At 38.0% G+C, this 72,089-nt stretch overlaps 3 protein-coding genes, 2 long non-coding RNA genes and 3 pseudogenes across 9 annotated transcripts in view; 5 read left to right on the top strand and 3 right to left on the bottom strand.

Annotated features, from left to right (window-relative positions):
* The window catches only part of LOC126602810 (uncharacterized), a 2,792-nt gene extending 626 nt beyond the window's left edge, over nucleotides 1-2,166 (bottom strand). Inside the window, exon 1 of the mRNA XM_050269666.1 lies at nucleotides 1,951-2,166. Coding sequence (XP_050125623.1) covers nucleotides 1,951-2,144 — 194 coding nt within the window. The 5' untranslated portion in view covers nucleotides 2,145-2,166. The remainder of the gene's footprint in view (nucleotides 1-1,950) is intronic.
* Nucleotides 2,167-5,495: 3,329 nt separating this feature from the next.
* LOC126603966 (uncharacterized) lies at nucleotides 5,496-20,724 on the top strand (annotated as a pseudogene).
* Nucleotides 20,725-26,896: 6,172 nt separating this feature from the next.
* Nucleotides 26,897-28,640, top strand: LOC126603967 (uncharacterized; annotated as a pseudogene).
* Nucleotides 28,641-33,134: 4,494 nt separating this feature from the next.
* LOC126603968 (uncharacterized) lies at nucleotides 33,135-36,031 on the bottom strand. The gene is made up of 3 exons (XR_007616443.1): nucleotides 35,828-36,031; nucleotides 35,108-35,731; nucleotides 33,135-34,193 (listed from the first exon to the last, which is right to left on the bottom strand). It is a non-coding gene; the product is annotated as an uncharacterized LOC126603968 (long non-coding RNA).
* A 5,232-nt stretch (nucleotides 36,032-41,263) lies between these two features.
* On the bottom strand, nucleotides 41,264-42,886 carry LOC126602513 (uncharacterized; annotated as a pseudogene).
* A 10,215-nt stretch (nucleotides 42,887-53,101) lies between these two features.
* Nucleotides 53,102-58,704, top strand: LOC126603348 (splicing factor U2af large subunit B-like). 5 transcript variants are annotated; one of them, XM_050270161.1, is made up of 13 exons: nucleotides 53,102-53,368; nucleotides 54,090-54,421; nucleotides 54,665-54,784; nucleotides 55,360-55,433; nucleotides 56,073-56,143; nucleotides 56,492-56,536; nucleotides 56,642-56,701; nucleotides 56,834-56,894; nucleotides 56,982-57,094; nucleotides 57,220-57,666; nucleotides 57,811-57,952; nucleotides 58,234-58,301; nucleotides 58,404-58,704. In XM_050270161.1, the coding sequence occupies exons 1-13, from the start codon at nucleotides 53,234-53,236 to the stop codon at nucleotides 58,539-58,541; spliced, it is 1,806 nt and encodes a 601-aa protein (XP_050126118.1). In that variant the 5' UTR covers nucleotides 53,102-53,233; the 3' UTR covers nucleotides 58,542-58,704. The 5 variants fall into 5 exon arrangements, with proteins under 5 accessions (XP_050126118.1, XP_050126117.1, XP_050126119.1 ...); XM_050270160.1 differs by having other exon boundaries at nucleotides 56,489-56,536; XM_050270162.1 differs by lacking the exons at nucleotides 58,234-58,301; nucleotides 58,404-58,704 and adding an exon at nucleotides 58,095-58,183 and having other exon boundaries at nucleotides 56,489-56,536.
* Nucleotides 58,705-58,825: 121 nt separating this feature from the next.
* On the top strand, nucleotides 58,826-60,828 carry LOC126603349 (pentatricopeptide repeat-containing protein At4g36680, mitochondrial-like). Its single transcript, XM_050270165.1, has one exon. It carries the CDS (start codon nucleotides 59,202-59,204, stop codon nucleotides 60,417-60,419), a length of 1,218 nt encoding a protein of 405 aa, XP_050126122.1. The 5' UTR covers nucleotides 58,826-59,201; the 3' UTR covers nucleotides 60,420-60,828.
* Nucleotides 60,829-61,164: 336 nt separating this feature from the next.
* LOC126605502 (uncharacterized) lies at nucleotides 61,165-62,353 on the top strand. Its single transcript, XR_007616974.1, has 2 exons — nucleotides 61,165-61,611; nucleotides 61,691-62,353. It is a non-coding gene; the product is annotated as an uncharacterized LOC126605502 (long non-coding RNA).
* Nucleotides 62,354-72,089: the final 9,736 nt, after the last annotated feature.

Below are 72,089 nucleotides of genomic sequence, written 5' to 3'. Positions count from 1 at the left end.
GTAGCTCTATTTCAGACTTCTAACTCCTTCATGAAATCCTCTTAATTTTGAATTTAATCCCCACACCCCAACAAAATCAATTAGTAATTAAGCCACAAACCCAAATATTTGAATCGTGATGCCCAAGAACAGAGGTCACAATGCCCACCTGGGTTCGATCTGCTACATCCAGTTCTATGTTCGTATTTGCTTGATGTGGATCATTCGATCTGCTACCTCTGAATCTCTAATCGTATCTGCCTGGTGTTAATCGAAGGTTGCGACCTCCAAGAGCTGATGATGTAAATATTGAAAAAAGATAAGGGGTATTTTTGTCTTAAAATGTTATAAATTTGTGTTTCACGGACGTGGAACAAGTCGTTCCAGGGGGTGGAGGTGGAACAAAAAAAGCACCCAAAACTTGTCTAGTGGAACAACGCGTTCCACCCGTTTTAGGCGAATCAAACGTGGGACATAACGCCTCATCCCACTCAGTTATGTCCCGTCCCACATACCAAACGGTACCTTAGGTATCGTTTGGTATGCAAACGGGACGGGACGGAACGGAACGGAACGAAATGGGATATGATGGAATGGAGAGGGAGCAAAGATGCCCTTGGATGGAAACAAGGAGGAAAAAGAAGGAGACAAAGAGGTTATAATTTTGTGTTCTACGGATGTTGAACGAGTCGTTCCAAAGGGGTGAGGTGAAACAAAAATTCACCCAAAATTCGTCCCGTGGAACAACGTGTTCCACCCGTTTTAGGTGCATCAAATGTGGGACGGAACGCCTCGTCCCACTCTGTTCCTTCTCGTATCACATATCAAACGGTACCTTAATACACAACCTCAAACTGTTTTCAAATCGTAGGTTCATTCTCATTGGACAACATTAATTACCAGCAAACCCAGAAGAAAATGGACAATGGTTATGGCAGCGGATAACCGCGGTTATTTGCTCATAACCGTTTAGATTAATACCTTCATAACCGTTTACTCATTGGGTAATTTTATAAATGAATATACTCATAACAATAATTGTTTATAAACGAGCAACCATAATCGCATACCTATTTAACTGTTTATCCATTTATATTGACAAGTTGAAAATAAAGCAAAATTTTATTTTTATTGTTAAGCCTCTTAGGGCAGAGACTCTCTCTCTCCTCCCTCCACCGCTCTCCTAATCTTCCCCCTCCAATTTTGTAGATTATTTATCCCCTTTTGAATTTTGACTTCGTTTTTATCTAGAGTTAGCTAGGATTATGGATTTCTATATGGATCAGCGAGAATAGGTAAGCAATGCAGTCTTCCATGATGGCGCTGAGAGAATTGGATCGGGTAAAAGGTCCGTGGAGCCCCGACGACGACAAGAAGTTACGGCAACTCGTTCACCTCCACAGCGCTCGCAACTGGTTAGTGATAAACAAGTCAGTTTCAGGATGATCGGGCAAGTCCTGCCGGCTGCAGCAATGGTGCAACCAGCTCTCGCCAAAGGTGGAGCAGCGGGCCTTCACTCCTGAGCAATGTCTTAAATGCCGATAATATCGGTGATATTTCACAGTTATTATCGATTTTTTGCTTTACCGATATTTTAATAGGTATCCAAGGAATTTTCGTCAAAATATCGCGATATTATAGATAATATTGCGAAATTTTGGATCTGTGCAAATCGAAGAAGAATGCCGGAGCTTCTACAGCTCCGGCCGACTGTAAAAGAGCACCCTAGACTCTGACCTAGGTATCAAAATGAAATAGAAGACGAGAGGAATGTTTTTATAACTTCCGTTTGCCGTGAAACAGTCGGAGGTGTTCGGAAAGTTCGTCGACACTCACAGCCTCGCCGGAGCTGGGTGTGCCTTCCCCCGGGTCGATCTCCTTCTAAAACCTTGTTAAAAAAACTAGATAAAACTTAGTATATCTCGATTCTCAACCACACCACACAACATCCAAGATGAATTGAGGGGTTACCTAACCGGAGGAGGATCAAGAGAACTCGCCGGAGAGTTCTTGGGTTCCACTGTCTTAGCTGCACCAAGAGAAAGGGAGAGAAATACGATGTTTAGCTTGTCTCTGTGAAGATGAGGGAAGAGAGAGTGCTGTCGACGAATTTCTGCAGCGCGTCTGTGAAGATGAGGGAGGAGACGGTGCAGAGAGAAGCGCATCTGTGAAGATGAGGGAGGAGACGGTGCGGGGAGAGAGAAAGAGAGAGAGAGAGAGACTTTAACATACCACCCAAGGTGGACAGGTAGTGGACGAGAGATTTAAACAAACAAAACCATGGGCTCTGATGGTTGTAAGTTGTAAGTTGTAATTATGAGGTGGACAGGTGACATGAAAGAGGTGAGGTGCACCTCTGATGGTTTTAACTTTTAATAATGAAGGCCATCCATTTATATTTTTAAAAGTTTAGGATATATATATTATATATATATATATATAAATGTTATATAAATTATTTAGATAATTTTTTTTTTTTACTAAGCAAGCAGATTATATTCGAACCCTCCTTTTGTCAACCACGCACCTGGGCCTTATCCAACTCGCTACAAATGTGTTTGTGATTACATATTCAGCCTGTAATATTTATATGGTCGTTAAGATGTCTGCAAGGCTTGCAAGCTAATATTTATTATCTAGGATAAATTTCTATATTTTAAAAAACACCAAGGTGAACATTTTGAACCTCATAGGAACTCTATGTGGTACTAAGTCACTCATGTATCTTACCATGCAATGTATAAAGTGTAAAATATTGTACTAATTCATTATATATAAATGATTATGGTGTGTTTAAACTTCCTTCATTAATTACTACATATTTTTTACACTCACAATGTTTGCCAGCTCGCTATATAATCAACTTAAATCAGTTAAATCCATCATGCAATGCATTTCCTTCCAATTTTTTGTGATAAACTAATAGATAATTGACTAAATAAACATCCTGCAAAGTTTCAATAAAAATTTCCAAGTTTTTCTTACAATTTCCGTGGTTTATATATTATTTTTATCGATATCGATAATATCCCGATATTTCCATCGATATTTCCGTGTTTTTGAACTACCGATATTTCCAATATCATCGATATTTAATACCTTGCTCCTGAGGAGGATGAGATGATCGACGAGGCCCGCCAAGTACGGAAATAAGTGGGCCACCAACGACTGTACGAGCAATGCGATGTACTCGGCTCTCTCACCGAATTGGGTTTTTTTTATTTTTTTATTTTACAAATAAAATGAACTGGTTAAACGGGTACATGTTCCTACTCGCAGGTAATACCTATACTCACGGACAAGGATTGTCTGCCCTCCTTATTCTCGTGCCCTCCCATGCCTTTCTGTTTTTATGGTCACGATTAAGCCACGTCAACATTTTATATTACTATTCATTTTTATCTTATTATCTCTATAAAAAAAATAATATAAAATATTGACGTGGCTTAACCGAGACCATACAAAACAGGAGGGCACGGCAACAAGGGCAGACAATCCTTGTCCTATACTCACCCATTTAAGTTCATGATTAAATAGTTATACTCGTAACCATTTATTTAAATAAACGGTTTCCATAACTATTACCGTTAAATATAAATGGGAGAATAACTGCAGTTATTTTGCCCATCCCTAAACACAACCTGGTTGCCTGTATAGATGCCCATGTTGTCCAGGACCTCTCCACATACATGTAGAATTATGAAATAATGCCGAAAGTCTGGAGCAACTCGATACGAATCCTCATATATGCATTTAAACAAGACAAGAAAACTGCTAGCTAGGAATTTGTGTTGCACATCATAAAAAATTTTAAAGTGCAGACCCAAGTCAAGTCTGAGGAATATGTAGCTTTCGCAGTCACATTTTCTGCACATTCAACACACTTGAAACCCATTACGTACTGAAGAAATGTTGTCGTATATAGTCACACCCCGATAGCAACCGCAGCCATATCAGGGAATATAACCAGGTCACAATCTAATTGGAAAAGCTCTTGCGTCGATAAATTCACTTGGCCGAAAGGATCCTAACAGTTCCCATCTCCTTTGGCACCTTCACTATAAAAAGATGATTCCATCTCTTTTGCAATTGCGATAGGGACAACTGACAAGAGTTGGCTGGCTGGCTGGTGGTCACATTTTCAGTCCCGCACCCCCCACCAAAACAAACCAATTAACCAAGACAAAACAAGAAACCTTATTACAAAATAGTGCAATAAAGTTGCAGCCCTAGAAAAAGGAAAAACAAAATACAAATGATTGCGTATGTAAATATGAAAGCAATATCAATACTTCTACGTACATTATTAGATCAAAGAAAATATAGGTAATGAATTTGCCATTCACGAGATTCCCGAACATCTCACTTACAAAGAAAAATATCACTAGACTACAATGACGAGTGTCTCTCAAGAGACAAAAAAGATCTATACAAATAGTGTTAGTGCCAGTTATGTTTAAGTTGAACAGTAGTAAAACCAAACTTTAAATTCCACTAATCAGATAAAGTAATATGCGTATACGACTATACGAGGGTCCTTCAACTCGTCAACTCAACTCGACAATTATTTGGTGTTTCGCAATAAAGAATTACAGATTACATGTTGAATCCTTATGCATGGATGGTGCAGGGACATTCGTGGACCAAGATCGTCAATGACAGTCCATGCATTATATCTGCCAGAATCTAAGAACTTCGTGGATGGGCTGTTAAGCTTTAAACTTAATTACTGTTGGACATACAAAGTAAGTTGAGTAACAAGCTGTGATTCTTGCGCACAACATTTAAGTATTTTTCTAGGATTTACAAGTAATTTTACAAAAAAAACGGTTTCAATTATTTTAAAAGCACTTTTAAATACACCTTAAATGGCAATGCACTTTTTTATTTTTATAAATACTTGCACACACTTCCTAAGTGGCAATTCTAAGTCTTAACCAAGCTAGCTATTTAGTATTACGATCTAGTGATATTCATTTTTACTTGTAATTAAGAGATCTTAGGTTTAAGTCAAAAGTGAATTTGAACTACACTATTATTAGCTCATTGCGAGGCTGGGTTGGTTTGATATAGCTGTGCTTTGAAAAAAAGTTGCTTCTGCTGTGCTGTGAGAATAAACAGTTGTGAAATAAAGCAGTAGAGTGTTTGGTAAACTTTTTTGTCAAAGTGCTTTTGAAAAAAAAAAAACAGTATTATAGTGTAGTAAACTTTTATGTAAAACAGATGTGAAAAAAAGCCGGTTTTTCAAAGTTGGTTTTTGCAGCTTCCTGTTTGTGGCTTTTTTTCACCTAAAATTGTAAAAAAAAGCTAAAGCGGAATGTTTACCAAACACAAAAGAATTGCCAACTTTTTTTTATACCAGCTTTTTTAATAATCATCTCAGTACCAAACCACGGCTAAGCCCACTCCTTCTCTTTAGTGTAGATAATATTATTTTTTTTTAAAAAAAAAATTATTAACCAAGTCACAATACTTACGTGGCACCTTTGTAACGTTTGCCAAAATTAAAATTAGGACGAAAGTGAAAACAAATCAAATTACTTGGTCCAAAATTGTAATTAAAGAAACTTATAATCCCCACGCAAACTTCACCTCACCAAAACCCCCAAGAAAACGGCGCACAAAAACCTCACTCTCTCGTTCAAAAAAAAAAAAAAAAAAAAAACCCATTCTCACGGCTCCGCTCTCTGCCACCGTTCACCGGAACAAACAGAAATCACAGAGTAGCCAACGATGAACCTCGATGACCTCGACGCGCAGAGCCAGGTCCCTTCCAGGCCCAACCGGTTCGTGCCCCGGTCCTCCAAGGCCAAGCCTAAACCCAAATCCGAACCCGTCACCAAACAAGAACCGGTTCCGAAGCCCGACCCAGAAAAGCCAGAGCTCAAACCTACGCGAGTAGAACTGGACGCCCTAACTGTGAAAAAGAAAGACGAAGAAGAAAGTGCGCCGTAGGCCGAGGATTCAAATGGCGGTTTGCAAACCGAAAACGACGATGTTTCGAAAGAGGATGATCCAATGGGAGAAGACGAACCGGAAGACGAAGTCGTGCGGGAAATGGACGTCTTCTTCAATCCAAAAATCGACGACAACTCTAAGGTCTGTCATCCTTGATCTCTTTTGTGCTCTAAATTTTTGTTTTTTGGAAAGGATTTGCCTAAAATGTTGATCTTTTTTTGTTATCAGCTGTATGTATTGCAATATCCTCTTAGGCCATGGTGGCGGCCATACGACTTGGACAGCCGGTGCGAGGAGGTGAGGCTGAATCCCGCCACTTCAGAAATGGAGATTGATTTGTCACTTGATCGAGACCCGAAGAATTTCGATGAAGATTGCGCTAGCAGATTGAAAATGACAAAGCAGGTCAACTTTGTGCATAATCATTGTAGCTATAGCTGGAGTATGTTTTGGATGTTGTGACATTGTTGCCTACACTGTTATAAAATGTAATGTGGATTGGTGTTTTTGTGTTTGTGTTTGTTCTCAGACATTGTCTACAACATGGAAGCCACCCGGCACAAATGGCTATGCCGTCGGTGTTTTGATGGGCAATAAGGTATGCACTTTAACATCCTTGGTTTTATTTGAATCATGAATGTGGCTGAATTTACTTTAACAACTGTAGGTTTGTAAATGATTTAATTTTTTTAGGCAATTTCTTATCTCAAGCGTGCGTCTAATAAAGGTTGTTTGTCAAGCATTAAGATTGTTTGACAAGACCACATCCCTTGTTAACCTCAAAATAAAGTTTTAGCAAGTAAAAAGTTATGAAGGGCTCCTCCTGAGCTCGTAGGCCAGTTGACTTTTCAGTCACTTTCAGTGATCTAAACTGGATTTTTTTTAAGAGAGTGCGGTCATTGAACTTGCAAAGCAATAGGGTGCTATTTATATTTGGTCAGTAGTGTTGAAATATGTACCTTGGGAGTGTTTAGTTGTTTACTATGAGTGGTGTTAATTTATTGAAAGCTGCTAGGTTTACATAAACTCCGCCGTGTAAGTTTATCTTACATTGCCGGTCCCAAGCCCGGATAAAGGAGGAGGGGGAGAGCGTCAGGTAGGTTTACATAAACTCCGCCGTGTAGGTTTACTTTAACAACTGTAGGTTTGTAAATGATTTAATTTTTTTTTAGGCAATTTCTTATCTCAAGCGTGCGTCTAATAAAGGTTGTTTGTCAAGCATTAAGATTGTTTGACAAGACCACATCCCTTGTTAACCTCAAAATAAAGTTTTAGCAAGTAAAAAGTTATGAAGGGCTCCTCCTGAGCTCGTAGGCCAGTTGACTTTTCAGTCACTTTCAGTGATCTAAACTGGATTTTTTTTTAAGAGAGTGCGGTCATTGAACTTGCAAAGCAATAGGGTGCTATTTATATTTGGTCAGTAGTGTTGAAATATGTACCTTGGGAGTGTTTAGTTGTTTACTATGAGTGGTGTTAATTTATTGAAAGCTGCTAGGTTTACATAAACTCCGCCGTGTAAGTTTATCTTACATTGCCGGTCCCAAGCCCGGATAAAGGAGGAGGGGGAGGGCGTCAGGTAGTCGACAGCCGGCACTCCATGATCACGTCGAATCCTTATGAAAATGAATCCAGAACGAAATCGCGCTAAAGCTAGGGCGTCACCCGTAAGTGGCGCGCTGTGTGGTCTGAGCACAGTGATAAGTGAGCAAGGGTCGCTGTATCTCCATCGGCACCCGGATACAGTGTTAAATGAGCAAGGGGGCTATAGAAACTTCTTTTCGAACGACTCCACTCAAAGTTGTTTGGGAGCATATGCTCCTATCAACTTTACACGGGACACACAAAAGAAGTACTTTGATCCTATTAGACGGGGAAGGGTGAAGAAGCTAGGACAGAAGGGTAGAGTTCAAGAGAGCAAAATGCGTTTAGGAACGTGGAATATAGGAACCTTGACGGGAAAATCTATGGAAGTAGTCGAAGTTATGGTGAGGAGAAGGATAAATATTATGTGCCTACAAGAAACTAAGTGGGTTGGTCGTAAGGCAAAGGATCTAGAAAACTCAGGGTTTAAACTATGGTATTCGGGCACAAATAGAACGAGAAACGGTGTTGGCATCATCGTGGACAAGACCTTGACACAAGATGTTGTAGATGTCAAGAGGGTAGGAGATAGAATCATGGCAATCAAGATTGTAATAGGACAAGAACTTATCAATGTGATTAGTGCGTACGCACCTCAAGTAGGGTTGGATACGAGTTCGAAGGAGAAATTTTGGGAAGACCTTGGAGACTTGGTGCAAGGAATTGCTCAGACGGAGAAGTTATTTATAGGAGGAGATTTAAATGGACACGTGGGCAGGGAGACAGGCAACTATGGAGGTTTTCATGGTGGCCATGGTTTTGGGGAGAGAAACGAGGATGGGGAAGCTATCTTGGATTTTGCAATGGCATATGATCTCTTCTTAGCCAACACCTTCTTTAAGAAGAGAGAAGAACATGTGATCACCTACAAGAGTGGGTCGTCAAAAACACAAATAGATTTTCTTCTAATGAGGAAAGGGGATCGTATAACTTGTAAGGATTGCAAAGTTATACCAGGAGAGAGCGTGACTAATCAACATCGCTTGTTGGTGATGGATGTACATATCAAAAGAGTGAGAAAAAAGAACAAGACTTGGAAGTGCCCAAGGACTAGATGGTGGAATCTAAAAGAAGAAAAACAAGCCATTTTCAAAGAGAAAGTAATCACCCAGTGTGTGTGGGATAGAGAGGGGGAAGCTAACCAAATGTGGGATTCCATGGCTAGTTGTATCCGAAAAGTAGCAAAAGAGGTATTAGGAGAGTCCAAGGGCTTTGCCCCACACCAAAAGGAATCTTGGTGGTGGAATGAGGAGGTACAAGCAAAGGTGAAGGCTAAGAAGGAATGTTGTAAAGCCTTATACAAGGATAGGACCGATGGAAATGGTGAAAGGTATAGAAAAGCGAAGCAAGAGGCGAAGAAAGCTGTGAGAGAAGCTAAGTTAGCGGCTTATGACGATATGTATAAGCGACTAGATACCAAAGAAGGAGAGTTGGATATCTATAAACTAGCTAGAGCAAGGGAAAAGAAGACAAAGGACCTAAACCAAGTGAGGTGCATCAAGGATGAGGATGGAAAGGTTCTTGCTACAGAGAACACGGTTAAAGACAGATGGAAAGGTTATTTTCATAATCTTTTCAATGAAGGACATGAAAGGAGTGCTTCTTTAGGGGAGTTGAGTAACTCAGAAGAGTGTAGAAACTACTCTTTTTATCGTAGAATCCGGAAGGAAGAAGTGGGTGTAGCTTTGAAGAAGATGAAGCATAGAAAAGCAGTAGGCCCAGACGATATACCAATCGAAGTGTGGAAAGTTTTGGGAGAGACAGGTATAACATGGCTCACTGACCTTTTCAATAGGATTTTGAAAACGAAGAAGATGCCGAATGAGTGGCGAATGAGCACTTTGGTGCCTATCTACAAGAATAAGGGCGATGTACAAAATTGCATGAACTATAGGGGAATTAAGCTAATGAGTCATACAATGAAGCTCTGGGAGAGAGTCATTGAGCATAGATTGAGGCAAGAGACACGGGTTTCGGACAACCAATTCGGGTTCATGCCAGGGCGCTCAACCATGGAGGCAATCTATCTCTTACGAAGATTGATGGAAAGATATAGAGATGGGAAAAAGGATTTACACATGGTCTTTATAGATTTGGAAAAAGCGTATGATAGGGTCCCAAGAGACATTCTTTGGAGGATTTTAGAGAAGAAAGGAGTACGAGTAGCATATATCCAAGCTATACAGGATATGTATGAAGGAGCAAAGACTGCCGTAAGAACTCATGAAGGACAAACCGAAAGCTTTCCCATAACTGTAGGATTACATCAAGGCTCATCCTTAAGTCCTTACCTTTTTGCGTTGGTAATGGATGAGTTAACAGGACATATTCAAGGTGATATTCCTTGGTGTATGCTTTTCGCAGACGATATAGTGTTGATAGATGAAACTCAGGAAGGGGTAAATGCAAAGCTTAACCTTTGGAGAGAAGTGTTGGAATCTAAAGGTCTTCGCCTAAGCCGATCAAAGACAGAATATATGGAGTGCAAGTTCAGTGCAAATGGAGGCCAAAACGAGTTAGGGGTGAGGATCGGAGATCAAGAAATACCAAAGAGCGACCGTTTTCGTTACCTAGGATCTATCTTGCAAAAGAACGGAGAATTAGATGGAGATCTCAACCATAGAATACAAGCTGGATGGATGAAGTGGAAGAGTGCATCCGGCGTGTTGTGTGACCGCCGTATGCCACTGAAGCTCAAGGGAAAATTTTATAGGACGGCAATAAAGCCGGCGATGCTGTATGGCACAAAATGTTGGGCGGTGAAGCATCAACACGTACACAAAATGGGTGTAGCGGAGATGAGGATGCTTCGTTGGATGTGTGGGCACACAAGAAAGGATAAGATTAGGAATGAGGATATCCGGGGTAAAGTAGGAGTAGCCGAAATTGAAGGAAAGATGAGAGAAAATCGGTTACGGTGGTTTGGACATGTGCAAAGAAGGCCTACTGACGCTCCGATTAGAAGATGCGACTATGAGACAGAGGTTCAGGGCCGAAGGGGCAGAGGAAGACCTAGGAAAACTTTGGAAGAGACCCTAAGAAAAGACTTAGAGTACTTGGATCTAACGGAGGACATGACACAGGACAGAACACAATGGCGTTCTAAGATTCATATAGCCGATCCCACTCAGTGACTTGGATTTTCCAAGTCTCCAACCGAGAAGTTTTCCTCACTCGGGAAATTAAGGGAACACTACCTCAACCTATATGCTCCACTCACAAAGCTTCAACATACAAGCTTCAACAAAAGAAAATTCAAAGAACTTAGCGAAGAAGGCTTTGGTGTATTTAACACAATACGTTGAAATGAAGGAAAGCTTATTTATTGATATCCCCGATAAGTTACAAATATGTACATATACTTGAGTCAAAATAAACAAATAAGAGGGAGCCTTCACAAAGGTTGCTTAGGAGAAGTCTCAGCAGTCAGTAGAGCCCCAGAAAGAGAAGGCACCGGAGGGGGATCATTCGGAGCCTCAGTACTGGACAAAACCCTAGAAGGAGGAGGCATCAGAGATTGATCATTTGGAGCTTCATTACGCGGTACAGCCCCAGAAGACGAAGGCAATAAATGCCTTTGGAACAAACCCACAAATCTCTGATGATCAAGTAAAACCTGACCATCAGATTCCTTCATCTGGTCAAGCTTCCTCTTCATGTTTGTAGCATAGTCATGTGCGAGCCGGTGCAACTGTTTATTCTCATGCTTGAGCCCTCTAATCTCCTGTTTGAGACTCATCACTTCAGCCGCCAATGATTCAACTTGGCGGGTTCGAGCAAATAGGCGTTGGGCCATATTAGACACAGAACCTGCACACTGAACACTGAGAGCCAGAGAATCCTTAACAGACAACTCATCAGACCGTTTGGAAAGTAGTCTGTTATCTTTGGGAGTGAGAAGGTTCCTGGCCACTACCGCAACGGTCATATCATTCTTCATCACGGAATCCCCAACGGTAAGAGGACCAGTAGGGGAGACGAAGGATGGGCGCCATATGTTGTCTGGAGAAGGCGGGGCTGCCTCTTCAACAAGGTTCAAGTCAAAACGACGGTCGGAGGGGCCAGACATTTTCAAAGGTGTTGAAGAGAGAAGAGGTCGGACAAATCAAGATCTTAGAAGTGCAAGAATGGAGCTTCTACTGGTGGATATTCAAGTGTGCTTTGGAACTTAATGTCAGCCCCTATAAAAATCTGCACTCGACGAAGCTTCAGAAATCGAAGAGGCGCCTGCTTAGAAATCGAAGAGGCGTTTGCTTTCTCAAAAGCTGGGCTGCTCAGAGACCACGAGGGTCGATCTCAGAAATCGAAGAGGTGTTTGCTTTCTCAAAAGCTGGGCTGCTCAAAGACCACAAAGGCCGATCTCAGAAATCGAAGAGGCTTGCTTTCTCAAAAGCTGGGCTGCTCAGAGACCACGAGGGCCGATTTCAGAAATCGAAGAGGCACCTACTTTTCCAGCCTTGTCAGCACCTGTCACACGCACACTCAGCTTTGCGGAAATTATGGGCATTCTGTCGAAGATTTCTGGCGAAGTAGAAAGCACATGAATCGTACTGTTCAATCACCCATTTCCCACACGCAACAGTAGCTCATGGGTACCACAGATAACTTTGCCAAAGTTCTCTGACAAAGTTGAGACACGTGAAGCTTGCAGCTCCCACTACATCGCTCTGACCAAGAAGGGTAAAAGAATTGCAAAGAAACAACACTAACAAAGTTTAGACACATAAATTTTGAAGGTCTAGCTACCATATTATTACCCACAAGGGTAAAGGAACAGTACCACTGCTGGATAATTGGAAAGTCCCGGTGTGTCAACCTCTGTGCTTCGTGGCAAGGTAGACTAGCAAACATGCCCAACCTTTACTCATATTCGAGAAAACACTCCTAACAAGATTGCTTGCTCCAAAATCGAAGAGGCACCGCCCTCCGAATCTCGAGAGCCAGACTCCCAACATGATTACTTTCTCAAAAATCGAAGAGAGGGTAAAGGAACAGTACCACTGCTGGATAATTGGAAAGTCCCTGTGTGTCAACCTTTGTGCTTCGTGGCAAGGTAGACTAGCAAACATGCCCAACCTTTACTCACATTCAAGAAAACACTCCCAACAAGATTGCTTGCTCCAAAATCGAAGAGGCACCGCCCTCCGAATCTCGAGAGCCAGACTCCCAACATGATTACTTTCTCAAAATCGAAGAGAGGGTAAAGGAACAGTACCACTGCTGGATAATTGGAAAGTCCCTGTGTGTCAACCTCTGTGCTTCGTGGCAAGGTAGACTAGCAAACATGCCCAACCTTTACTCACATTCGAGAAAACACTCCCAACAAGATTGCTTGCTCCAAAATCGAAGAGGCACGGCCCTCCGAATCTCGAGAGCCAGACTCCCAACATGATTACTTTCTCAAAAATCGAAGAGACACCGCTCTCCGAATCTCGAGAGCCAGACCCCCAGCAGGATTGCTTTCTCAAAAATTGAAGAGGCATCGTTCTCCGAATCTCGAGAGCCAGACCCCCGACAGGTCTGTAATCTTCACACGCAACATCAGCTTTCCAGATACCACAAACCACTTTTTCGAAGTGCTCTGACAGAATTAAAACATGTGAAGCTGGCAGCTCCCACTACCGTGCTATAACCAAGCAGGGTAAAGGAATAGCATTATTACTTGATGTTAGGGAGACTCCTATATATGTCGACTTCCATCCCTAACGGACAGGCAGACCTGCAAAAATGCTCAACCCTTTCTCTTATCTGAGAGGGCACTCCCAACAAAGCCTTTCGAAATATTCAGCTTTCTTTCCCCCCGATAATACCTCTGTAAACAAGCTATACTAGAGCAAGAATATCTCATATCATCAGGGTTAAAAGCAAGAGTATCCCATATCATGCTTTTTCCCTGTCTTTTCCTTTGGCCTTGTTCTTACCTGCAAGACAAGGAGAAAGAGAGCAATCAGTCAACACTTGGAATCAAGCTTCCAGCCAGGAACTGACTGCCTGGAACCCCTTACCTGATTACTTACCTGGCATTGCTCTCGAGTACTCATCTTCAACATCTTATGCTTCCAGGGAAGATACCGCATCTGCCTGAGGAACAGATAGGGCAAGTGAGAAAGATACAAGGAAGCATGTGGAGACAAGCGTAACAGCACACGTGCCGATACATCCACTACTCTATCAAAAGCAAAAGTATCCCATATCAGCAGGGTCGAACGTACTCTAGATTTGATGGACTTGTTTTGACCCTCAAATTCTTCAGTCGGCCTTATACTCTGGAGGAAACCAGAAAACCCTCCAGCCCAGTTCAAGAATAAGCCTGTGGAAAGTTACTTCTTCAAAAGCAAAAGTATCCCATATCATCTCTCCTCATTTTTCTTCTCTTTATCCTTCATGCTGCCTGCAAGATAGGGAGAATGTGAACAATCAGCCGGAGCTCTGATTGCTTACCTTGTCTGTCACCTCTTTCAGCAGATCCCCCAGCTCGGCGACTTGGGGGACTCCTACTACATGGTTTGTATCTCGCTTGACCAAGCATGAAACTACAAGTAAGCTTCAAGTGAAATTGATACATTACCTTGTGCATCTCCACCAGTTACAGATACCACCCCTGGATGGAGGAAGAGTACTTCCAGAGAAGATGCCACATCTACCTATGAGACAGATAAGGCAAGTCAAGACGATACCACACTCCGGTACTTAGAAGTTTTGTGGCTACGAGATCATTCTCCCACAATATTTCCTAATGTCATTTGTACTAAATCATTCACTTGTACTTGTGTAAACCCTTCACAATTAATGAGAACTCCTCTATTCCGTGGACGTAGCCAATCTGGGTGAACCACGTACATCTTGTGTTTGCTTTCCTATCTCTATCCATTTATATACTTATTCACACTAATGACCGGAACAATCTAGCGAAGATCACAAAAAGTGACCGTTTTCGCTACCTAGGATCTATCTTGCAAGAGAACGGAGAATTAGATGGAGATCTCAACCATAGAATACAAGCTGGATGGATGAAGTGTAAGAGTGCATCTGGCGTGTTGTGTGACCGTCGTAGGCCACTGAAGCTCAAGGGAAAATTTTATAGGACGGCAATAAGGCCAGCGATGTTGTATGGCACAGAATGTTGGGCGGTGAAGCATCAACGTACACAAAATGGGTGTTGCGGAGATGAGGATGCTTCGTGGGATGTATGGGCACACGAGAAAGGATAAGATTGGGAATTAGGATATCCGAGGTAAAGTAGGAGTAGCCAAAATTGAAGGAAATATGAGAGAAAATCGGTTCCGGTGGTTTGGACATGTGCAAAGAAGGCCTACTGACGCTCCGGTTCGAAAATGTGACTACGGGACAGAGGTTCGGGGCCGAAGGAGTAGAGGAAGACCTAGGAAAACTTTGGAAGAGACCCTAAGAAAAGACTTGAGTACTTGGATTTAACGGAGGACATGACACAAATGAGCGCAATGGCGTTCTAGGATTCATATAGCCGACCCCACTTAGTGGGAAAAGGCTTTGTTGTTGTTGTTGTTGCTAGGTTTACATAGTTACTTGAATGGCCTTCGGACCCGAGGAAGTCCAATTCTAAGCTTGCATATAGTTTATTCTTGAAAAGGATTCTTGTGTAAATTTTAGATGATAAATGCCGCTCCTCCTTATGTTATCTTTCTGGTCCAGACGAAGTTGGTCACGAATGAATTTTGTTGTTTGGGATTAAACCGAACATCTAAGATCGCAAATTTAACTCTCTTCTTCTGTTGTCATTGTGAAGTGTCATTTGTGTCACCAAGGCAGTTCATTCAAAAGTGGTTGTGAAATCATGACTATATGGGCTTGCTTGGTAGATATGAATTCTGCATTTGGTTTTCATTGGTTGTATGATCAAATTTGTTTTTTAATCCTTACTGCGCCATGGCTGCCCACTCATGGAAATTGAGAACGGCTGTTCTTCTCAGAAATGAAATGTTCCAGAGTCTAGACAAGTGCAGAAAAACTTGTCTTTCTGTTTTCTCTTTTTATTGGTGGTTTAAATATTTATTTATTCCAATTAAAGTTACTCACAAATGTTGCGTATAATTAGTAACTTTTTAGTATCTCTTATGAAAGTAATTCAGTTTTATATTTATAGTATCTTACTATGTGAAACTGTTGGTTCTCTCTTCATTTTGTAGTTACACTTGAATCCTGTTCATGCAGTTTTGTGCAGCTTCGACCCTCATTGGATCATTTGAACTCCAGTGGCTCAAAACGGAAGAACAGTGTCAAAGGGGATGCAGAAGTTACAGTTAAGTTGAAGACTCTGGACAAGAAAAACCTATGGGTCCATCAAAGATGCAGGTTCTCTCTGTCATTTTGTTACAGAATTATGGCTCTTTAATGAAGAATTATTGGAACTTATCAAATCTACTGAGGATTTACTTTAAGATTTACAATAACCATGCACTTTTTTTAGTCATAACTGTTTACACAATAAGACTTGATTCTATGTCATGTGACTATTTTGTTTCAGAACAAGCGGATGGAGTCTTCAACTGAGAATAAAACTGAAGACAAAGAGGTATGAGAAAGTTGCTATTTGTAATCTGCAAACTTCTGTGTATAATGAGGATTATATATTGAACGTGGTTTAATATTATGAGTCCATTTATATGTTTAAAATCATGGAAAAACCAGTCATTCTGATCTGGCGACTATGAACAAATATAAGCTATTTATGAGCAGTTCCAGTGTGGTTTTCTATGCATTTTGGGTTCCTTAGGAGAAAATATTACTATGTGTTAGCATAATAATGTTTGGTGTCATCAGCCATTACAACGTTTTGTTTTAATTATTGTTTCTTTTTATTGTTCTTGATGTGGATTCCTTATTAGATCTGCTTTTTTGCTTCGGTTTACCTGTCAAAAAGATAATATCTTTTAGGAAACTCAATCAATGAGAAAAATGATTCTTCCCTTCTTGTTTTTCCATCAGATGAGAAATTAGTATTCAGATCATTAAGTTGAGTATGACATTATCAAGCTTTATTTCTACGTGTAGCTTATAGGTTAGAAGTTTCATTTATCCTATAAGACAAGTGTATATGTGGTAGTCTTTTGTTTTCATTCCCTGTTGAATCCTTTGGCTATTTATGGTTATACTGTTATGGGTCTTTGAGATTTGCGTAGTGCATTGGGTACTCCATGTCCTTTGTCTTCTAACGCATTAGTTGATTCTAGAACAAACAATTAACTCGTCTTTTCATTTCAAATCTTAATAAACCATGTCAAAGGATATGGATACATTCTTTGGCGTCTAAGTATTCTGGTGGTCATTCTTTATTTGCCTAATGTAGGTACAAATCTTCTTAATGTCGCGAGTGGAAAAAACTGGACATTTGTTCTCCCTGACATTATAAACATGTCAGGATCATTAAACATGCCACTTTTGTGATCATTAAACATGCCATTTTAGTGATTTTCAAACATTGACAACTGAGGTTGACTTCGTTGATTGGTTATTTGACATTTACAGGATATTTTGATCATATTGTTTTTTTATCTTTCTTATATTCCCTGGAATTAATGCTGTGGATTGTGTTTTTGTTTATGCCAGAAGGCAAATATGTGCTTTTTTTTGTGAATGTTTGAGTTTCTGTAATGATCCAGGAGGTGCTACAGTGGTTTTTTTTTTTTATAGATTGGTTGTGATAATTAATTAAATATATAATGTATGATATCCATTTTCTCCACTGTCTTCCAGAGTTGGGTTCCACAGAAGTGATTTCTCGGCCAGATACTTATGGAAGATGGTGGTGCAAGAAAGTTCACATATAGAATTTACAATGAGCCCGTACGTTCTTTTCTTCCATCCTAGTACTTACCTTTACCCTCATTCTTTAAAAGCTCTAGATATGCTAGTTATAAATTTGAATATTGTTGTTATTTGAAGGCATGACTATGTTGACTCCTTGTGTCCTAAAACATGCAAAGGTTCTTCAAGAAGGTGCGGTCATCTTTACATTATTTACAGAAGTGATTTCTCGGCCAGATACTTACGGAAGATGGTGGTGCAAGAAAGTTCACATATAGAATTTACAATGAGCCCGTACGTTCTTTTCTTCCTTCCTAGTACTTACCTTTACCCTCATTCTTTAAAAGCTCTAGATATGCTAGTTATAATTTTGAATATTGTTGTTATTTGAAGGCATGACTATGTTGACTCCTTGTGTCCTAAAACATGCAAAGGTTCTTCAAGAAGGTGCGGTCATCTTTACATTATTTACAGAAGTGATTTCTCGGCCAGATACTTACGGAAGATGGTGGTGCAAGAAAGTTCACATATAGAATTTACAATGAGCCCGTACGTTCTTTTCTTCCTTCCTAGTACTTACCCTTACCCTCATTCTTTAAAAGCTCTAGATATGCTAGTTATAAATTTGAATATTGTTGTTATTTGAAGGTATGACTATGTTGACTCCTTGTGTCCTAAAACATGCAAAGGTTCTTCAAGAAGGTGCGGTCATCTTTACATTATTTACAGAAGTGATTTCTCGGCCAGATACTTACGGAAGATGGTGGTGCAAGAAAGTTCACATATAGAATTTACAATGAGCCCGTACGTTCTTTTCTTCCTTCCTAGTACTTACCTTTACCCTCATTCTTTAAAAGCTCTAGATATGCTAGTTATAATTTTGAATATTGTTGTTATTTGAAGGCATGACTATGTTGACTCCTTGTGTCCTAAAACATGCAAAGGTTCTTCAAGAAGGTGCGGTCATCTTTACATTATTTAGTTCTTTCATTTGATTTCACTTTAACATTGTGGAAATTATAATATGTTATTTTCCTTTAATAAATTCTTCTTTTCAAGACATTACTTTCAATTTTCAAAGAGTTAAGAAGATTATCAATTCCTCCCTCCCCCCCCCCCCCCCCATCCCCCCCCCAAAAAAAAAAAAAACTCCTTTTTTAAAGGAGGACCACCTGGTCGCTGGCCAGATAAACAACTCCTTTTTAGGTCTCTGCTTTCCTTGCCTCTGGAAGAGCGTATCAAGAAGTTGATTGTTGAGGTTTGTTGCAATTACCGAAGCCACAAATTAATGTTTTGATGATTATATAGTTGTAAATTTGAAGCTAATTTTTCAAACTTATCAGCATTGTTCCCATCATATGGAAAACAACTAATTTTTTTTATTATACAGTTCAAAATTTTTTAAAGTCATGACAATGAAACCGTAATTGTGCCATAACAGGAACCTGTAGCCTGCCGGTTCGGTGATCTTAAGAAGTACGTTGCTCCCGATCACACCATGGAAGAACTTCTGGATGTCCTTCAGAAGCATGCTCAGTTACTGCTGTCCTCTGGTCTTTGGGTTCCAAAAACCTTATTATTATATCCAAATAAAGATGATAAAAGGCTTGGATATAAATCATATAGCAAATAAAGATCATAAAGATCGACAGACAGCTAGAAATTATGTCCTGAATTTATTTCGGAAGAACCCTGTAATCAGAAATTCTCATCTAGACCTCCAAGAGGGCATTAAAATTCATGTGTATGATTCCCTCAGAATACTAGCTGTCTCAAGACCTTCCACTCAAGATTGGAAATTCAAAGAGCAACCAGATATGTCATTCATGGAACTCTACCCGGACATTGTTAAAACCCAAGAACAGAACTGGGAAAGGATGGAAGAAAAGTTGAGGATAGCCGTTAAATCTAATACTGACTGTTATTTGAAGAGTGCTAGTATGACTACTACACCTGGCAAATCACTGAATTCTGGTAAAGGTACGGCAGAAGGTGCAAGTGAAGTTCACACTGGGGGAAGAACCATGTCAGATGAAACTCGAGCAGCTCTACAAGAGGCTATAAAGGAAGCAAGTAAGTTTTCGAAGTTTTCAAGACTATCTTTTCCATCTTTTGTTTTGTGTGAAATTTTTTATTCTGCGTAATATGACTGCATACAGGCTATTCTACACACCAAGTGTAGACTTTACATTACTAATGCTCTTTGTTCTTAATGTGATAATGCTGTCATGAAATTGATGGAAGTATCTCTCTCATTCTTGTCGTCTTGACTTTTGTCATTTTCATGGCAGCTTTCAGCTGATACGGAGAGGACTAAGTGATCTGGCAGTCAGAACATCTACTCTTCCAAAGGTTGATCCTAGAAGTAAAAAAGTGACAGCTGCACAATATGGAGTTCAGGCTCCTCAACTTGAGCTGCAGAGAGTAATAAGTGAAATTGCGATAGACATACATGGTTCGTATGTCTTGAAATCATCACCAGATCACCCAGAGCATGAAAAATTGAGGTTTTTCCCATTTTCTTCTATTTTTTAATTATTAAGTCGCTAAAGCATATGATGTTGTGCACCTTCACTGGGGATTTGACATATTGGATGATGTTGTTCTGTGCATGTTCCTTGGTGAATGCTAAGCTCAAAAGGAGTGAGGTTTCTGAAGCAACTAAGATTTCTCTTGGGAAGGAATTCACTGCCAACAAATTCAGCAAGGTCAGTTGTTTTTCGTGTTTGTGATTCGACAGAGTTTACATTTGTTGTCAGGTTACCAAACACAAATTCTTTCTCCAATGTGCGACAACATGGTCCTAAACAAATTAGTATTTAGAAGACCCTAGGCTCTAAAAACCCTAAAGCAGACCATTGTCGTCTTCTTCATGTTGCCCTACATTTCCAACTCTGTTCTTGAACCACTTGATGGTTCTCGTATATCAGCAGCCCGCAAAACACGTCAGTTTCTTTTTAGAATCATGGTTCATGAAGTACTCCAGGTTATTGCGATGTTTAGTGAATGGTGTTGATGGTATATCAGTGCTGAATGCAGCATTGGCCTGTGATACGATTTCTCGTGATAATTTCTCAATAGAAGTTGCTTTCTTGTGCAGGTCATTAATGAGTTCTGCGTGTCCAGCGGTTCTTCATGGGTCTTAAAAAAGGGTCACGGCGGAAACTGATTTTGGAAACCTACGAAACAGATTGATTTGTTCGTTCTGTTTCCAGGGAATAGATTGTCGTAGACTCGTAGTATAATACTAGAATCGTAGAATGATAGTTTTGTGCATACACATACTCAACATGAAATTGTCTTGTCGTAAATCGTCGTCGTTCTATTATGAATGAAAGAAGTAAAGATTACAATTTGAAGGGACGTTCATCTGCCACTCATGAAAGAAGTTGATTTGCTGTGCTCCAATTGCTTGCATGAGGGAAGATATGTTGTTGAAAATTGCAAGTAATCTCTCAATAGGGAAAAAAAGAAGAAAACTAATTTAAAGGGTTTGAAAACTTTGTGTTTTAACGATAACGACAAAATAAAATGTAAAGTGAATAGGATTAATTTTTTAGTGTAAAAATATAGTTTTTCGTTAAAGTAAACACTACCGGGAGTTTTTTGTTAAAGTTCCAAATGGCAAGTGCCCCCTACCAAAGCAGTGGAGATGAGTGTTGGCAAGTGCCCCTTACCAGAGCAATGGAGATGAGTGTTGCACCATGATGTGGGTTCAAATTCCGTCGATTTTTTAATCTAACAAATTTATTGTTTGACAAAAACAAAACAATAGAAAAAAGAAATGTAAAATTAAAAAAATGGAGCTTTAATGAAAAGGGCTTGGGTTAACTTTTATTTAATGAAAAACCACCATAAACTATTATTTAATAAATTTAATAAAAAGGGCTTAAATTTTAATCATAAGGACACAAAACTTTTATCCTAGGCCCTACAAAAACTAAAACACATGGGCTCACCAAAAAGCCCAAACCGCATAACAATTAATATTCCAAAATTGCCCCTAACGGAGCCTAACCTAGGCTGTTAGCCAAAGTTACAGTTACTAAAATTCATTATCCCTCCCAACGCCATTAATGTTCACCAACCACTTCACACCGTACCAAAAAATCAAAACCTCCATTGCTTGAAACGTCAAGATCTCAAAGCATTTTCAAGTTCGATTCAAGTTTTCAAACAATAATCTACACATCAAATCTGGAATTTCTCAACCCATGAACTCCATTTGAAGACGAAAAACTGAAAACATTCGAACTGTATGTTTGCAGAGTCGAAATCGGACAAACACAGGTACGAACCTATAATTTCTGATATGCTTGATGATTTCTTACTTTAATTTACTAAATATGTACATTTGCATGTTTGAGATTCTAAAAAATGAATTATGTTTCCAGTTCAAAGTTCTGATTTGCATCCAGACGAAAACACACAAAAAAATTAGGAAATAAAAGCCACAGAGAAGAAACAGAGGTACGTACCACAAAATTTCTGATATTTTCGGTGATTTTACAGTAATATGTAAGTTTGCATGCTTCAAATTCATTGAATGAGCAATGTTTCTGCAAAATGGTATATTTTTACTTCACTTTGACAATTGCTCGTTTTCTTATAACATTTAAATGGTATTTTCTTGCCCTCATATGTTGGTTTCTTTGCTTAAATAACTTAAATATAATCAACATTCTATTCTGGTGGCGTTTTAGTTTAATAGATAGTGTTTACAAAATAGTTCACGATTTTTAAGTTTAATAAACAATGTTTACGAAATAGTTTACAATTTGCTTCATTTGTAAATAGAATTGGAATGTAAGGAAATAGTAAAATCTGGGATGCATTCACGAACGAGTATAAACATATATTACGCTATTACACGAACTAGTGTGATTCTCTGTTAATAATTTGTACATTCAACAAATAGTATAGTTTGATAAATAGTGTAGTTTTTTTGTTTTTGTTTGATAAACAGTATGGATTCAGAATCAATATTGTATTTTAGTTCATTTTCTTAAATAGCATGCCCTACTTTGATGTAAATCTATCAATACTTTCAGTATTTTAAGTTTATGTTTCGTAAGTACTTTGAGTTATTTTGATTGATAAATAGTGTGGCCATGTTGTTGTGGATCCGGAATCAATGTGGTTTTCCAGTTGTGATCTATTCAGATATAGATCAATAAATAGTTCAGTTTTCTAGTAAAAAAATTGTGGTTTTCTTGTTCGGTTTGCTAAATGGTTCAGTTTGCTAAATAGTTCAGTTTGCTTTGGTAAAAAATTGTGGTTTTCTACTTCAGTTTGATAAATAATTCAGTTTGCTAAATGATTCAGTTTGCTAAATAGTTTAGTTTGATGAATAGTTTAGTTTGCTTTGGTAAAAAAGTGTGGTTTTCTAGTTCACTTTGATAAATAGTTCAGTTTGCTTTGGTAAAAAAAATGTGGTTCTCTAGTTCACTTTGATAAATAGTTTAGTTTGCTTTGGTAAAAAAATGTGGTTTTCTAGTTCACTTTGATAAATAGTTCAGTTTGTTTTGATAAAAAAGTGTGGTTTTCTACTTCAGTTTGATAAATAGTTCAGTTTGCTAAATAGTTCAGTTTGATAAATAGTTCAGTTTGTTTTGGTAAAAAAAATGTGGTTTTCTACTTCAGTTTGATAAATAATTCAGTTTGCTAAATGATTCAGTTTGCTAAATAGTATAGTTTGATAAATAGTTTAGTTTGCTTTGGTAAAAAAGTGTGGTTTTCTAGTTCACTTTGATAAATAGTTCAGTTTGTTTTGGTAAAAAAATGTGGTTTTCTAGTTCGCTTTGATAAATAGTTTAGTTTGCTTTGGTAAAAAAATGTGGTTTTCTAGTTCACTTTGATAAATAGTTCAGTTTGTTTTGATAAAAAATTGTGGTTTTCTACTTTAGTTGGATAAATAGTTCAGTTTGCTAAATAGTTCAGTTTGATAAATAGTCCAATTTGCTTTGGTAAAAAAGTGTGGTTTTCTAGTTCACTTTGCTTTGGTAAAAAAGTGTGGTTTTTTACTTCAGTTTGATAAATAGTTCAGTTTGCTTTCATAAAAAAGTGTGGTTTTCTAGTTCACTTTGATAAATAGTGTGGTCTATACAAATATGGATCATTAAATAGTTTACATTTATTAGTTCGGTGTCACAAAGTACTCTGGTGTAGTTTTGTTCTAATTTAAGGAACAACATAATTTTATTTTCGTTCTATTTCATGAACAGTGTAACCTATTTTGATGTGAATGTAGAATTAATGTGTTTTCATAGTTCACTTTCATAATAAAAAAATTGTGGTATATTTTGATATAGGTACAAAAAATAGTTGTAATAATTAAACTATGTTTATTCTTACAGATGGACGGAGCAAAGAAACCAAGAATGAAGACTTTCGCTGTAAAGAGTCCACATAAGAAAGAGAATAAAAGACCTGCAACTTATGTGCAATATAGATGCAATGTTTTCGAGTTTGCAAATTCAATGCAATTGTATAAACCAATGCTTCAACAACGCCATGATGTCTGCAATCATTTGGCCAAGACACCATTTTGGAGTCTGATCAAGTTTTACATGGATGATGAAATTGTTGTAACGGAAAGAAAAAAGAAGTCTGATATGGATTTGATCAAGATTATACAATGCTATGACTCCAAGCAACAAAAGTTCAAATTTGGAGATTATGAGCCAAAAGCAATAACAAGTGAAGACGTTGTTGAAATATTTGGATTGAACAACCAAGGGGTTGAACTACCAAACACAGACAAATTCACAAAGAACATGAATGACAACTTTGTCAAAACATATTTCGTGAACCAAAAAATAGTGAAAAAAGGACATTCTTGAAGCGTACCAAAAATCAATTCAAGACGAAACTTCTGAAGGAGCAAAAGCTACTGCTTCAATCATATGTGTGCATCTGCTACAATCCCTCTTATTTGCAACCTCTGGAACTTACATCACGTGGAGCTCCATAACAATTTGTGCGACATTGGACCAAATCAGCAAATACAACTGGGTAAAAGGAGTGAGGGACTACTTGTTCAAGAGGATTAACAAATTGAAGAAAAAGAGGAAAAATGGAGAAGAATTAGCAACAACAAGTGGATGCACTGCCCTTATTTTGGTAAGAAATAAGAACTATATTTTAAAAACATGAATTCTGTCTTATAAATTACACAATAAAGTAATTCAAAGTTCTTATTTCATACAATATTGGATTTGTCTTCACACCAATCTGGTGGAGACAATAAGTGGGCGAGAAAACATGATTCCTGCCATTGGAAGATGAGACATAACGAAAATCCACAAAGCAATAAGAGACATTCAAGTTGAAGAAATTGAGGTAAGGACAAATAATAAAAGTATTTCAATAAACAATATATTTTTGCATTGTACAGTTTCATAACATAATGATCTTTACAGTTTAAAGTTTCAGAAGTGGTGGCTTCATAATCATACAGAAATAGTTCAAATTTGAAGTTCAATAATAATTCAACTTTGCATTTGTACCAACAATGAAACCTGCATAATCTCTAATACAACAAATCTAGCAATAGTGTCATTTATATAAAATAGAAATAGTGTCAAATCCAGCAATAGTTTCTAAATTTCTTGAAGAGTTCATGTTTGCAGTCTAAAAGAAAAGTGCATTTCAATAAATAGTGATCTATCGATAATGTAATAACACAAAATCCAGAAAATAATGTCATACTACTAATATTGTTAGTTTACAAGTTCAGAAATAGTGTTATAATAATGATATAGGAATAGTTTAGATTTCACGTTGTATGTATACTTTCTCTTAGCATTTCTATAAACAGTAATATATATTACTCTATTACACAAACTAGTGTGATTCTCTTTTAATAATTTGTACATTCAGTAAATAGTTTGCGTTTTTTAAAGTTTAATAAACAATGTTTACGAAACAATGACATTATTATGTAATTTAACAGCTATTTAATGTGTCACTGTGCAGATTGGTGGTGACATTCCTTGTGTTGAATCAAATGAGCCGATTGGTCGTGGTATTCCTTGTTCTGAAGAACCAATAGAGGAGCATTCCAACATAAACCAAGAAGAACGTAATGTCATTCCTTATCCTGAACAAAATAATGAGTCTTCCAAGAAAAAGGAAAAGAAGACAATGTGAAGGAAAGGGAAGAGAACTGAAGTTGGAGCTCAAGAAGATTAAAGCATCACCATCACTGGAACTTAGTTACAGTTTGATCAACTGTACAAAGAAGAATTGATAAAATTTGATGCAATTTATCAAAAGGACTTCATCGGGATTGATAACACATTAGGTGTGGAAGGTTTTGAAAAGTTTAAAAGATGTGCGAGCATGGATCAAAAGAGGTATCTAGTCCTCAGTCACATGATGATATATGCACTCGACAACCTACACACAGATTCAATTGTAATGAATCAAACAACTGGAGCCCTCAACAGAAACATTGAAAAGCTTCTGCAAGAACGACATGAGGACAAGCAGAAGATTAGTTCAATGAAATTTGAAATGAAACAGTTGCAATTAAAGAACACATCAGCTTCTATGAAAGTAAATAAACTTCTGGATGAAATTGGAAGTTTGAAGAAGAAGTTACTGGAAAATCAAGCAATAGTACCAGATCTAAATGCTTCAACAAGGAAGATCCAGAAGAGGATGAACCACCTAAAGAAGATCCAGATAATGATGATCAAGTTGAAGAACATACACATGATAAGGATACTGTTACTGAGGATCCAGTTCAAGAGAATGCAACTGAAAATGATGTGGCTATGGAGGATCCAAAACAAAGGCATACAACTGATCATGATCCAGATGAAAATGAGGAGGATCAAGCTAAGGAGGATCAAGAACATGAAGGAAAAGACACTACCACTGCAAAAGGAACCTCTGGAGTTCAACAAGATGTTCAAATGTAGACTCCAACTATCAAGGATCCTGAAAAGCAAGGAAAAGAGACTGCCAAAAAGAAGACAAGAACACTGGTTAAAAATATTCGAAAGAGGGATGATCGTAAACCAAATGTCGATCCACAGTATGATTATATCCCCATCCAGAGAAAACAAAAGAAGTCAAAATACATATATGTTATGAGTGATAGTGAAAGCCCTTCAATTGTTTCGTCAAAAAAGCCAACCGTTGGAACCAATAATTGAGAAAGGAAAGGATGAGCCAAAGGTTGAATCACCCTTAAATCCAATTGCTAAAGAAATAGCTAACAAACCTGCAAAGAAGGCTGTAAAGAAACCTGCAAAGCAAAAGCTTGACAAAGGGTATCATCTACCTGCATCAACAAAGGCGTACAAGTTACTTGAAGATGAGACAAAAGAAAAATTCAAGGAATATTACAGACAAGAAAAAATGTAAGTTTACATTATTAATCATAACTTAATACATGTGTATACACAGACACACACACACACACATATACAAATAGATATATAATACGTTTTATTTTCTGATACAAGGACTACTTCTGGATGCAACCAAGGCAAAGGTCCATAGCGACTGACCTTGTTGTCCTAAAAATAGATATGACGTCATTGTTTGTGGATGGAGCAATCGACGCCAACATAATTGATGTTTCGTTCTACACAATGGCAGAAAACGAATAAAAAATAGGGCAACAACAAAATCTGTATCTTCCTTCATTCATCTTTGTAAGTGCCAAAACAGTTTTGTTTACAAAAAAAAGTGTAGTTTTCTAGTTCACTGTAATAAATAGTTCATTTTGATATATAGTTCAGTTTTGTAAGTGCCAAACAATTTTGTTTACAAAAAAAAGTGTGCCAAACAGTTTGCTTTGGTAAAAAAGTGTGGTTTTCTAGTTCACTGTGATAAATAGTTCATTTTGATATATAGTTCAGTTTGCTTTGGTAACAAAGTGTGGTTTTCTAGTTCACTTTGATATGTAGTTCAGTTTTCTTTGGTAACAAAGTGTGGTTTTCTAGTTCACTTTGCTAAATAGTTCACTTTGATATTAGTTCAGTTTGCTTTGTATATTTGCCTCCTACAAAAGGCCTTGCATTCATTTTAAAACTTTAAATGTGTATTCTTGGTTTAGAATGATATGGAGATTGAAAAAAGCAAGAGTGATCAGGAGCACATTGACCAAACATTGAAGACAGTCTTACAAGATAATGTGGATAAAGTCGGAAAGGTCTTCATACGGATCAATCATTACTTCCACTTCAGCTTGGTAGTTTGGGACATTAAAAATGGAAAAATGACACACTACAATTCCAAACTACCGAGGGTACATAGGCATACAAACCAATACTTTGACCATGCTGTGCAAGTGGTAAGAACAAAACTATAACTCAATTACAAACTATATTCTTATGCTGATAGGAAAAATCAAACTTCATAATACAATTTATTTTTTTGTTTTTTTTGTTTTTTATGTTAGTTTTATTTGTTTGGTACAGAGACAAAATATAAGCATTTTACAAAGATTTCAAAGGAGACAACAACCTCACAATAGATATTCAAAGATGCTTAACTTGCGCACAACAAAAGGAGGACTCGTAAGTACAAACAATAAGTTGATCTCTATATTTTTCAATCAAATTTATACATTCAAACACATAAGAAGGACCATGAAAATCATATATACAAACACAAGACTCATACTTGAAAAATAGTTTGCAGTTTGCAAAATAATATCATAAGAAGTTTCAGAAATAGTTGATTTTTCACTCTTTACACTTTATGAAACAGTATTACAAATCAACAAATAGTTCATTTTTTTAGTAATTATATGTCATCTAACTACAAATATATGGAAATGAGACACAAAAAACAGAAAACAAAATCATTCTAGGAAAATATACTATAAATTTAGACTTTGCAAAATAGTGTCATAATATAGTTTCAGTTTGCATATCAGTGTTACGAACAAGAAATAGTTTCATTTTTCACTTTTAATATGTCATCGAATGTTATAATATGATATCATTATCTATCATACTTATTTGTTTTTCCAAAAAAAAAAATGCAGATTGGATTGTGGCATATTTGTCATTCAATTTGCAAACCAAGTGCAAGAGGGCAAACCAATAGAAGCCACCTTTGAGAAAGAAGAAGTATTTGCCAAAAGAGCTCAAATTGCAACTACACTTGTGAATCACGAGAATAGTTATGCAAATGGACTGAAGAAGATACTTGAAGACAGAAGACGACAAAATAAACTTGGTCAATATGATGACATTCTTGATGAGGATTTTATTACATTAGCATGAGTTTTACAAATTACATTTTATATCAATGTATATCTACATACAAAACCTCGAGCTCAGGTAGGCTTGTATGCTGGTGCCCATCCCATATTTGCGTACATTTTATAATTTTTTTTGCCCTAGGGGGCCTAACACCATTACTCATCTAAAGAAACCATGTAAAAATGAAAAAGAAGTAAAGTTTAGTATGAAACCAATCAACTTCACATACTTGATTCTTTGAGTTATAACTTATAAGAATGAGAACTATATTAAAAAATTTCACATGCTTACATTTTGACACTTCCTTTTTGTTAAAGTTCCCTTTTATTATCCAAAAAATATAGTTACCAAATTAGATAAATTTATGCAAAACAAAAAACTAGATAACTTAAACTGTTTCTGAAATACATGTACACAATATATCTAAAAAATGAAAAATAATAGTTTTTTTTTTTCTAGTTCCAAATCAGCACCCAAATTTCCCATCCTTAACGCATAATTAACGCCCAGCAAAAATCATCATTTCACTCTCGCACTAACTTCACTTTCTCTCCCTAACACCAACTCCAATTTTCACGCACAGATAAGCCATTCATGATGAAGAAACTACATGCACTATAAAAAAAAAAAACCAGAAACCTAGCCCCCAGCTCAAATCATCCATCCTCATTTCCCGATTTTGTACATCATTCCAGTTCTTTTACAGACGAATTCATGCAAATTTCAACTTTGCTAAGCAACTTGGTCGCAGAAAATCATACGGTTCATTGTTTATATAACTAACATCTACTGGAATCAAGCATATAGAATAACATGCATCAACTTAAACAAAACCCAGATTATACTATTTGCTTAAATTTATTTTGTTATTTACTCTCAGTATGAATCCATCACAGATCCACCCAAAAAAGATTATTTACTAGCTAATTGTTCAATATATAAACATACATTATGCTATTACAGGGACTAGTGTGATTCTCTGTTTGTAATTTTTAAATATTATGTGCCTACAAGAAACTAAGTGGGTTGGTAGTAAGGCAAAGGATCTAGAAAACTCAGGGTTTAAACTTTGGTATTCGGGCACAAATAGAACGAGAAACGGTGTTGGCATCATCGTGGACAAGACCTTGGTACAAGATGTTGTAGATGTCAAGAGGGTAGGAGATAGAATCATGGCAATCAAGATTGTAATAGGACAAGAACTTATCAATGTGATTAGTGCGTACGCACCTCAAGTAGGGTTGGATACGAGTTCGAAGGAGAAATTTTGGGAAGATCTTGGAGACTTGGTGCAAGGAATTGCTCAGACGGAGAAGTTATTTATAGGAGGAGATTTAAATGGACACGTGGGCAGGGAGACAGGCAACTATGGAGGTTTTCATGGTGGCCATGGTTTTGGGGAGAGAAACGAGGATGGGGAAGCTATCTTTGATTTTGCAATGGCATATGATCTCTTCTTAGCCAACACCTTCTTTAAGAAGAGAGAAGAACATGTGATCACCTACAAGAGTGGGTCGTCAAAAACACAAATAGATTTTCTTCTAATGAGGAAAGGGGATCGTATAACTTGTAAGGATTGCAAAGTTATACCAGGAGAGAGCGTGGCTAATCAACATCGCTTGTTGGTGATGGATGTACATATCAAAAGAGTAAGACAAAAGAACAAGACTTGGAAGTGCCCAAGGACTAGATGGTGGAATCTAAAAGAAGAAAAACAAGTCATTTTCAAAGAGAAGGTAATCACCCAATGTGTGTGGGATAGAGAGGGGGAAGCTAGCCAAATGTGGGATTCCATGGCTAGTTGTATCCGAAAAGTAGCAAAAGAGGTATTAGGAGAGTCCAAGGGCTTTGCCCCACACCAAAAGGAATCTTGGTGGTGGAATGAGGAGGTACAAACAAAGGTGAAGGCTAAGAAGGAATGTTGTAAAGCCTTATACAAGGAGAGGACCGATGAAAATGGTGAAAGGTATAGAAAAGCGAAGCAAGAGGCGAAGAAAGCTGTCAGAGAAGCTAAGTTAGCGGCTTACGACGATATGTATAAACGACTAGATACCAAAGAAGGAGAGTTGGATATCTATAAACTATCTAGAGCAAGGGAAAAGAAGACAAGGGACCTAAACCAAGTGAGGTGCATCAAGGATGAGGATGGAAAGGTTCTTGCTACAGAGAACGCGGTTAAAGACAGATGGAGAGGTTATTTTCATAATCTTTTCAATGAAGGACATGAAATGAGTGCTTCTTTAGGGGAGTTGAGTAACTCAGAAGAGTGTAGAAACTACTCTTTTTATCGTCGAATCCGGAAGGAAGAAGTGGTTGTAGCTTTGAAGAAGATGAAGCATAAAAAAGCAATAGGCCCAGACAATATACCAATCGAAGTGTGGAAACTTTTGGGAGAGACAGGTATAACATGGCTCACTGACCTTTTCAATAGGATTTTGAAAACGAAGAAGATGCCAAATGAGTGGCGAACGAGCACTTTGGTGCCTATCTACAAGAATAAGGGCGACGTACAAAATTGCATGAACTATAGGGGTATTAAGCTAATGAGTCATACAATGAAGCTCTGGGAGAGAGTCATTGAGCATAGATTGAGGCAAGAGACACGGGTTTCGGACAACCAATTCGGGTTCATGCCAAGGCGCTCAACCATGGAGGCAATCTATCTCTTACGAAGATTGATGGAAAGATATAGAGATGGGAAAAAGGATTTACACATGGTCTTTATAGATTTGGAAAAAGCGTATGATAGGGTCCCAAGAGACATTCTTTGGAGGATTTTAGAGAAGAAAGGAGTACGAGTAGCATATATCCAAGCTATAAAGGATATGTATGAAGGAGCAAAGACTGCCGTAAGAACTCATGAAGGACAAACCGAAAGCTTTCCCATAACTGTAGGATTACATCAAGGCTCATCCTTAAGTCCTTACCTTTTTGCGTTGGTAATGGATGAGTTAACAAGACATATTCAAGATGATATTCCTTGGTGTATGCTTTTCGCAGACGATATAGTGTTGATAGATGAAACTCAGGAAGGGGTAAATGCAAAGCTTAACCTTTGGAGAGAAGTGTTGGAATCTAAAGGTCTTCGCCTAAGCAGATCAAAGACAGAATATATGGAGTGCAAGTTCAGTGCAAATGGAGGCCAAAACGAGTTAGGGGTGAGGATTGGAGATCAAGAAATACCAAAGAGCGACCGTTTTCGTTACCTAGGATCTATCTTGCAAAAGAACGGAGAATTAGATGGAGATCTCAACCATAGAATACAAGCTGGATGGATGAAGTGGAAGAGTGCATCCGGCGTGTTGTGTGACCGCCGTATGCCACTGAAGCTCAAGGGAAAATTTTATAGGACGGCAATAAGGCCGGCGATGCTGTATGGCACAGAATGTTGGGCGGTGAAACATCAACACGTACACAAAATGAGTGTAGCGGAGATGAGGATGCTTCGTTGGATGTGTGGGCACACGAGAAAGGATAAGATTAGGAATGAGGATATCCAGGGTAAAGTAGGAGTAGCCGAAATTGAAGGAAAGATGAGAGAAAATCGGTTACGGTGGTTTGGACATGTGCAAAGAAGGCCTACTGACGCTCCGATTAGAAGATGCGACTATGGGACAGAGGTTCAGGGCCGAAGGGGTAGAGGAAGACCTAGGAAAACTTTGGAAGAGACTCTAAGAAAAGACTTAGAGTACTTGGATCTAACGAAGGACATGACACAGGATCGAGCACAATGGCGTTCTAAGATTCATATAGCCGATCCCACTCAGTGACTTGGATTTTCCAAGTCTCCAACCGAGAAGTTTTCCTCACTCGGGAAATTAAGGGAACACTACCCCAACCTACATGCTCCACTCAGAAAGCTTCAACATACAAGCTTCAACAAAAGAAAATTCAAAGACCTTAGCGAAGAAGGCTTTGGTGTATTTAACACAGTACGTTGAAATGAAGGAAAGCTTATTTATTGATATCCCCGATAAGCTACAAATATGTACATATACATGAGTCAATAAACACACAAGAGGGAGCCTTCACAAAGGTTGCTTAGGAGAAGTCTCAGCAGTCGGTAGAGCCCCAGAAAGAGAAGGCACCGGAGGGGGATCATTTGGAGCCTCAGTACTGGACAGAACCCTAGAAGGAGGAGGCATCAGAGGTTGATCATTCGGAGCTTCATTACGCGGTACAGCCCCAGAAGACGAAGGCAATAAATGCCTTTGGAACAAACCCACAAATCTCTGATGATCAAGTAAAACCTGACCATCAGTTTCCTTCATTTGGTCAAGCTTCCTCTTCATGTTTGTAGCATAGTCATGTGCGAGCCGGTGCAACTGTTTATTCTCATGCTTGAGCCCTCTAATCTCCTGTTTGAGACTCATCACTTCAGCCGCCAATGATTCAACTTGGCGGGTTCGAGCAAATAGGCGTTGGGCCATATTAGACACAGAACCTGCACACTGAACACTGAGAGCCAGCGAATCCTTAACAGCTAACTCATCAGACCGTTTGGAAAGTAGTCTGTTATCTTTGGGAGTGAGAAGGTTCCTGGCCACCACCGTAGCGGTCATATCATTCTTCATCACGGAATCCTCAACGGTAAGAGGACCAGTAGGGGAGACGAAGGATGGGCGCCATATGTTGTCTGGAGAAGGCGGGGCTGCCTCTTCAACAAGGTTCAAGTCAAAACGACGGTCGGAGGGGCCAGACATTTTCAAAGGTGTTGAAGAGAGAAGAGGTCGGACAAATCAAGATCTTAGAAGTGCAAGAATGAAGCTTCTACTGGTAGAGATTCAAGTGTGCTTTGGAACTTAATGCCAGCCCCTATAAAAATCTGCACTCGACGGAGCTTCAGAAATCGAAGAGGCGCCTGCTCAGAAATCGAAGAGGCGTTTGCTTTCTCAAAAGTTGGGCTGCTCAAAGACCACGAAGGCCGATCTCAGAAATCGAAGAGGCGCTCGCTTTCTCAAAAGCTGGGCTCCCCAGAGACCACGAGGGCCGATCTCAGAAATCGAAGAGGCACCTACTTTTCCAGCCTTGTCAGCACCTGTCACACGCACACTCAGCTTTGCGGAAATTATGGGCATTATGTCGAAGACTTCTAAGGAAGTAGAAAACACATGAATCTTACTGTTCAATCACCCACTTCCCACACGCAACAATAGCTCATGGGTACCACAGATAATTTTGCCAAAGTTCTCTGCCAAAGTTGAGCACGTGAAGCTTGCAGCTCCCACTACATCGCTCTGACCAAGAAAGGTAAAAGAATAGCAAAGAAACAGCACTAACAAAGTTTAGACCCATAAATTTTGAAGGTCTAGCTACCATATTATTACCCACAAGGGTAAAGGAACAGTACCATTGCTGGATAATTGGAAAGTCCCTGTGTGTCAACCTCTGTGCTTCGTGGCAAGGTAGACTAGCAAACATGCCCAACCTTTACTCACATTCGAGAAAACACTCCTAACAAGATTGCTTGCTCCAAAATCGAAGAGGCACCGTCCTCCGAATCTCGAGAGCCAGACTCCCAACATGACTACTTTTTTAAAAATCGAAGAGAGGGTAAAGGAACAGTACCATTGCTGGATAATTGGAAAGACCCTGTGTGTCAACCTCTGTGCTTCGTGGCAAGGTAGACTAGCAAACATGCCCAACCTTTACTCACATTCGAGAAAACACTCCCAACAAGATTGCTTGCTCCAAAATCGAAGAGGCACCGCCCTCCGAATCTCGAGAGCCAGACTCTCAACATGATTACTTTCTCAAAAATCGAAGAGACACTACTCCCCGAATCTTCGAGAGCCAAACCCCCAGCATGATTGCTTTCTCAAAAATCGATGAGGCATCGTTCTCCGAATCAATCGAAGAGGGGCTCGCTTTCTCAAAAGCTGGGCTGCTCAGAGACCACGAGGGCCGATCTCAGAAATCGAAGAGGCACATACTTTTCTAGCCTTGTCAGCACCTCTCACACGCACACTCAGCTTTGCAGAAATTATGGGCATTCTGTCGAAGACTTTTGGTGAAGTAGAAAGCACATGAATCTTACTGTTCAATCACCCACTTCCCACACGCAACAATAGCTCATGGGTACCACAGATAACTTTGCCAAAGTTCTCTGCCAAAGTTGAGCACGTGAAGCTTGCAGCTCCCACTACATCGCTCTGACCAAGAAAGGTAAAAGAATAGCAAAGAAACAGCACTAACAAAGTTTAGACACATAAATTTTGAAGGTCTAGCTACCATTTTATTACCCACAAGGGTAAAGGAACAGTACCACTGCTGGATAATTGGAAAGTCCCTGTGTGTCAACCTCTGTGCTTCGTGGCAAGGTAGACTAGCAAACATGCCCAACCTTTACTCACATTCGAGAAAACACTCCCAACAAGATTGCTTGCTCCAAAATCGAAGAGGCACCGTCCTCCGAATCTCGAGAGCCAGACTCCCAACATGATTACTTTCTCAAAAGCGAAGAGAGGGTAAAGGAACAGTACCATTGTTGGATAATTGGAAAGTCCCTCTGTGTCTACCTTTGTGCTTCGTGGCAAGGTAGACTAGCAAACATGCCCAACCTTTACTCACATTCGAGACAACACTCCCAACAGGATTGCTTGCTCCAAAATCGAAGAGGCACCGCCCTCCGAATCTCGAGAGCCAGACTCCTAACATGATTACTTCCTCAAAAATCGAAGAGACACTGCTCTCCGAATCTCGAGAGCCAGACCCCCAGCATGATTGCTTTCTCAAAAATCGAAGAGGCATCGTTCTCCGAATCTCGAGAGCCAGATACCACAGACCACTTTTTCAAAGTGCTCTGACAGAGTTAAAACATGTGAAACTGGCAGCTCCCACTACCGTGCTATGACCAAGCAGGGTAAAGGAATAGCATTACTACTTGTTGTTAGGGAGACTCCTATATATGTCGACCTCCATCCCCAACGGACAGGCAGACCTGCAAAAATGCTCAACCCTTCATCATATCTGAGAGGGCACTCCCAACGAAGCCTTTCGAAATATTCAGCTTTCTTTCCCCCCGATAATACCTCTGCAAACAAGCTATACTAGAGCAAGAATATCTCATATCATCAGGGTTAAAAGCAAGAGTATCCCATATCATGCTTTTTCCCTGTCTTTTCCTTTGGCCTTGTTTTTACCTGCAAGACAAGGAGAAATAGAGCAATCAGTCAACACTTGGAATCAAGCTTCCAGCCAGGAACTGACTGCCTGGAACCCCTTACCTGATTACTTACCTGGCATTGCTCTCGAGTACTCATCTTCAACATCTTATGTTTCCAGGGAAGATTCCGCATCTGCTTGAGGAACAGATAGGGCAAGTGCGAAGGATACAAGGAAGCATGTGGAGACAAGCGTAACAACACACGTGCCGATACATCCATTACTCTGTCAAAAGCAAAAGTATCCCATATCAGCAGGGTGGAACGTACTCTAGATTTGATGGACTTGTTTTGACCCTCAAATTCTTCAGTCGGCCTTATACTCTGGAGGAAACCAGAAAACCCTCCAGCTCAGTTCAAGAATAAGCCTGTGGAAAGTTACTTCTTCAAAAGCAAAAGTATCTCATATCATCTCTTCTCATTTTTCTTCTCTTTATCCTTCATGCTGCTGCAAGATGGGGAGAAGGTGAACAATCAGTCGGAGCTCTGATTACTTACCTTGTCTGTCACCTCTTTCAGCAGACCCCCTAGCTCGGCGACTTGGGGGACTCCTACTACATGGTTTGTATCGCGCTTGACCAAGCCTGAAACTACAAGTAAGCTTCAAGTGAAATTGATACATTACCTTGTGCATCTCCACCAGTTGAAGATACCACCCCTGGATGGAGGAAGAGTACTTCCAGAGAAGATGCCACATCTACCTATGAGACAGATAAGGCAAGTCAAGACGACACCACACTCCGATACTTAGAAGTTTCGTGATTACGAGATCATTCTCCCACAATATTTCCTAATGTCATTTGTACTAAATCATTCACTTGTACTCACTAAAGGAGAGCTTGAACCTATGTACTTGTGTAAACCCTTCACAATTAATGAGAACTCTTCTATTCCGTGGACGTAGCCAATCTGGGTGAACCACGTACATCTTGTGTTTGCTTTCCTATCTCTATCCATTTATATACTTATCCACACTAATGACCGGAGCAATCTAGCGAAGATCACAAAAAGCGACCGTTTTCGCTACCTAGGATCTATCTTGCAAGAGAACGGAGAATTAGATGAAGATCTCAACCATGGAATACGAGCTGGATGGATGAAGTGTAAGAGTGCATCCGGCGTGTTGTGTGACCGTCGTAGGCCACTGAAGCTCAAGGGAAAATTTTATAGGACGGCAATAAGGCCAGCAATGTTGTATGGCACAGAATGTTGGGCGGTGAAGCATCAACACGTACACAAAATGGGTGTAGCGGAGATGAGGATGCTTCGTGGGATGTGTGGGCACACGAGAAAGGATAAGATTGGGAATGAGGATATCCGAGGTAAAGTAGGAGTAGCCGAAATTGTAGGAAAGATGAGAGAAAATCGGCTCCGGTGATTTGGACATGTGCAAAGAAGGCCGACTGACGCTCCGGTTCGAAGATGTGACTACGGGACAGAGGTTCAGGGCCGAAGGGGTAGAGGAAGACCTAGGAAAACTTTGGAAGAGACTCTAAGAAAAGACTTAGAGTACTTGGATCTAACGGAGGACATGACACAAAACCGAGCGCAATGGCGTTCTAGGATTCATATAGCCGACCCCACTTAGTGGGAAAAGGCTTTGTTGTTGTTGTTGTTGTTGAGTAAAATAGTTCACGATTTTTATGTTTAATAAACACTGTTTACGAAATAGTTTACAATTTGCTTCATTTGTAAATAGAATTGAAATGTACGGAAATAGTAAAATCTGGGATGCATTCACGAACAAGTATAAACATATATTACGCTATTACACGAACTAGTGTTATTGTCTGTTAATAATTTGTACATTTAGTAAATAGTTAGTGTTTTTTAAAGTTTAATAAACAGTGTTTACGAAACAGTTTACAATTGCTTCATTTATAAATAGTATTCCAATTTTTCCAGATCTTACACATAATACACCTACTATTGTACATTTTTATTTCTAATTTATTTAGTTAAATCTTATAAAGATTTATACAGTTATAAAAATGTTTTCTATTTCCATAAATAGTAATTCACCTTGGTATGTTTCAGATATAATTGTGTACTCATACTGATTTTTATTTGTTTACAATCAAGTTGCATTCTAATAAAAACTATATTGACAGATGATTTCAGTTAGAATAATTGTACAAATGTCAAACTTAACCAAAGCCAATGTCAAAATGATATCCAAAACAACAAAGAAGACAGAACAAAGGAAAATGCTTGGAGAAGTACAAAACTTATTATGTATAAAGAAGGAGACAATTCATCTACAGATTGACACTACTACTGAAGAAGAAGTTGGAGAACCAATGCAAAGTGCAAAGAAAAAAATGCAAAAAAAAAAAAAAACAACCACTACAAAGGAAGAGGAACAGGGAGACACAACCTAAAGAACAGAACAATTGTGAATCAAAGATGCAGAAGAAAAGATGCCAAACACTCCAACCACCAACAACAATCAAGAGAAAGAAAAAGGAAAATGACAAACCAGTTTCAAAGAGAAAGAAAAAGGAAAATGCCAAATCAATTTCAGAATCAAACAAGCAACAAATTGAAGAATGAATAGTGCAAAAAGAGGCAATACAACAAACAAATGAGCATAGTGATAGATTTGACACATTGCCGGACAAAAATGTTTCACCAATAGCAAAAGAAAGAGAACAAGAAACATATATTGAGCTCTAAAAAGTAACAATGCTCTCAACAAGAATGATCTACAAGTCAAAAAGCAAACATTTAGCCAAAAAGCAACAAAGTCAACAACAAAAAATAGAAAGAAAGTCTTGGGTGAAATTTCATCATTCAACCTAGATTTAAAAGATGAGCCTTTTTCACAACTAGATAACCTTCCAGCAACAAATCACATAGACAGCAGTGTGAATTAAACACAATTTCAAGTGTACAAGATGCTGAAACCAGATGATAGAAGAAGAATAACTCAATTATGGTCAACAGACAACATGTAAGTAATACAAAAAAAAAAAAAACTCTTGACTGAAGTTTTTTCACACACTCCCATAACTTTATAAGCACTGACGAATTATTGTATAACTAATACTTTTGCACTGTTCTGCAACGATGAATACTGGACGGCTGAAACTACAAATTTCAACTATTACAGAATAATGGTGTTGAAAGAAAACCTGCACAATTTGATGACAAATAGACCTACATAAACTCAGATTGTTGATTCTTTCTGCTACCTGAAAAGAGAAAAAGAGAACATCACGAAACAAATGAACTTCTATGTCTCCACAACAATCTTTGTGAGCAAATAAAACAACTAATATTCTGCAAAAAAATATTTACATATACATATAAAAATTAGAACAATTAATCTGTAATTATGATTTTAGATGATTTTCATTTTCAACAGCACAACATCAATGAACAAAGCATTGAAACAACTATGCGAAACAAAGAAATGCTCTACAACCAATTGATGGACCAATATGGAAAAGTATCAAAAATTTTCTTCCGATTGTTTCATTACAATCATTTCTCCTTGTTAGTTTTGGACACAAAAAATGCAGAAATGATTCACTACAATTCTCTTCGACAAAGCACAACAAATGAAGATCTAGACTTTGATTGCTACTGGGAAAATGCGGCAATAGTGGTAAGCAAAAACGCACAACCAAAAACTCTGTCATATTTATAGAAAACAAGAATCTTATTATTACATTATAAATTTTTGCAGGGCCACTTTGTTCAATATTGGCTCGATAAAGCAAGAAAATCAACAAGCAATTCAAATGTTATGGATTCAACTCAAACCACAATGAAGGAAATCAATTCCATTAAAAGTGACTTTAAATTCCAAGTCAAAGAAGACAGAACCTGTGCACAACAGAAACCAACATCGTACATTATAAAATTAAAAGCATTTTAGTTTTATATATGTATAGTTTGTGCTTACTGCAGTTTCAGAAAAAATATGAATAATTTGATACAGTTATAGAAATAGTTTGTACCACACACTTCATTTCATTTTAATACTCATAATCATTCCATGAATTTCTTTGTAAATCAGATTAGATTGCGACTTATACATAATGAGCTTCATTGACCAACTATCAACTAACTGGAAGGTTCCAGGACGTATCAAGTAATGAAAGCAAGGAAAGATATCCTCGTGGGTTTTGATGAACCATGATTTCAGCTGGACAAAGGAACAAGAAGCATATATCAAAATCTCACAACAACTCACATGCATTGGACATTAGAATAAAAAATAAAAAAAATACGCATTATATGTAATTTTGATGCGGATGTACTTTGTAAGGTTCAAGATAAGTAGTGTGGTTTTTTTTCATTTTCTCTTACCTAAAATGGAATATTAACTAGATCAAGAATGAAAACCAACATACTTGCCTCCTACAAAAGGCCTTGCATTCACTTTAAAACTTTAAATGCAACACACAAACTTACATACAACCTACAAAACAGATATTGAAACCACAAAGCCATAAACTTAGATATGTATTCACTGTTTATCAAATTCAACATATTGTTTCATAAAACTGGAAATACTAAAACATTGAATTCATATTTATTACTCAAACATAATTCCAAATCAACAATTACATACTCCCAAACACCAATTGAAACAAAATAAAAAAAAATATATCCAAAATGAAAATCTGTTACATATCACCAAAAACTCCCATCTCTCAAAACAAAAAAGAAAAAAAAAATCAATCCTCTTGTATAACAACTTTACATGAAACCTTGTTATGTCCCAAACAACCACACATACTACAAATGACAGTCTTTTTACTCCCACTGATTTCCTCAGCAGATTTGATCCTAGTTTTCTTTGGTATTCCAGATGGAATCTTTGTAATTGGAGGCTTCACACCATTTATGATAGTATCAACATTCGACTTTTCCAAATTTGAAAATGGATGCTTGACAAATTGATATGTTTTCCGATAAAAACTTGATTTCCAGTAATCATCAACGTAATAAAAAACATCACGATTATCATGTTGCAACACCTGCAAAGCATGAGAACATGGGAAACAATTATGCTGCCATTGCACACAAGAACATGTCCTATTATCCAGACAAACAACAAACCTATTCCACTCCGTCTTAACTTCAAAAACATCTGCATCAGAACGACTAATCCTCTAATGCATGCCCTCCTTCAACATCAACTTCATCTTTTTTTTTTGTGGACACAAAATCGTATGAATATTCTGACCAAATATTCTTTTCTTAGCCATACTACCCATCAACCTAACTTTAATGTCTTCAAGAAGATCCATAAGTGGCATACAACAAATATTCGACATCATGGTGTTAAAAGATTCTAAAAGTGCATTGCTCATCGATCCACATCTCTTACCAGGAAAATGAGCAATAACATAGTTCTCTTTTGGCAAATCACACAAAAAATTCTTCATATGCCCTTGCCCATTATCCTTGAATTCCGCCATGCAATCATCAAAATTAGATGGGGTACATGCGTACACACAATTTGCCAATAGATTCATCATTTTCTTCTTTAGTCCTTCACCAGCAGCCTTTGGAAATAAAGTACTCACAGTCTGTTTCAAATGAACAATACAAAATGAATGTGGACACTTGGGAAAGAATTCTCGAATGCTCTTCAAAATACCATCATGTCTATCCGACATAAATGTGATCACCCTCTCTTGAGGCCTCAATATATCAAACAATATTGTCAATAACCATCCCGAATTTGCTATCGTTTCTGAATCAACAATAGCATAAGCAACCTCAAAAATCTCTGCATAACATAAATGAAAATGCACTGTCAAATGTCAAGTACTTATGAAACTGTAATTGAACTATTTAGTATACTCTATTTGAACTACTTCTGCAACCTTTTTTTCTTTATTTGAACATAAAATCAAAGACCAATGCACAAAAAAAAAAAAAAAAAAGATACAGTCAAACTATCACCTATTTATGAGACAGATTGAACTATTTCTTAAACTAGTTTTGGATATGTTTTTTTTGCACAGTAAGAAAACAAAAACAAACAATATCCAATATAAAAGTCGGAAATTATTAACTCACCATCGTTACCATTTTTTGCACAACAAGACAGAAGTATTCCCTTGTATTTGCTCTTGATAAAAGTACCATCAATGAATAACATCGGGCGACAAAACATGAAACCTTTTATCCATGCATCATAAGGAATAAACAAACGAAGAAATCTATTGCTCTCCGGTACAACTTCAAGCTCAAAAACAGATCCAGGATTGCTTGAACGAGCAGATTCAACATACCAAGGCAAGAACTTGTAAGCATCAACATCATTACCATTTAACTCAAAAACTGCCATCTGTTTGCCAAAATATGCAGTAGAAGAATCAATATCTAATCCATAAAACTGTTTTAAGTTTGAAATGATCTCCTTTGGTTTAATAAGAGGATTTGACTGAACCTTATCCTAGATGAGAGAAGCAACAAACTGTCGTCTAACAACTTTGTTTTTCTTTTTTCGAATCATACCTTTGCATGTATGTATATTATGCAACTTCTGAATAACAAAAAAGTCATTAATATCATACTTGGATGCATACACACGCCAAAGACAACCATCAGATTCCTTCCTAGAACACTCCGCACTAATACGATTCTTATCATTCTTCAAATACTTCAAATCAAAACCACATTCAACAGAAAACTTCTTCAACTTATCTCGGAAATCAACATAACCTTCCCTAAAGACTTGCCCCTCAGATTCTATATAATTGTCTCATTCACAAGACATATAATTGTGCACACCGTAAGAACCATACTTTCCTAAATGATCATTTTCACTATAAACAATCATAGAGTCTAATGTACGGCAAGAAGAATATGTGTTTTCCGTAGGTAACTGAACTATGGGACCATCACATTTATCTATAACTAATATCTCTACAATCGATTTCCCAACAACATCAAGAACCATCAGCATGTTCAGAACATCGGCACCACAATCTAACACGCAATTAGGATTTTCATTCAAACCATATCGCAACTCAAAACAACCGACTCTCAAACCCTAAACCTAGAACAAAGATCAATGCAAATCTGATTGAAGGTAGAAGTTCATGAAATAGAACTAACAACGCATAAACCACCATATGTAAACTAAGCTAGTTTGCCATTCTCCATAACTGTTTATTAATTTGTTGCAAATCTAAATTCCAATATTTGTAAAACAAATCAGTACCTAATAGTTAAACAATATGCATATAAAGTGAACAAAAAGAACACTATTTATAAAACACAACAATCACAAAAAAAAAAAAACAAAAAGTAAACTGAAATATCCACTGTTTGGTAAAAAAAGAACACTATTTCTGAAAAATGTTAAAAACATAAAACGTGATGAACACTTATTAGTTAAACAATATACATACAAAGTGAACAAAAATTACACTATTTATAAAACACAACAATCACAAAAAGAAACAAAAAAAAAACAAAAAGTAAACTGAAATATCCACTATTTCATAAACAAACAAAAAACACTATTTCTGAAAAATGTTATAAACATCAAATGTGATGAACACCTATTAGTTAAACAATATACATATAAAGTGAACAAAAATTACACTATTTATAAAACACAATAATCACAAAAACAAAAAAGTAAACTGAAATATCCACTGTTTCATAGACAAAAAGAACATTATTTCTGAAAAATTTTATAAACATCAAATGTGATGAACACCTATTAGTTAAACAATATACATATAAAGTGAACAAAAATTACACTAGTTATAAAACACAACAATCACAAAAACAAAAAATAAACTGAAATATCCACTGTTTCATAAAAAAAGAACATTATTTCTGAAAAATGGTAACAACATCAAATGTGATGAACACGAATTAATTCATAATAAATTTTTGAAAAAGGAAAACAAAATCAAGATGAACAACATACAATATAAAAATTAAAAAAAATTAAAAAAAATTAAAAAAATTAAAAAAAAAACAAATCAAAACTTACTTGAGATTTCATTGCAGAGAAGCTCGTTCGCTTCAGAAATGTGGATGCTATTGCTGAGTGTTGAGCAGCTGAGTCAACTATATGGGTGGGTATGGGACTGATCGAGTTAAGGAGGACCGAGGCATCCAGAGAGGTTGCTAACACGCTTGCCAGGTTCTTGTTTCACGGTCTCTACGACCAAATCCCTGACCGTCTGGTCTGGCAGTGCCATCTGCAATCTGCAAAGTAAAGCAAAGTAAAGAAAAGAGCTTTACTTTACTTTTGTTTGCCATCTGCAAAGTAAAGCAAAGTAAAGAAAATAGCTTTACTTTACTTTTCTCATATTTGTGACTCAGTCATACATTCGCACTTATGGAAAACAACCACAAAGATAAGACTCTTATCTTTACAGCCCATACCCACTGTATTTTATTAAGTTGTCTTCTGCAAACTGGAGCAATTATTATATAGTTATACTGATGTGTAAAGAATGTAGCATGCCAAAAAAAAAAAGGGCAAAATGTCGGTAAACCCAAAATAGTGGGCTGTAATGTTATGTGGAGGGCGAATACCCATATGCCTAAAAGAGCCAGACCTTATGGCTTCAAACTCCAACCTCCACCCTTCCACTTAAGGTTTACCCTCTATTATCACCAACCAGGTGATCAAAAGTACGTCCAGTACTCCAAAATTATTCGGCAACCTGCTGCTATTATCACTAACCAGGTGATCAAAAGTACGTCTAGTACTCCAAAATTATTCGGCAGCCTGCCGTTATTATCACCAACCAGATGATCGAAAGTACGTCTAGTATTCCAAAATTATTCGGCAGCATGCCGCTACTATCACCAACCAGGTGATCAAAAGTATATCCAGTATTCCAAAATTATACATGAGCATCACTCATGTCAATCATACATAAACATTCATGAGCATCACTCATGTCAACATTCATGAGCATCACTCATGTCAACATCCATAAGCATCACTCATGTTAATTAGCTTCGAAGGCTTCATTTACAGAGTTACAACTTCGAAAGCTTTATTTACAAGAGCTCCAACTTCGAAAGCTTCATTTACAGAGCTCCAGCTTCGAAAGCTTCATTTACAAAAGCTCCAGCTTCAAAGCTTTACTTTCAAAGCTTCACCTACAAAGCTTCAGTGCATGATATACAAAGACCACCTCCGAACAACCGCCACTTCGGCTCATACATGGATTGAATTTGAAGTCTCCAGCCAACATACTCTATTGACTGAAGACTTGGGGGCTACACTATGTACTATATATTGGGCTTCCATAACTGGGCCTCATGAAAAATACTTGAGGGACTTAGCCCATTATTTATGTACTGAGGAGCGAACCCTTATTCTATAAAAGGGACTCCCTCACTTTCATTAGAGAACACCCATTATTCATGTATTGAGGAACGAACCCTTATTTTATAAAAGGGACTCCCTCACCTTCATTAGAGAGAGACTCTTAGCCCATCACTTATGTATTGAGGAACGAACCCTTATTCTATAAAAGGGACTCCCTCACATTCATTAGAGAGCATCACCGCCAGCTGAGCAACCACCTCGCCGCGAGCATCACTCTTAACCCATCACTTATGTATTGAAGAGCGAGCCCTTATTCTATAAAAATGACCCCCTCACCATTATTAGAGAGTATCGCCGTCTGCTGAGCAACCGCCTCACTGCGAGCATCAACTCTAGCTCATCATTTATGTATTGAGGAGCGAGCCCTTATTTTATAAAAGGGACTCCCTCACCTTTAATGCTACAAGCCGAGCCAACCAAGGCAATATAAGCCACAAGCCAAGCAGCCTCGCAACATGTGCTATTTCTAGTTGAGCATCATTTCACATTAAGCACCGCCTTATATCGAGTATCAGTTCTAGACGACATCTAGTTACTTCGGCCCACACATGGACTGAATTTCAAGTCTCTAGCCAAAAAACTCCTTTGTATCATATTTAAGGCATCCGTATTTAGACCTCGTATAAATACTCAGGGGACTCAAATGTAAATATGTAATAAATGAAGGGGCAAATATGTAATAAGTGAGGAGCCCTTATTCTATAAAAAGACTCCTCACTCTCCTCATTAGGGGAGGTGAAGGTTTAGGTCATGGGAAGAGAGAAAACATCTCAGAGAGGGCAAACACAGAAAATAGGCTAGAGAGCACACTGTGTCTAGCCATCTTGTATATTCACCATTCAGAGTGAAACAATATCAACATCAATGTGGACGTAGCCCAAACATTGGGGTGAACCACGATACATCTTGTGTTATTCACTTTCTTGTAGATTCACAGTCGGATTTATGTTGTTCCAAGACCTTCCGGTTTTGTGCATCAACACAAATCAACAACAATATATGAGTCAAATAAAAAGCTAAGCATATTACATGCAAAAACGAATTCAAAATCGAATTCCAATAAAAAAAATCAAAACTTACTTGAGATTCTTCGAAATAAGAAACTCCTAACAGAAAATTTCACAAACTAGAATCAATTTGCTAATATGAAAACAAATCAACAACAATATATAAAGTCAAATAAAAAGCGAAGCATAACATGCAAAAACGAATTCAAAATCAAATTTGAATTAAAAAAAAAATCGAATTCAAAATCGAATACAAAACTGCAAAAACAATGTCGATTACCTCCAAACGAAAATCTAACCAAATATGAAAGATGATCACTCTAGTTAAAATATTCAAGCACAACGAACATCACCGATGACAACGATTCGATAGAATTTCAAAATATGCAACCACTGTGAATCTGTTCTGAAACAAAGGTTTATTTCGGAAAAATCCCCCTAACAGGGACGAAGAACAATGGCGATCACGATTTCAAAATGCGCTCTCAACATTCGTCGGCAAGCATTATTCAAACCACTCAACCAGATTCATAAAAAATTGAAAATCTCTCTGAAACTGGTTTGCAAAAATAAAAATTCAATTAGTTTATAGGTTCGGCTAACCCCAAACTGACTAATCTAAAAAAACAGTTAAATTAGGTTAACCACATCCGTTAGGGGTAAAATTGACAAATCACCATGTTATTTAATCTAGGCTATTGTATATGGGTTGATATGGGCTTTGTACTACCCACTAAATAAACTTTCAATTTGGTTTTTGGTTAAAAGTTAAACTTTTCAAGTCCTTTTGGTTATTTTCCTTTAAAAAAAAGGACACATGGACCCGTAAGAACCAAATGGGCTGGGCTCCAAGCCGAGCCTAAAATTGGAAGGGTCAGGGCGAACCCATTTGAAAATGAAACAAAGTAGGGTGAGGATGATCTTAATTTTTTAAAAACAAAACCAAACCTATGTTGTGCCCACTCCTATGCCATTGTTTTGGAATTTTTTTTTATCACAAATGATTCCTTAACGTTTTGTCAACTCATCAATTTGGTCTTTTATGTTCCAAACTCATCAATTTCATCCCTTATTTTTTGCTTCGGTCATCAATGTTGTTCTTATCATCCAACTCCATTAAAAAATTCATTAGTGTGCTGACATGGCCGCGATGTGGAACCCACAAAACCAATTAGAAGATGCCACATGAATTAATAAACTAACAACCTCCTCAAGTTAGATATTGATGAAATAACATGATGTGGTTTGGTAGGATTAAAAGCACACCATAAAGTAGCAGACAAATGTCCTATTGATTTTCCTTATTAACAATAAGATTTGTCAATTGTAGCATATGAAAATAAGGGTCTTTCCCGCATAAGATTGTTTTATCTAACTACTTAAAATGTCACTGGTTGTTGTCCCTACTGACCAGCCACCGAAAAATAATTATTAGACCGACTTACACTTATCTAAATTCTACGAAATTTTATATGCAGATACTAGACACAAAGAGCTACACTCACACAAACTTTTGGGATTTTTGGAGTTGATTTGCTATTTAAATTAAATCGAACAAAAATAGGACAGAAACAGATATTAAGTAGTTCACAAATTAAGAAAAACGAGTTAAGGGTATTGCTATCCACCACCAAATAATCATGCAAACATTTTATGTTTCATTCAAATTTCTTTTATTTCCGGATAAAGATACTCAAGTTGGCTCAATGTTAGAACTCAACCTATTACTCTTTCTTACGTAGTATGTTAAGAGAATGACGTTTTCAACTTAACTTAGTCCCTAGCATGCAATCTAGAATGGCGTGTTCATAGATTTAACAAGTAGAAATCATTAAGAACGAAAAGAGTTTGAGTCATCACAAGGCATCGTAAGTATTGGCGTTGTCTTACTTATCCTAGAAATTGGTTCACATGTTAATCGCAATTAACAAGTACTACTCTAGAATATATGTAGGTCTTCATTCGACAAGGGAAGGCACACACATATTCATAACATTAGAATCCTAGATATGCTTACTACGTATACATCCATAGAAAACAAATAAAGAATTCATCAATGAGACAAGTAGTGAACCAATTTTCATCCATTCATAAAAGTAATTCAACGAAATGTCATAACAAACTTGCAATCATATTCAGGGCTTCAAAACAGCCCCTAACTACTAAAAAATTAGTTACACACAATCCTTAAATAAAAACAAAAGATAGACATGAGTTTGAGAAGATAGAACCGAAAGAAATCGACCGAGGCATCCTCCTCTCTTCCTTCCTTCCCCAATGCTGCTTTTAAACTAATTCTTGCTGCATTATTTTCTTCTCCTTAACTCACCCACTAATAGCCATTTAGTGATGACAATAAGTGAGAGGAAATGTGGTAAAACAATTGTAACACTTTAGGTAGCCTTTATGCCAATTACTCCCTTTTAATCCTCATTTTTAATTCCATTTCCTCTGATATTTGAATAGGTGTCAGCTGACTTGTTCTTAGCTGCATCAGTTTTGGATGTTAGATTTATTGGGTTTATTGCTTTCATTGCAGTTACAAACTGCTCAGCCTCTTGGTAACCTTTCAGTGTTAAAACGGCCATAACTTCTTCTAGAAAAATGATATTAGCAATCCGTGAAATGCTCCAGAAAATAGACATCCTTAGCTTTCCAAGAATATAAGGTTCATTCTCTAATTCATTCTGAGCTGTTCGCAACTTGCTTCCAAAGTCAGCTGATCTGCACATGCAGTTTTGACGAATTTGTTACTAAAAATCCTACTTGTGCTATTTTTCTTTTATTTGCTTGACAAATCCCACAAAACACAAAAACAAAGTAAATAGCTCAAAAATATAAGGAACTAACTAAGAAAAGACAAGTGAATTTGATGTAAAATATATATAAATATGAGCTTATCATGGTTGGGCTGCAGGGTTTATATGGATCCTAAGAATCTTGCAATTGTGTCCGTTCATCTTACATCGTGTGATCAGTTTTCGTTAGGTACTATTCATATTTGAATTTTAAATTTTAAATGATTTTTGACCGCGCCGGATCCTTTTCCATATGGAGAAATATGCGGAAATCAAAAGATTGGATAAAGAGAAGTGGCGCTAGGTGAATAGTCGAGAACCTTATATAAAATATGAGTCTATACTATTAATGGATAATGAAACGTTGTGCGACGAGAATGGTTGAAAATATCAAAATATCATCGAAAATTTAATGCGATAATTATACATGGAGGATAAGATCAATAAAACATAAATAAAATAAAAAAAAACAAGATATTTGTAAATAGTGTTGAGCAAAAATTGTACATAATATGTAAACAAATAATTCACTCAACACAATTTCACCCTCGTTCGTTTTTTGAAGAGGGTTTTATTAATTTGAGTTCAACCCATTCTAGGCTACGAGCCTATTAATTACAACCCTTCTTTTGGGAAGGGAATACCCTTTGATTCTAATATGAATAAATCGTAACTTGGGGATTTGAGTGTTTATTTGATTTTGTGACTGTATCTAGGTAGAGCCCTAGATTGCCTACGTACCCTCGTTGAGGGATCAAGTCACTCGTAGTTCTTTATATCTTTGTTGGAGTTTGATGCCTTGTGCAGTTTCAGCTCGTGCGGGCAATGAGCATTTGATGCCTTATGCAGTTTAGGCTCTTATAGGCAGGGACTTTGAGTCACTAAGAGCTTTTGACGCCTTGTGCAGTTTTAACTCGTGTGGGCGAGAACTTTGAGCCTTTGGAGCTATTGATGCCTTGTGCAGTTTTAGCTCATGCAGGCGATGAGCAAGGACGTGGCTTCATGCCATTTGAGTCTTGTTACGGCTTCATGCTCTTTAATTCTTGATACGGCTTTGTGCTATTTGATACTTGATACGGCTTCGTGCCATTTGAGTCTTGTTACGGGTTCATGCCCTTTGTAATTTGAACTGGCTTTATGCCATTTGAAGCGGCTTCATGCCATTTGAGGCTTTTCTTCGGCTTCGTTGCATGAGCAACATATATTAATTGTAAATCTAGGAATTGTGCTTCTAGACTTCTTTTTTACTTTTCGTAGAATTTGTAATTACTTGGTTAAAGTTGCAAAAGTGAATTTAGTTTATATAAACCAGGGATTCATCTTGATTTCTTAGTTGCCTCTAAAATTTGATATCAGACTACCTACGTATCCTTAACGAAATCAAACCGGCGTAGTTCGTAAAATATTTGATTTGGATTTGTAGACTTGTGTTCAGACTTGGTAAAATGAGAAGCCAATTGGATCTATTTAAAACCCATATATATGACCTTTGGTAATCGCCTAATAGACTTTGTGCAATAGGACTTTAATTTGTCTTCTCTTTAAGTAGCTTTGAAGACAGAAAATGAGACTTCCACAAAGGATAAAGTCACCCCACTTTTTTTATTTTCTTCCCTTTGAACTTTCAACTATTTTAACATGGGATTTTAAACCCATTTGGACAACAAGATTTACTCTTCTTTTTTAATGCCTTCAAAGTTCAACACCCACGTGAGGTGCAGACTGGACTCCCAATTTCAATACCCTCTATTCTTCTCCACCTGAGCAAACTTAGCCTTTATTCACTTTTTTCATTTGCTGTCGATGAGATGAGGTTGCCCATTTTTCCTTGCTTTTTTCTGGGACCTTTGTCAGTTTGTCCCCATACTTCAATTCTAAATAAAGCCTATAATTTAGATGGGGAAGTGGCCTTCTTTTGCTCTCCATGATTTCGGTGCTCAGCCGAAGCACCAAGGATAAATAAAGGCTTTGCCTTTTGGTGCATTAAACAAAAAAAGAATGCCCTTTTATTTAAATCCTTTAACTTTAGTACCACCTAAGTGGCTTTCCTCATGGTGATGACGATCATGATTTGCCATTTTTCACATTTTCTAATAATATTTTGTCCTTTTTCTAGGGAATTGCATACATGGCATCCCCATTTGTTTACTCTCTTTATCACGTGCTATTTGCATTCCTCATGGAACTTATGAAAGCTCCAGAGACTTCGATGATAAGAAAACTGCAGCAGCGTATCTTAAATCTTTGAAGCAGCAACATGTCTTAGCACTTGGAGCAACAATCAACATGTGAGAGAGACACTAGGCATAATGGGTTGGCATTTGTTTCTCTGTGCAAGTCATACTTCCAAACTTCTTTAGGCACCCATTCCTCCATGCAAATCAAACTTCCAAACTTTTAGGCACCCATGTGACTGGTTCTTCTTTTTGAAATTAGGTTGAATCCAATCAGCATGTTTTTGTTGAAATCTCCATTGTATATCGTCGCAGTTGTAGAGAGATGTGGTGGTTTTGTTGCGGTTTATTAGGCTGTAAGGGATTTTATTTCGTTCCATCTTCTCTAGCAATTTATGGAGTTAGGGCTAGGTTGTGGAGATTCTGAATGCGAAGATACCACTGCTGCCCTGTTCGAAGCCATCATTTGCATTGTTGGCGAATCTGACTACTGTAGGCGAACGATGCTAGGTTTGGTTTGTTGACTTGTGGCTGGACTTTTGACGTCGGCGTTGATCGACGATTGGTGCTGCGAGATTCTCATCCATGGTTGCTGGTATTGTTGCTCTCTTTAGATCCCATCACATAAGGCTTAATATCGTTGACCGTTGTTTTCAGTTTTGGTTTCATACGGACTCTGGGGAAGATCAACGATGACTTTCTTTGCCGTAGGGTTCAATGCTTGCTGCTGGTTTCCATTCTTTTTAACATGCTTTACTGAAATTCTTCTTCTTCCCTTTGAGACGAGGCGATATTTAGCTGGGCAGAGATGAGGGAGATGGAATTGTTGCAGTTGTGGGTGCTACACTGCTGGAGACTGGAGGTTTGGGGTGTGAGTTTTAACGGCTTGGAGGTCCCTGATATCGCTGTGACCATTGGGTTGAGAGGATAGATAAAGATTTTCTTCCTCGTTGGCTTCTGGGTTTTGGCAGTGGATTTTGTCGTCGGCGTTGATCAACGGTTGATTTTGTCGTCGGCGTTGATCAATGGTTGGTGCTGCATCAACACTTGTTGCCATCGACTGAGCAGGGAAGAGAGAGATTTCCCAAGCTTTCTTTGTGGGTCTCGGTGAGTAATTCGGGAGAGAGAGGGAAATGATTTGGGGTTGCTTCTTTAGAGTCTCTACTCTCAATTTTTTTGCTTCGGGGAATGAGAAAGGTTAAAGATGCAAAATGCTTCTTCTTCTCCTGTAAAAACCGAGAGAAACCAAACAAAGAAATTTAGAGGGATGGATTTGTACCTTTAAATGCTTTGTTGCTTTCCTTTGCCGTGTATCCGCTTCTTTGTTTGCTCTTGTCTCCTTGAATTTCCGCAGCAGTTCACCTCTTTGATTTCTTTCTTAATTTTTGCAGAGTCTCCTCTCTTTTTCTATCCCCTTTTTGTTGCTGGTGCCTATTTATAGGCATCCTAGGAAAGCTCTAGAGTTTTTTACGTAGGGGAGATGGAGGTCATGTTTCCTGCCACTTTCCCTTAAACTCTCCCCCCAACTGTGCAGTTTTTTCCAAGTCTCGTAGAAAACATAGGAGACCATACTTGCACATTACTTCCCCCCTTTTGTAGGGAGAAATACATATTTTATTTTTTTAAATTTTATTTTATGGGTGTTTAGTAAAACCCATCCTCATCTTTTAGGCTGTATTACATTTTTGTTTTGCCTTGTAATTTGACCCAATTTGTATGGATTTTTTTTTTTTTCACGTAGCCAATTTTTCCTGTCATAAAAGTCTTATTAATTTTGGTTATCAATTTTTTCAATTTATTTGATTCGACGGTCAAAAATTGAATAGAGTGTAGAAAAAATAAAATAAAAATAGCACTCCTTAAATAGTAATGTCATTGCCCTCGCCGTCGCTTCGTCGTTAGGTGGTTGTCTCTGAATATTACTGCCTACAGCATATAGTAAAAAAAATTATAAAAATATAAAAATAAAATTTACGCCCTCAGTAATCCCTTCCCCTCGCTGCCATTTAACTTGGAGCTGTATAAAGGGGAAAAAGCCCAATTATCCAGCCCTAGATTTCTCACCGCTCGCTCAGAGTCAATATAATCGCAGACAATTTTCCCGAGAAACAAACATCAAGTAGGTTTGCAACATCGAGACTTCAACTGCGAGGTAGCGGAAACCTATGATGACGGACTACGAAGGAAGGTACGAAGGCAACGGAGAGGACCCTGGCAACTACGCCGACGGTGGGTCCCCTCCTCAACCTCGTGCCACCAACCATGGCGGTGCCGACGATTACAGTGATTCCAAATCTCAGGTACGCCTTGTGTTGCAAAAGTATACGATTGATTCCATAGATTCTTGTTTACTTTCGATTACTTAATTGTAAGATCGATGCAAAGATGTTGCGTTTATGAGAATGTTTTAGGGTTTTGGTTGGGTTAGCCGAATTGGTTGTTAAATTAGGGTTCTTTGAACATATTGACTTCCGTGGGCTTTTTTTTTTTTTTTTCATCCGAATTTCTGTCTTTGTATGATCTACTCATTTTCTGCTTTGAATTTGTGTGCTTATATAACTATTTTATGGAATTCTTTTTAGCTGGCGAATTTTGGGGTTTGGGGGTTCTATGGCGAGGTTTCTTTATAGAATTCTCTGTTAGTCAGGGTTTATTAAACTGGTTTAGGTCTCTTGCCTATTTGGTTGTTGATGTTTAATGCTTATAGTTGCGTACAATTTCTTATACACAAACTGAGGCTCTCACTTTATATATATAGATGTGCGCAATTGTCGCAATTATGCATTCTAGTATAGATGTGATGATGTACGTTGTGAAAGATGTTCTGGCTGTGTCGTTATTGTGCTGTAGACAATTCTCTTGTACTTATACTCAAATGTTGCAGACTTGCAGTTATGTATTCTGTTATAGATGGGATGACACTTTGATAATTATATTGAAGTATCTTGCGGAAAAGGGTGTATAGTAGCTTGGTTTCATCATTTATTTTACATTACGCTGATTTAATCGTCTCTTTTGCAGCATGAATATCATGATTATGAGAGAGAATCTTCAAAGAGCAGAGAAAAGGATAGAGATAAAGGGCGTGATAAGGAGAAGGACAGAGATAAGGACAGGGACAGGGACAGGGACAGGGGGAGAAGCAAGGACAAGGATAAGGAAAGGGATAAGGACAGGGACAGAGATAGGGCTAGGGAGAGGGATAGGAATCGGGATAGAGAAAGAGAAAGGGACCGAGACAGGGATCGTGATCGTCATCACAGAGACCGCCACAGGGATCGTGAAAGAAGTGAGCGACGGAGAGATAAGGACGACGACGGCGATGATCACTACCGTACCCGGGACTCTGATAGGTATGACCAATTTGATTCCATTGTTTACCTTTAAATGAATTTTCTGTTAGGAGATGAGGAACTTGGTTGTGTAAATATCAACTGATTTTGATGCAATTTGTGCAATTAGGAATTTTTATACTGCTATTAACTATTATGCGAATTTGTCTGGTGAAGCGTATCCTATAAATTTCTGTATTAGAAACAAATCGTTGAGATTCTTTTTGTCCTATTACTATTATAATTTATGCATTGATTTTACAGGCGAAGGGATTATGACAGAGACAGAGAGGATAGGCACAGGCGCAAGTCGCGGTCTCGTTCAAGGGGTAGATCTGAGCACAAATCCAGATCAAGGTCACGTTCTCGTTCACGTTCAAAAAGGTATTTTTCTTCTTGAGAGGTTGGCAAAGGACTCGTAATTTTTGCACCAAATCCCAATTATCTTGGAATAAACACTTGGTTGATGAGTTATTTTTATTAAATTTATTTTCCTTATTTGATTTTGGGTCTCTTTAACCAAACTCTTGTTGTTAATTTTGTTTATTTGCTGTCTTTATTCCTAATGATTGACTATGCATTAGCTAGCTAGTGTGGTGGTGAAAGATGTGGTTCTGTTTCATTTGTCTTGGAATGTAGATAATCAAATTCGAACCCTGCTTTTCACCACCACACCCCTGGATATATGAATGCCTGTCTCACCCCAAATTTATCCGTACAGATACCATTTTAGGTAGGTAGTGAACTGTCAACTTCTATGAAATTTGTAGTAGTGATTTTTTGTGTATGAGTTTCATGTAGGTATAAGTTTGGGGTGAGACAGGTAACTTTGCGATATTATTTTTCTGTGGAACTGTGATAACAATGTTTTGCAGAATGTAGGTTTTTGGTCTCGTGCCTTTAAGTTGTCTCTTTTATATTGACTCTGTTCTTGGTATCCTAATACTAATGACTTGCAGCAAAAGGATCAGTGGTTTTGACATGGCACCTCCTGCTTCTGCAATGTTAGCTGGTGCTGCTGTTGCTGCAGCAGGTACATTTATCCTCCTAGACTTGGGATTGTTATATTCTGTGTAACTGCTTTTTCTCTTTGTTGGACTAGTGTGGAAAGTTCATATCCAATTGCATGGTGTTATTTTGGTAAGCAATATTTTGTTTCTTCCCTTGTGCACATAGCCTTTATAAAGCTGTGGTCTCTGGAAGGGTTATAAGTTTTTTATTGTTTACTTGGTGAAATAATTCTGGGACTGAGAGATCTTTTGGTTTTTTCTTGTGTTTGGTGTTTTTGTTTGTTTGTTTCTATGTCTTGTCCTTTGTTGTAAGAAGGCAATGTTGGGCTACTTGCCCCACTGTGATGACAATGGGTGTGAGCCGACTTCTGTAGCTTTTATGTACAAGGAGGAATCAATGCACCGGTTTGATGGATCTTGTTCGTCTTCAACCGGCAACTATTGCCGTTTTTGGTAGTCTTACAAATATTTCCTCCAGAACTTGTAAATGATGTATTTCTTTCATCTCCTTAAACTAAATAAATTGAAGGCCTGGATATTGCTTAAACCTAATGAGTTTTCATGGAAAATTAAGTGGCAGAGGAGTCATTTGGCATTAACATTTTTATAAGTTTACTGTGGTAGTTCTCTTATGACTGCAATGTGATCAATTTTGTCTGCAGGGCAAATTCCTGGGACTAGTCCTACCATTCCGGGGATGTTTCCAAACATGTTCCCTTTGTCGACCGGTCAGGTATCTCTTACTCTTTCTCTTGGTCGCTTTCTTTCCCTTTGTCGACCAGCATGCTTGAGTTTCACTAGTAATAGCTTCTTGCGCACTTGTACACATGTGCAATTGGCCTTTTTATATTATAGTTTATTTTTATTTTTTAATTTATATATACTAATTTTATATTTTGAAATTTAAAAATACTAGTGGGTGTTTATTTTAAAAATTCTAGTTTAACTTTTTAACATTTAAAATGTTATGTTACTATTTATCTAATTAGGAAGGGGCATTTTAGGTGAATTTGAAAGCTTCACCATTTTAAGGTACTGGCATTATTTCACTAATATTATGTTTTATTTGTTCTCACAGCAGTTTGCACCCCTTCCAGTTATGCCTGTTCAGGCGATGACTCAACAGGTTGGCATGATTGAGATTCTATTTTTAGTTTGTATCAGTATATCCCACTACTCCCTAATCGTAACATGTGCTGACATTAATTGTTCTTTTATTTATAATTATCAGGCTACTAGGCATGCCCGACGGGTGTACGTTGGAGGTCTTCCCCCAACAGCAAATGAACAGGTTTACTCAACTCACCTTTACCATTTATTATTTTTTCCCATCTACCTTTAATTCAGCATGAACACTATGTTTTAATGTGTACTTAAGCTTACACTTTCTTGCGGATAATGTGGTTTTTCCTGTCATATGCAGTCAGTTGCTACATTTTTCAGCCAAGTTATGGCTGCAATTGGAGGGAACACTGCCGGCCCAGGTATATTGATTTTTGCACTCAAATTGGTATAATAAAGTCGCTTCCCTTTAGTTGATCGCTGAATTGTTGTTTACTTGTTTCTTGCAGGAGATGCTGTTGTCAATGTTTACATAAACCATGAAAAGAAATTTGCTTTTGTGGAGATGAGATCGGTTGAAGAGGCTAGCAATGCAATGGCTCTGGATGGAATTATTTTTGAGGTACTCTATTCTTCCCTTTTGTTTAGATCAGTACATGATTAACTTGAGCATTTTGGATTAAGTTCACTTTCTTGGTATTGACTCTTCTCTCTTCTTTCTTTCTTTTTTCCGGACAATTGCTACAGGGAGCCCCTGTTAAGGTGCGGAGACCTAGCGATTACAACCCATCTCTGGCTGCAACACTCGGCCCAAGCCAGCCCAATCCCAATCTGAACCTGGCTGCTGTGGGGCTTACACCGGGTTCTGCTGGTGGGCTTGAGGGCCCTGACCGCATATTTGTTGGTGGGCTGCCATATTACTTCACAGAAGCACAGATCAAGGAATTACTTGAATCCTTTGGACCTCTTCGTGGTTTTGATTTAGTGAAAGACAGGGAAACAGGAAACTCAAAAGGCTATGCCTTTTGTGTTTACCAAGATCTTTCAGTTACAGACATAGCTTGTGCAGCACTGAACGGCATTAAAATGGGCGACAAGACGCTCACAGTTAGGCGTGCTAACCAAGGTGCCAACCAGCCCAAACCTGAGCAAGAGAGTGTTCTGTTGCATGCACAGCAGCAAATTGCATTGCAGGTATGAGTGGAATTGCTAATTTTCCCCTAATAGGTGTGAAATTAGATTAAACTATATTTTAAATTGGCTTAAATTAATAATTTTTGGAAAGTTTAGTTTATCTGGGTTAGATTTAACGTCTTGAGGTGTTTGTTTCTTGTGCAGAGGTTCATGTTGTTGCAACCACCTAGTTCTGTCGCCACCAAGGTTGTATGTTTAACTCAGGTAGTAACTGCAGATGAGCTTAGGGACGATACTGAGTATGATGATATCTTGGAAGACATGAGGCTTGAAGGCGAAAAGTTTGGTAAATAACTATCACTCAATGTTAACTCGCACTACTTTTTTTTTTTTTTTTTTTGGTTGTTGGTTTCTTTTGATTAATTTAGAAAGTTTATTGCGATATTGATTTTCTCATTTTTTTTTGTCGTTATCTTTCTGTTTTACAGCCTTTTTTGTAGTCCCACATTCTGCTATAAAGAATCAGGCCTAACATTCAGACAGAAGCCTCCATAACCTTCTAACTGAATTCGCAAAAGATTTGTGTTGTCTATTTTTAATAGTTATTTGATTATGACTGATGTGCAGGTACATTAGTGAATGTCATCATCCCGCGTCCAAGACCAAATGGTGAACTTGCCCCCGGTGTTGGGAAGGTTAGTGTCTGAAATCTAGTTATTAATACATTTTGTCTCGAAAATCTGAGTTTTTACAGGGGTTGGTCTTTCTACATGCTGAAAATGTCCTTGTATTTGCAGGTGTTTTTGGAGTATGCAGATACTGAGGGTTCTACAAAAGCCCGTACGGGGTTGAATGGCCGGAAATTTGGTGGCAATCAGGTGGTAGCAGTGTTTTATTCGGAGGACAAGTTTGGTGAGGGCGACTACGAGGGCTAGTTGTTTGACGTGAAAGCGTTATTAAGTGATGTATTGAGATTTTTTTCTAAATTAGAAGTATTGAGGTTGCATATTCATCATTAGACTGGTATCGTGTAGCCTCCTAGTATGTATAACTAGGAATAACTGGTATTTCTTTTATTTTGTTGTTTTCGTTTGCAAAGTCTCTACTTTTTCATTTAGCGAGTAGTGAAAATACGAAGTTGAACATGAGTTGTGTTTTTTTCCTTGGCTTTTTATTGACTGCATTACGTATTTGGTCTGTTTTTGGCATCCAACTGCAACCCGGCGAAGCACCTTGAGTTGAGCCATTACTTTTCAGGCAGACTAAATCCATGTGGTCACTATTCTCTCCAGTTACCAAAGCTAGCTTGCATAACACTTGCGAGAAGTTTAAAATTTAACAGAGTAATAACCTTTGTGACGAAACGTTTTTTAGTGCCTCTCTCGAGTTACATGGTGAAATTCTCAAGTTATGACATGTTGATGTGGAGTTATGATCCAGTTAGAAGGTTTCCTGCCAAGTACGGAAAAATCCCCGGATTTGGTTTCCTATATCTTACGCAGCAACAGGACAAAATTAACTCCTAAACCCTCAACATTTCTATAGAAAAGAGCTTCCAACCAAAACCCCCGAAGAAGCTGCCAAAGCCCTAAAAAATGTCATCTTCCATTTCCCTCCGCCACCTCCGCCACCTCTCCACCACCGCCGCCAAGTCTACCCTCTCCATCTCAAAAGCCAACTCAAAGCTCCGAACCGAGTACGACCCGGACAAAGCCCTCCAGATTTACTCCTCCGTCTCCCAACACTATTCTTCTCCTACCTTGTCTCGCTACGCCCAGGATCTCACCGTCCGCCGCCTCGCCAAGTCCCACCGCTTCGCCGACATCGAATCCTTCATTGAATCGCACAAGAATGACCCCAAAATCACCCAGGAGCCCTTCCTTTCCACCCTCATCCGATCCTACGGCCGCGCCGGTATGTTCGACCAGGCATTGAGGACGTTTGATCAGATGGAACAGCTCGGTACTCCGAGAACCGCCATTTCCTTCAACACTCTGTTGTCTGCCTGCAACGATTCAAAGCATTTCGACAGTGTCCCCCAGCTGTTCGACGAAATTCCCAGCAAGCATGGGGTCTCCCCTGATAAAGTGTCGTATGGTATACTGATCAAGTCGTATTGCGCAGCGGATAAGCCCGACAAGGCAATGGAGACGCTGAGATTGATGGAGAAGAAGGGTATTGAGATCACTGCAGTGACGTTCACCACGATTTTTAATGCTTTGTACAAGAAGGGCAATGGCGAAGAGGCGGAGAAGTTGTGGGATGAGATGGTGAAGAAGGGCGTTGCGGTTGACGCTGCGGCTTATAATGTTAAGATTATGTATGTCCATGTTGGGAGTGCGGACAATGTGAAAGCTTTGATTGAGGAAATGGCGAATGCTGGGCTGAAACCAGATACAATTAGCTACAATTACTTGATGACTTGCTATTGCAGGAATGGGATGATGGAAGAAGCTTTCAAGGTTTATGAGGGGTTGGAGGGAAATGCATGTAATCCGAATGCTGCAACTTTCCGGACTTTGATATTTTACTTGTGTAAGAGTGAGGATTATGACAAGGCGTATGAGGTTTTCAAGAGGAGTGTGGAGGTGCATAAGATCCCTGATTTCAATACGATGAAGTATTTGGTGGAAGGATTGGTGAAGAAGAAGAAGATGAAGGAGGCAAAGGGATTGATACGCACGATCAAGAAGAAGTTTCCTCCTAATGTTTTGGTTGCCTGGAAGAAGTTGGAGCAGGGTCTAGGTTTGGCTTCTTCTGATACTGATGCTTCTTCGGTCACGGATGAGGAGGCTAAAGAGGCTACAGCATAAGTATTGATGGGGGTTCTGGTTCGTTGGTCAGAGTTCAATCCGTTGATTACTTCACCTGCGGCCGCGGCTGGTGAGCCGATATATGATTAAACTGCGAGCAAGGATGTCAATTGGCCGCAGCGAAGAAGCAAGTTTGAAGCTTTTTGGAATTGTAATACTGTATGAGCTTCAATTTTGATTGTTTTTATGTTAGTTTTCTTTTCGTTGTCTTCTATGTGGCAGTTGGTAAGATTTCTGTGTTCTTGCTCTCGCTGTCTTTTATTCAGACATGGAAGCAGGCCCATTTTATTGACATACCATTTAGGACCTTAGCATCCTGCATATGCCATCGCCAGTGTAGTTTGTAATCTTGTTTTTAGTCACATGTCTTATCTGGTTGAAACTTATTCTACCACATTTGGCCCCTGAATTCTGTGTTGTGCTTTGGCTTATGGATGTTTCTGAGTTTAATGGCAAAAATTTCAATATTGCAACTCAAACCAGATTGAGCTTAACAAAAATATCTTGGTTCAAAACCAAAACAATTATTTGAGGGAGTTGCCAGATTGTAGAGGAGAGAGAACCGCCCGACTACTGGGGAGAGAGTCACCAAATTGCATATGAGAGATCGTAATGGAGAGAGAAACGCTCGAATACTTGGGCAAGAGTCACGAAATTGCATACGAGAGTTGTCATATTTTAATGGAGAGAGCACATTATAGAAAAAGAGGGGGGGGGGGGGTGGTCACTGAGCAGAGAAGAGAAATAGTCGGCTAAAATAAGTAAAAAAAGGTTTAAGCTTGAGAATCCGAATCTGTCAACTACTTGTGAATTTGTTTTGGTAAAGAAGGTGAGAAGGACAGAATTCTCCTGTAAAAAGAGAAAGAGGCAGAATGAAGAGTCCGCTCCTCCTGGAGAAGGAGCACCTTGCCAGCTTAACCCTCGTATTCATTGTTACGGTTTTTCCACCTGCATAGTCTCTGCAGGGATACCAGAAGAAGTTAAGCAGCTAATGTTTGCCAATGAGTAGTTGAGTTGTTGAATTTATGCAATTCCTTTTTTGAAGAATTATTTGTTCAAATTGGCCATGTTGGTTTACCCCTATTTTCATTTGTCTGCAATCAGTTTTAGTTGAAGCTGCATCCACAATAATAGCCTTGTCTGCAGAGAAGATTAAGCCTTTGTCAGGTCTAGATTCTGATGGCTGACACCTGTGAGTTGAACTCTGATGAAACTACATGAATTTGATTTTTTAAGAATGTTGCAGTTTGAGCTCCGTCTTCCTCTTGCAGTTACTGTGTTTGCTCCCGAAGACACAGCACGAGAGGAATGCTCTCTTCAAGAACCATGAATTGAATTATGTTCAAAGAAAGTTTCTGGTGTAAACCTCATGATATCTTTCCCTATTGTGGTTTTGTGATGCTGACTGTTTATTTTTTATTTGGCCGCTGTAGAGGCGGTGAAGGTGCTTCATATGATCAAACTTCGTGGGAAGCCAATAGGTGTAAATAAGGTATTGAACTGTGTTTTCCTAAACCTTTATTATTTTTCTAGCCGACCCCACTTAGTGGGAAAAGGCTTTGTTGTTGTTGTTGTTGTTGTAAGTTTTGTGCCACATAGAAAGGTAGCAATTATGAAATGCCATTTAGTAGGGGAAAAGTATTTCCTTCAGTCTCTACGTAACAAATATCAGATATGTACTGTAATCTTGATGTATTGTCCAAGTTCTATGGTTTCAGGCGTTCCAAGACGAATAGAGCTCGGACGTAGGAGGAAATGGATACTCTAATTTAAACCTGATATCTATTGTAAGATGTGGATGAGAAGCTCCCTTTCAGTGAATTAGGAGTCATAGTTAAGAATAACGGTAATGCCTTGCGTGCACATGTCCTTTTCATTTCCATAACGTTGTTTGTTCAAATTTTTCATAACCTAAAAGAACTTATTTCAAGGTTTTCAGTTACGTTTTACATGTGTACAATGGTATTTTCTCATTGTTTCAACAAATGAAAAACATGACACTCTCGGGCAGGTTAGCTTTCTAGCTGCCGTGTTTGTAATACATGTCTCTTTGCCTCATGAAAGCTTCTGGTTGAATAAGTCAGGCTTACTGTTGAGCTAAGTGAAGATGATAGTTGCTAATCCTACGAAAAAAATGAGTGGAGTATATGTTCATGCCTGCGGCATTTGGGTTTATATTGAGCAGGTAGCAGAACTTGAATAGTGTTAGCTTTTATCATATCTCTACTTTCAAGTACTATAGCGCTTGTGAATCTTGATGAGACCGTTGTCGGATTAGCTTTAGAATTATTTTCGACTGCAGCAGGCATTCAGGACAAACAGCTACCTCTAGTTCTGCAGTTAATAAGTAGTGTGGTTACTCAAATTTAGCACAGCAAACATAATTGAATTGAAGTGATTAAGGTTTCTCCCTTCGTGAATGAGTCGGTTGTTTCATTTCATCTACCGTTCTCCTTGCAGCCAGCAATGATCGCAGAAGCGTACATTTTGCTCTAGAGAACTAATTTTCTTTGTTTGCATGATTAATGGTTTGTTTATGTGCTACTCTTTCCGTGCTGTTTTGCAGAGAACAACCCTTGTAAATAAGTGATTGCTCTCCTGCACAGAAGGGTAGAAAGGTAGGTCAATTTTGCAAATTCAGACAATTTTCTATACAATTGAAAGACTGTCCAAATCCAATATCTAGCAATATACCTACTAAATAGGAGGTAGAACCAACCAACCCATAATTTATCAATGGAATTCTCAAATGCGAAGTTTTCATGAATTGATGAATCGAGAGATCCTTTTGGGTATGAGCTTCCATGTCATGTAGGGCTGGTCTAGTCTAGGATATCGAACCGAAAGCCGAAGTCTGAAAAACCGCATCGAAGAGCAAAAAACCACATTGAAAATTTTTGGTCCGATTCAGGTCAATTTAAGGATGTGACAAGCACGCCTCATGTGCAAGTGAGCCATGTCAAGTAAAATAGTACCATTCAACTCTAGCTTTATCTTCATGTATGCAATGGAGGTGTTATTTGCTCTAGCATTGTCAACGATATAGGTAAATATCTTGTCTATGCCCCAATCATTTAAGCATACCTCATACACAATCCACATCAGAATCATGGTCCCAATCATCTTCATGATAATTGTTCATTTGAGGGAGTTTCTTCTACTTGAGAGGGTGTAAGTGTACTAGTTGGCTTGTTTGTTTTTGTTTACCTAAGACGTAGGTGTACTGGGTTGGCTACTAAACCCGTCTATCCTAACAATGTAGCACATCTCCAATTCAACATATCCAATTCAAAGTAGCATATCTCTAATTCAACAAATCCAATTCAAATTAGCACATATCCAAATCAATTCAAACTAAACACCTAATATTCAATCACATCCAATTCAAACTACATGCAAACTACATGGCTAATATTCAATAACATATCCAATCTATAAGCACATATCCAAATTCCAAATCAAAATAGCGCATATCCAATCCAAAATACCACAATTCCAATTTAAATTGGATGCCATTCCAATCCAAATTCCAATTCAGAATACCACAATCCAATTCACTGACCTTGCTTGTTCCAATTCTTGTAATTCAAGGGCCTTGATTGAACAACACACACAAACATTATAAGAATGCAAGGGATGCCACTTGTCTTGTGTGTGTCTTGTACACACGGGTTCGAAGTCCCCTACCCAAAAAAATCTCCCGAAAATCAGGTGTATCCTAATCCCTGGGCCTCGTTGGACAAGAAAATCTAGAAATGACTATTAAGCTAGAAGACTACTGATTTAGTCGCCCATAGTCTTGTCCGATTCTGTTTTTTCTCTTCCTTCAAATACACGCTCCTCAATCCCAAGGCAGGCGGCACTAATAGTCCAAGGATAAGAATCCAAGGGTGGTTTGGACATATAGGTGTAGAACCGTAGGGTTACGAGTCCTTAGCTGCTCCCACAACTGGGACTGACTGATGAGTCTAATGATACTCTGCATGTTGTTGTTGCTAACTTGCTATGCTAATCGAAAACAAGATTGGGGATTGATATATAGATACATGCACTGAGCCCCAGCAGCTCTCATGCGCTAAGAGCAACTTCACCGTTGCCAAGCCCTTCAGGGCTATTCACTATTTAATTCACTCAGTGAACAGTAACTATCCTTAATGAATAGTAATTGACTTTTGCATTTCCACTCCTACACTGAATAGCCCTGATAATAGGCAATTAAATATTAGTATTTTTATTTATTTATAAAATAATACAAAATAATTTTATTTATTTATAAAATAATACAAAATAATTTTATTTGTAATTTAGGATAAGATTTTTAATCGTTCTTGTTGCGCCACGTGTTATTATCTGAAAAGACAATTATTGATGATGAATTTCGATAAGATATTTATCCAACGCCGTCATGCCACGTGTCGATACCTTTTCAGAATCGTTGATGATAGATTTCCGATAAGATTTTTAACCAATTACGTCGCGCCACATGTCACAATCTGTTTACAATCTTTGAGGATAGATTTCAATCATATTTTTAACGAATGACGGCATGCCACGTGACATTATCTACAACCTAATCCTTTCTTAATCCTCCATATAATCCATCATCCATCATCAGAAATTTCACACCAATTTTCTCAAGATCTCTATCATTATCATGGTACAAAATGCCAATAATATCGGCGATATATCGCCGATATTATTGGTTTTTACGGGAACCGATATTTTTTTAACTATCCAAATGGTTTTCGTGATAATATCGCGATATTATCGAAATTATTGATAATATCGGAACTGGGCTACTCGGAGAAGAACGCCGGAGCTTCTACAGCTTCGGCCGACTGTAAAACATGACCCTAGACTCCGATCTAGGTATGAAAATGAAATAGAAGACGAGATGAATGTTTTTATATATTCCGTTTGCTGTGAAACGGTCAGAGGTGTTCGGAAAGTTCGTCGACACCCATGGCCTCGCCGGAGATGGTTGTGCCTATTCCCGAGCCAATTTCGTCCCAAAAACCTTGCAAAAACACGATTTTGAACTTAAATTTCACATATAAGGTTCAATCTAGAACAGAAAGAGGCAAACCTGAAGCTTACCTAACTGGAGAAATTCAAGAAACTCGCCGGAGTTCCTGCGTTCGCCGAGTTGCAGAGACGAGAAGGAGAGGGAGAAAGACGAGGTTGCTGATGATGATGGGTGTGCGTGTGTGTATGTGGGTCTCGGACCCTCGGTGCAGAGAGAAAGGAGAGAGACGGTGACGACGAGGGAGAAGCAGAAGCCGATGTGGGTCTCTGTGCGTGTGTGTGGGAGAAGGATCGAGAGACCTTGGGTCTGTGTGTGTGTGTGTGTGTGTGTGTGTGTGTGGGAGAAGGATCGAGAGACCTTGGGTCTCTGTGCGTGTGTGTGTGAGATCTGTGTGTGTGGGAGTGAGAGATCTGTGTGTATGGGAGAATGGAGAAGGGGGAAAATGGAGCTCAGAGTCAGAGAAAAGAGAAGCTTCGAGAGACTGAGAGAGAGACTGTATGCGTGTGGGGTGAGTGTGCGTGTGTGGTGGAATGTCTGTGTGTGTGTGTGGTTGGGTCATCTCATCTGACTCACCTGACTGATTTTACAATATGTCAATAACTTTTTGCAATTTCAAACCATGGACAACAAATAATAGTGCTTTCATAATGAAACCGTGTGCCACTGTGAGTCCGTGATATTCTTTCACATGCAAAACAGTTTGCCATTGTCTGTTATATTCTTTCACCTTATCAGAGGTGGAGTATCAGAGGCATTCAGAGCATTTTCGTTTCTTCTTCTTCCCTTACCATTTTCAAAGCCATTCCAGATTCATTCCAAAGCTTGAACACAAAGGGTTCCATATTTAAGGTAAGTTTACAAACTTATATTTATATTATTGTAATTTATACAACAACAAATAAATTTGTGTGGACTCGTATGTTAATTTTTTTAAGTAATTAATACTTGCATGTTAATTTTTGTAAGAAATTAAGTAATGTTAACAATTACATGTTAATTTTTTTAAGTAATTAAGTAATGTTGTATAATTATTCTATTCTTTCACATTCTTAGAGGTGGAGTATCAGAGTCATTCAGAGGATTTTCGTTTCTTCTTCTTCCCTTACCCCTTTCAAAGCCATTCCAGATCCATTCCAAAGCTTGAACACAAAGGGTTCCATATTTAAGGTAAGTTTACAAACTTATATTTATATTATTGTAATTTATACAACAACAAATAAATTTGTGTGGACTCGTATGTTAATTTTTTTAAGTAATTAATACTTGCATGTACTTTTTGTAAGTAATTAAGTAATGTTAACAATTACATGTTAATTTTTTTAAGTAATTAAGTAATGTTGTATAATTATTCCCTAGGATAATTTTAATATGTTTAATGTTATTTATTATTTTATTAATACTAGGTTTTATTATCAAATTGGACTATTATTCATTAATATTAGGTTTTTTTATTATCAAATTGGATTATTATTCATTAAATTGGATTATTCATTAAATTGGATTATTATCAAATTGGATTATTATTCATTAATATTAGGTTTTATTATCAAATTGGATTATTTTTCATTAATATTAGGTTTTTTTTTATCAAATTGGATTATTATTCATTAAATTGGATTATTATCAAATTGGATTATTCATTAAATTGGATTATTATCAAATTGGATTATTATTCTTCACCATGTTTTATATTAGGATTATTTTTTTATTAAATTGGATTATTATTCATTAATATTAGGTTTTATTATCAAATTGGATTATTATTCATTAATATTAGGTTTTTTTTATTATCAAATTGGATTATTATTCGTTAAATTGGATTATTCATTAAATTGGATTATTATTCATCACCATGTTTTATATTAGGATTATTTTTTTATCAAATTGGATTATTATTCATTAATATTAGGTTTTATTATTCCATATTATTTGTATAATTACTTAAATTTTTACAATCATTTTCTTTACTTCGTATTTAATTCTTCTATAGAATAACTTTATTATTTAGGTTCTCTTATTTTATCAAAAAATAATTGTCTAATTTTCATGAAAAATAAATATAGGTACGTTTAAGATGTCCAGTAGAGTTACTAAACGTGATCCAGCTTGGGAACATGGAGACCCAATAGACGGAAACAAACATGGCACAATTTGCAAATATTGTGGTCGGGTAATGAAGAGTGACAGAGTGACACGACTTAAGTACCATCTTAATGGATTAGATCCAGCAAAAAATGTCCAATGATGTGATAATGTCCCCACAGAAGTGAAGGCATTCATCAGCACATTATTAAAAAATAAAAAGCAGCAGAAGGAAAAGATAACACATGGAATGGAAAATATTCGAGCTGGGCTACGAGGAGAAGTCATTGGCCAATCGGTTGACAGTGATGATGATGACGATGAGGACGAATGTGATGATGACATCGGACCTGAAGAACGACGCAGTTTGAAACAGGCATTACGTGCCTTCAAACAGTCAGCATGGGAAAGAGAACACCTTCATAAAATTCCTAATAGAGCACAAGGTTCCGGGACAAGTGGTGGTGCACAAATGAGACGGGGAGGCAGTCTTAGAGAATCACAACCAACACCACCAATAGCCCCAAGTTTATATAAGTCATCCAAAGCACGTCAAAAGAGTGTTTGGAGTTATTTCACTGGAGGTAATGTGAAGGAGGGATGGGACGTCTAATTAGCAAGTTCTTTATCTATGAAAATGTCCCTGCTGAGAAAACATCATCACATCATTTCAAAAATATGGTAGTGGGATGTCAACAGGCCGGTGTTGGAGTACAACCTCCCACTCCCTATGAGATAAGAAACAAATTTTTGGATATGGAGTATAAAGGCATTGGCGAGTATGTTAACAAGTTGAGGTCAAAGTGGGAAACTAATGGTTGCACAATCATGTGTGACGGATGGACTGGCCCGACCAGATTGTCTATCATAAACTTCATGGTATACTCCAAGGGAAAGACAATTTTTTTGAAGTCTGTTGATGTTTCAGACCATATAAAGAACTACAAGTATATTTACAAATTATTGAGGGATGTAATCATGGAGGTGGGAGAGCATAATGTTGTCCAAGTCGTGACCGACAACGGTTTTGCATTTGTCAAAGCTGGAAAAAAGTTTATGAAGCATCATAATGTGTTTTGGACATCATGTGTAGCACATTGTATTGATCTCATGTTTGAGGCAATGGGGAAGAGAGAGAATGTTGCTACTGTGGTCAAAAGAGCTAGAACGATCACAAATTATATTTACAATCACGGTTGGTTGTTGGCAAAGATGCATGAATTTTGCAAAAGAGAAATTATTCGTCCAGCTACCACTCGATTCTCCACCAACTATATTGCATTAGACAGCCTACTTAAGAAGAAAGCAAGGTTGAAGCAACTATTCACTAGTGACGATTGGGCCAACCATAATTTTAGCCGCTTAAATGCAGGTCGTATGGTGGAAAGTATAGTGCTTGATCATGCTTTTTGGACTCAATCAGAACATGTGTGCCAAGTGTTTGAACATCTTTACAAAGTTTTACGGATTGTTGACACAGAAGTGTATCCTACTATGGGGGCAGTATATGAGTTGATGCGTGTAGTGAAGGATGAATTGGAAAGAAAACATGGTGCAAGGTGGGTCATAAAGATAATTGAAGACCGATGGTATAAAACATTATACCACGATTTGCATGCAGCAGGCATAAATTATGTCATAATTTGCAATTCATTTCTTTAGTTGCATAAGTATTATTTCTCTTATTAGAGTATGTGTTTCTTTGAACATCATATTATTTGAATCCTCGATACCAATACAGACCCGGTGTTGGAGATGATGGTACCCTTATACGTGCTGTACATAATGTATACTCTAAATTAGACCCTGCATCACCAACAGTTGGCCAATTTGGAAATGAGGTACACAATTACTTAAATTATAATAATTACTTTGTTGGATTAAACTAACACGATTTATTGAATTTAGCTAACATGGTTTAAAGATGCAAGAAGAACTTTTGGAGAACCAACATCAATTGTTGCTCGAACAACAATGTCTCCTAGTGAGTGTAAACATATTTCACTATAAGTTTATAATAGAATTTGTTGGAGTTATTAGGCTTATCAACATTGTTTTTCATTGTAGCTAAATGGTGGATCATGTATGGGACCGATGCACCAACTGTGAGAAAGTTAGCAATCAAAGTATTATCACAAACAGCTTCCTCATCTGCTTGTGAAAGAAATTGGAGCACATTTGCACTCATACACACAAGGCAAAGAAATAGGTTGGCTCATAGTAGGTTGAAAAAATTAGTTTATTGCTACTACAACATGAAGTTTCAAATTTGAGATAAGGAAGCAGAAATAGATCATGTCGACTGTGGTGACCCACAAGATGTGTTTGATATTGTTGGTGAAGATGATGATACAGATGGTAACCAACTTTATCAATGAATTAGACCTCTTCATATAGATGATGATGAAGGTAACCCAACACCCAAAGTTGCTGAAGAAGCACGTAATGAAGGGATAAATGTAGAAAGAGTATTAGAGGAGGAGGTGGGATCTAGCAGCGCTGACTCTTTGGAAGAACTTTTGCGCCCAAGACCAAGAAACACTGGAATTCCACCTTCTTCCAATCCTACACAACCACAACATCATGCTGATACTAATGATAGATCTAGTACAAGATCAGGAGACTCACCTACCACCGGAGGTGGGAATGATGAAGGATATAGTGGAGCTGGAGGTAGTGGTGGTGGATATGGAAACTATGTTGGACCACCTCCCGGATTTATGAGCCCCTTCACTGGTAAGGCAAACTTCACGCATGCAACACATGATGATGACCATGGCAGTAGGCGGGCAGGACCAGGAATTGGTGCCATAGGGAAGAACTATACTTGTAAAGAAAGAGGCAAGAGGATTTTGTCAAGTCAAGAAAATGACTCGTTATCTAGAACTTCGGACTCTGTTGGAGTGGGAAGTAGTAACTATGGTAATACTCATAACCAACCATTTCCATACCCTTCATATCCCATTCCTGTTGGGATGGAATCGAGCGACTCATGGAAACAATCCGAGACTCAATCTTCAAATGATTTTGCTTATGAACAACGTCAACCAATCTCGAATCCATATGGGTGGCATGTTAACAATTACATGCAAAACTATTTTGGAGATTTATCATTTGATAACTACTCTTCACAATACACTCATTCTACACATAGAGATGATGAAGATAGTGAAAAATTTGAACCTCATAGGAACTCTATGTGGTACTAAGTCACTCATGTATCTTACCATGCAATGTATAAAGTGTAAAATATTGTACTAATTCATTATATATAAATGATTATGGTGTGTTTAGACTTCTTTCATTAATTACTACATATTTTCTACACTCAAAATGTTTGTCAGCTCGCTATATAATCAACTTGATAATGTTAAATCCATCATGCAATGCATTTCCTTTCAATTTTTTGTGATAAACTAATAGATAATTGACTAAATAAACATCCTGCAAAGTTTCAATAAAAATTTCCAAGTTTTTCTTACAATTTCCGTGGTTTCCATGTAATTTTTATCGATATCGATATTATCCCGATATTTCCATTGATATTTCCGTGTTTTCGGACTACCAATATTTCTGATATTACCAATATTTAATACCTTGATCATTATTCATAGTTCTGCTTCCTTCTTACAATGTCTTATTCTTTAAGGATGATGTGGGAAATCGATCAGCAAGAGGAAGAATTGTTTAACCAATCAGAAGGAATGTTCAATCTTCAGGTGGCCCAAAATGAGATGGAAGAGGACGAGGAGCGTAGAAGGAGAGATGACGAAACAAGAATGGCTAGAGCCTCACATTCCTGTCGAGTCATCCATGTTGTGGCTCAGATTTGCAGGCCCAGCTGTTCCGCAAACCTTGATAGAAGCAGACAGCGACGAGGTACAGATCTCTTGGACAATTATTTTGTCCGGAACATTGCATTTCATAATACGTACTTTAGACGTCGTTTTAGAATAGAACAACATCTCAACAAAATCATGATTGCTGTTTGCAACCATGATTTTTACTTTGTGCAAAATCATGGAGTATCTGCAGACCAAGTGGATGAGATAGCGAGGATGGGGAAATCATGTTTGCTCTTCCATATACTTTGCATAATCATTCTTTGAAGCACTCATTTTTCTCTTTGAAGCCTTCTTACCTTGAGGCCTAATTGGATAACGGGTTGACCCCGACACTCGTTCAGGGGGGCGTTTCGGGCACTTCTTCTGCATCATCTTCATGAACATGCGAGGAATGATCAAGCGTAGAGTGTAGAGGGGTGCTGTTCATGAAAACTTCGGGACCAATAGGCACAACTCTGAATTTAGTACAATCTTTGCCAATATTCCAACATTCCCACGAGGTGAATGATTGCTTTTGGTTTTTGGATTTGGCATTATACCAAGATTGTGCTTGAAGTGTCTACATAATGCGGGAGAAGAAATCATTATAATCAAATTAGCTAATGTAAATTTGGGTATAGTACAAACAAATAAATAATATACTGTTACATGATCCGCTAAATTTTCCCCACTTAGAAGATTACTACTAGCTTGTGCCAAGACGTCTCTCCACATACT

The sequence above is a fragment of the Malus sylvestris genome, chromosome 15 (genome assembly GCF_916048215.2).
Source record: "Malus sylvestris chromosome 15, drMalSylv7.2, whole genome shotgun sequence".
Taxonomy (NCBI): domain Eukaryota; kingdom Viridiplantae; phylum Streptophyta; class Magnoliopsida; order Rosales; family Rosaceae; genus Malus; species Malus sylvestris.
This window is presented reverse-complemented; position numbering and strand designations above follow the sequence as displayed.

Bases quoted from the DNA above. Each gene is read 5' to 3' on its own strand.
- LOC126603348 (XM_050270160.1), top strand. From the start codon at position 53,234: ATGATGACGGACTACGAAGGAAGGTACGAAGGCAACGGAGAGGACCCT. The intron at 53,369-54,089 runs GTACGCCTTGTG...TCTCTTTTGCAG, and splicing joins ACAGTGATTCCAAATCTCAG to CATGAATATCATGATTATGA. The intron at 56,702-56,833 runs GTTTACTCAACT...TGTCATATGCAG, and splicing joins CCCCAACAGCAAATGAACAG to TCAGTTGCTACATTTTTCAG.
- LOC126603349 (XM_050270165.1), top strand. From the start codon at position 59,202: ATGTCATCTTCCATTTCCCTCCGCCACCTCCGCCACCTCTCCACCACC.